This window comes from Stomoxys calcitrans, chromosome 1 (assembly GCF_963082655.1).
Source record: "Stomoxys calcitrans chromosome 1, idStoCalc2.1, whole genome shotgun sequence".
In the NCBI taxonomy this organism is placed as follows: domain Eukaryota; kingdom Metazoa; phylum Arthropoda; class Insecta; order Diptera; family Muscidae; genus Stomoxys; species Stomoxys calcitrans.
In genome coordinates this window covers 230,976,277-231,048,365 of record NC_081552.1, presented here as the reverse complement: position 1 = coordinate 231,048,365, position 72,089 = coordinate 230,976,277, and the positions used below count along the sequence as shown (strand labels likewise).

The 72,089-nt window shown below is 39.7% G+C and overlaps 1 protein-coding gene across 1 annotated transcript; it reads left to right on the top strand.

Moving 5' to 3' along the window:
• The first annotated feature begins 50,924 nt into the window (after positions 1–50,924).
• On the top strand, positions 50,925–52,475 carry LOC131997641 (nascent polypeptide-associated complex subunit alpha, muscle-specific form-like). Its single transcript, XM_059368816.1, has 3 exons — positions 50,925–50,974; positions 51,114–51,132; positions 51,219–52,475. The coding sequence occupies exons 1-3, from the start codon at positions 50,925–50,927 to the stop codon at positions 52,473–52,475; spliced, it is 1,326 nt and encodes a 441-aa protein (XP_059224799.1).
• The last annotated feature ends 19,614 nt before the right edge of the window (positions 52,476–72,089 follow it).

Genomic DNA, 72,089 nt, shown 5'->3' with positions numbered 1-72,089 from the left:
ATCCCGATTTGATTTCTTGAGCCTTTACATATCAAAATTTTGTGCGATTAGGCTGAAATTGAACACGAAGCATTTGGCTATGACTTTCAACAATAGTGCCAAGTACGGACCAAATCGGTTTTGACCGATTTTGACCCGATTTGACTTGCTGAGCCCCTGGAAGCCGCAATTTTTGTCCGATTTGGCTGATATTTCGCATGGAGTGTTATGTTACGGCTTCGAACAATTGCGCCAAGTACGGTCCAAATCGGTCTATAACCTGATATAGCTCCCATATAAACCGATCTCCCGATTTGACTTCCTGAGCCCCTGGAATCCGCAATTTTTGTGCGATTGCGCTGAAATTTTGCATGTAGTGGTTTGTTATGACTTTCAACAAGTGTGCCGACTACGGTCCAAATCGGTCTATAACCTGATATAGCTCCCATATAAACCGATCTCCCGATTTGACTTCCTGAGCCCCTGGAATCCGCAATTTTTATCCGATTTGGCTGAAATTTTGCATGAAGTGTTCAATTACGACTTCAAACAACTGTGCCAAGTACAGACCAAATCGGTCAACAACCTGATATAGCTCCCATATAAACCGATCTCCCGATTTGACTTCCTGAGCCCCTGGAAGCCGCAATTTTTGTCCGATTTGGCTGAAATTCAACATGAAGTGTTCTGTTGCGGCTTCGAACAATTGCGCCAAGTACGGTCCAAATCGGTCAATAATCTGATATAGCTTCCATATAAACCGATCTCCCGATTTGACTTTTGAGCCCATACAAGCCACAATTTTTGTCCGATTTGACTAAAATTTTGCATATAGTGCTTTGTTATGACTTTCAACAAGTGTGCCAAATACGGTACAAATCGGTCGATAATCTGATATAGCTCCCATATAAACCGATCTCCCGATTTTACTTTTTGGGGCCTTACCAGCTACAATTTTTGTCCGATTTTGCATGCTGTGTTCTGTTTCGACTTCCAACAATTGTGCTAAATTCATTCCAAATCAGTCCATAACCTGAAGCAACCCTCATGTAAACCGGTTTCTTGACCATCCTTGTTTGGTTCCTAGAAGCTTAAATTTTTGCTAGTTTGACAGAATTTTGGCATGTGGAAGGGAAATTATGCCCTTCAACCAAATTTTATTGGTATACATTTTTAGCAGAATCCATAGCGGTGGGTTTCCAAGTTACGGCCCTGGTGCATTTTGCACGCTTTTCTTTGTTTGAGCAGATTTACAGGACATCTCCTTTGGAATTCATATGCAACACTGTGTTTGTATAGACTACCGGTAATTGGCGGTATTTTTTACAGCACTGTTTCTAAACACCTGACACAATTTCTAATTGAAATTATAAAATTTTGTTGTTAAATTGGATAAAATCGCTCTACCCATTTAATTGCTGACCACAAAAATGCTGTCAAAACCATCCCTGTTGGCAAGCGAAAATCACTTGAACCGTAGTGTAAACATGTTTTGCAGATTATCCCAAAATCAAATGGATTTGGGCTGTAGTGTAAACGTGGTTTTAGATTGCTATAAACATTTCAAAGCACTTCGAATCCATACCTAATTAAAATTTATTATTTTTTAGACCGTTCTTTGCTGGCGTATTCTGGATCGAAATTTCCAAAATTCTCTACACACAGCACCACCATAGCTTTGAAGTTCAGTTTCTGTTGTGACTTATTCCCCCTTGCCATGAGAAAATCAAGAATTCACAACTTTCCTAATACATCGATAAATTTTAGAACATGCTGTTCATGCTGTCAAACATACTAAAATTAAATGTATATTTATGGACTGCATATGGTAAAACGAGTTGTTGGACGCAGAACAAAAATATTAGTGAATTGACAACTTAACAAAACATTGACAAAATACCTAAACTTGTGAATACTAGCCAAAGTCTATAAAAAGTATCGCAAAGCAAAAATAGAAATGTGTTTTGAGAAAAAAAAAATTAAAAACGAATTCCATCATAGCAAAAATGTGTCATAAAGGGGTGTGTTTGCAAAATATGGCTAGAAGATACGATAAATCTTCCCATGAACATTCCATTAAGGAAGAATTCATACATCTCTCATATCAATAAATGTAGTGCGATTACAGTTTTAGGCCACTACTTGGTAGAGGAGTTTTGACATCACAGGTTACCAACCTCGAGGTCTGTTTTATGTTCACCACCATAGGATAGGGGGTGTATTTTATCCGTCATTTCGTTTGCAACACAACGGAATATCTAAGACGATTAAATGATGACCGTGTGTCTGTCCGTCTGTATGGCCGTCAGTTGCTATTACGCAACATTCTTTAAACTGTAAGCTTTCGAGCTGAAATTTTGCACAGACCCAGTATTTCTTCTATACGCTAAGTCAAGTTCCCTAATGGACCAAATCGAACTATATTTGGATATAGCTCTCATATAGACCGATCTGGCCATTCAGGGTTTTAGGTCCATAAAAGTTCATTTTTTGTCGGATTTCGCTGAAAATTAAAATACTGAGGTCCGACCACCAGTTCAAATTCAGTATATCGGGCCCTACTTACAATGTAATAAAAATTGCAAATTTTGCCCATGAACATTCCACTAAGAAACAGGGGAAAACTTCTCACATATCAATGAGTGCAGTCCCATTCAAGTTTAAGCTCAATGAAAAGGGGCCTCCATTTATTAGCCGCGTCCGAACCGCGTGCCGCAGTGCGTCACCTCTGTGGAGAGAAGTTTTACATGGCATAGTACCTCACAAATGTTGCCAGCATTAGGAGGGGCAAACCACTGCTGAAAATTATTTTTGATGGTCTCGCCAGGATTCGAACCCAGGCGTTCAGCGTCATAGGTGGACATGCTAACCTCTACGCTACGGTGGCCCCCACTTACAATGTAATAGTGATGACTGTTTGCTCAAAAAATATTTCCTGCTGCACGAACGAATTAACTTTTGCCCCCCATAGCAGCTATAACGAAATATGGTTCGATTTGAACCAAATTTGACACAAATATTAGGTGGTGTAATAAGTGCAAGTCATTGTTCAATTTGGTAGAACAAAGCATTGGTCTTTTTGGTAGCCATATCCAAGTAAAGACCAATCTGAAACATAACCGAGACGGATGTAGAAACGCCTAACATAATTCATAATTCAAAACGGGGCCAAGACTTTAAATCAAGAGATCGGCCTATATGACAGCTATATCCAAACCTCAACCGATCTAAGCCAAATTAAAGAAGAATGCTGAACTGACTGTACCAAATTTCGGCGACATCGTACAATAAATGCGTATTTTATTGGCCCAAGACCTTAAATCGAGAGATCGGTCTATATGGCAGCTATATTCAAATGTGGACCGATCTGGTCCATATTGCAGAAGTATGCCGAGGAGCTTAACATAACTCACTTTCAAAAATTTCGGCGAAATCGGACAATAAATGCGCATTTTAAAGGCCCAAAACCTTAAATCGAGAAATCGGTCTATATGGCAGCTATATCCAAACCTCAACCGATCTATGCCATATTGCAGAAGTATGTCGAAGGGCCTAACACAACTCACTGTCCCAAATTTCGGCAAAATAGGAAAATAAATGTGGCTTTTATGGGCCTACGACCCTAAATCTCAGGATCGGTTTATATGGCAGCTATATCCAACTCTTGACCGATGTGGTCCAAATTAAAGACTGATGTCGAAGGGCCTAACACAATTCACTGTCCCAAATTTTAGCAAAATCGGATAATAAATGTGGCTTTTATGGGCCTTAGACCCTAAATCGGTGGATCGGTCTCTATGGCAGCTATATCTAAATCTGGACCGATCTGGGCCAAATTGACGAGGGAAGTCGAAAGGCCTAACACAACTCACTTTCCCAAATTTCAGCAAAATCGGATAATAAATGTGGCTTTTATGGGCCTTAGACTCTAAATCGGCGGATCAATCTATATGGCAGTTATATCCAAATCTGAACCGATCAGGGCCAAATTGAAGAAAGATGTCGGAGGACCTAAGACAACTCACAGTCCCAAATTTCAGCAAAATCGGATAATAAATGTGGCTTTTATGGGCCCAAAACCTTAAATCGAAAGATCGTTCTATATGGCAGCTATATCCAAATCTGAACTGATCTGGGCCAAATTGAAGACTGATGTCGAAGGACCCAACACAGCTCACTGTCCCAATTTTCAGTGAAATCCGATAATAAATGAGGGTTTTATGGGCCTAAGACCCTAAATCAGCAGATCGGTCAATATGGCAGCAATATCTAAATCTGAACCGATCTGGGCCAAATTGAAGACTGATGTCGAAGGGCCTAACGTTACTCAATGTCCCAAATTTCGGCGAAATCGGACAATAAACGTGGCTTTTATAGGCCTTAAACTCTAAATTGGAGAATCGGTCTATATGGCAGCAATATCTAAATCTGAACCGATCTGGGCCAAATTGAAGACTGATGTCGAAAGTCCTAACGTTACCCCATGTCCCAAATTTCGGCAAAATCGGACAATAAATGTGGCTTTTATAGGCCTTAAACTCTAAATTGGAGAATCGGTCTATATGGCAGCAATATCTAAATCTGAACCGATCTGGGCCAAATTGAAGACTGATGTCGAAGGCCTAACACTGCTCACTGTCCCAAATTTCAGCAAAATTGGATAATAAACGTGGCTTTTATGGGCCTTAGACCATAAATCGGCGGATCGGTCTATATGGCAGCTATATCCAAATCTGGACCGATCTGGGCCAAATTGACGAGGGAAGTCGAAAGGCCTAACACAACTCACATTCCTAAATTTGAGCAAAATCGGATAATAAATGGGCCTAAGACGGTAAATCGGAGGATCGGTCTATATGGCAGCTATATCAAAATCTGAACCGATCTGAGCCAAATTGCAGACAGATATCGGAGGGTGTAATACAACTTACTTCCCAAAATTTGAGCAAAATCGGATAATAAATGTGGCTTTTATGGTTCTAAGACCCTAAATCGGCGGATCGGCCTATATGGCAGCTATATCTAAATCTGATCCGATCTGGGCCAAATTGAAGACTCATGTCGAAGGGCCAAACACAGCTCACTGTCCCAAATTTCAGCAAAATCGGATAATAAATGTGGCTTTTATGGGCCTAAGACCCTAAATCGGCGGATCGGCCTATATGGGGGCTATACCAAGATATAGTCCGATATAGCCCTTCTTCGAACTCAACCTTCTTATGGACAATTAAAGAATTTGGGCAAAGTTTCAGCTTAATATCGCTATTTTTAAAGACTGTAGCGTGATTTCAACAGACAGACGGACATGGTAGATTGTCTTAGATTTTTACGCTGATCGAGAATATATATACTTTATAGGGTCGGAAACGGAATGACAAAATGAATATACCCTCATCCTACGGTGGTGAGTATGAAAAGGTCGCAGAAAACTTAAGAATATGGCTGGATATCGCACACATCTCGTCAGTAATAGTAAGGGGATAATTACCGCTGTAAAAAGTTCACGCCAGGAATTGAACCCAGGCGTTAGGCGTCATAGTCGAAGATGATGACCTCTGCGCCACGGTAGCATTCAACTAATGTAAACGGCAAAATAAGTATACTCGCCAACCCCTGGTAGAGAGTGTTAAAAATGGAATAACCTGTAAAACAAAAGACTTAAGAAACGAACTTTGAACATAATGAAATTAGGAATGGTGACCAGCGTAGCGCAGAGGTTAGCATGTCCGCCTATGACGCTGAACGCCTGGGTTCGAATCTTGGCGAGAACATCAGAAACCCTTTATCAGCGGTGGTTAATCACCACCTAATGCTGGCGACATTTGTGAGGTACTTTGCCATGTAAAAATTTCTCCCCAAAGTGGTGTCGCACTGCGGCACGGCGTTCGAACGCCGTTCGGTTATAAAAGGAAACTTAAATCGGACACCACTCATTGATGTGTGAGAAGTTTGTCCCTGTTCCTTAATTGAATGTTGATGGGCAAATCTGCATTAACCAGCTGAATAACCAGCAGAAAAATCAAATAACCTGTAAAACAAAAGACTTAAGAAACGAACTTTGAACATAATGAAAGGAGGAATGGAGGCCAGCGTAGCGCAGAGGTTAGTATATCCGCCTATGACGCTGAACGCCTGGGTTCGAATCTTGGCAGAACATCAGAAAACATTTTTCAGCGGTGGTTAACCACCACCTAATGCTGGCGACATTTGTGAGGTACTTTGCCATGTAAAAATTTCTCCCCAAAGAGGTGTCGTACTGCGACACGCCGTTCGGACTCGGCTATAAAAATAAACTTAAATCGGACAGCACTAATTGAAATGTGAAAAGTTAGCCCCTGTTCCTTAATGGAATATTGATGGGCACATATGCATTCAACAGCAGAATGTCTTTAAAACACACAGTTTCTAGTTAAACCAAATTGCTTCGTTAGAAGCTACAAATTTCTCACCAACCAAATATGTTAAAGCTAGTCACGACAATCAAAACTTAAACTTATAAAAATATTTCAGCTTAAAGTTGTAAATTCAGAACTACCCAGAAGACAGTAGCAGGTTATAAATCAAACTGCAAATAAAATAAAAAAATCTCACAACCCACATATAACTACAGACAATCCGTTTAGAGCTGTAATAAAAAAAACTTAACAAAATATTCATGAAAATCTAAGATTATAATCATTACTCATTAAGAGTTCCTTCAACTTTTTGCACAATAAGCCGTAATCAAAATTTAAGGTGCCAAAATCCAACAGACCATAGATATCGAAAACTTCCTGTGATGATGATACAAAACACCATAATTTTTTTTCAATGTTGTTTTGCGCTCCAACACAAAACTGAAACACTTTCGATTTTATATTGAATCTGGTTTTTTTTTTCGTTGTTCATTGGGTGAAAAATGCATTTAATTTCATAATGACTTTGGTTACATTAGCCGGCTTCTCAATTCTTGTTTACCACGTTTTTTCCTGTTTTGATGTTCATCAAGGTCAGTATAGCCGCTTCCTTTTTAAGACTTTAATAAGCAGCAAAGTTGAAGCAAAAAGTTTGAAGACTGTTTACTCCATTCTTGTTGTGGCAAAAACATTGTAGGAATTTTAAAGAATTTCCATTGATTGGTTCAGGGATGGGGTACCACCTAGAGCATAAAGCTCTTAAAAAACAAACTTAAAATGAAACTTTATTGAAAGGCAAGATTTGACGACAATTTTTTCTAAAACAAAATTCTAATGCATATTCTTTTAAAGACAAAAGAAGTAAGGACGGGCTAAAAATGGACGAAGCTTACCTTTTGATACCCTATACCACATTGGATATGCAGGCTAAGTCGTCATATTTAAATATTTGTCCTAATTACATGAACATGTATATGGGAGTTATATCCAATTCTGAACCGATTTCAATGAAATTCACCAATAATGTCGAGATTTATGACAGAACCCCTCGTGCAAAATTACGTGAGAATCGGATTACAAATGACGATCTATTTTGCGAGAATCGGTTTACATATGACGACATAATTCGAATTTTAGCCCAAATCGGGCGAACATACATATGGGAGCTATATCCAAATCTGAACCGATTTCTATGAAATTCACCAATAATATCGAGACCCATAAGAGAACCCCTCGTGCAAAATTTCGCGAGAATCGGTTCACAAATGACGACATAATTCCAATTTTAGCCCAAATCGGGCGTACAAATATATGGGAGCTATATCCAAATCTGAACCGATTTCTATGAAATTCACCAATAATATTAAGACTTATGAGAAAACCCCTCGTGCAAAATTTCTGGAGAATCGGTTCACAAATGACGATCTAACTGCAATTTTAGGCCAAATCGGGCGAACATATATATGGGAGCTATATCCAAATCTGAACCGATTTCTATGAAATTTACCAATAATATCGAGACTCATAAGAGAAACCCTCGTGCAAAATTTCGCGAGAATCGGTTTACAAATGACGACATAATTCCAATTTTAGCCCAAATCGGGCGTACATATATATGGGAGCTATATCCAAATCTGAACCGATTTCTATGAAATTCTCCAATAATGTCAAGACTTATGAGAAAACCCCTCGGGCAAAATTTCTGGAGAATCGGTTCACAAATGACGATCTAACTGCAATTTTAGGCCAAATCGGGCGCACATATATATGGGAGCTATATGCAAATCTGAACCGATTTCAATGAAATTCTCCAACAATGTCGAGACTTATGACAGAACCACTCGTGCAAAATTACGTGAGAATCGGTTTACAAATGACGACATAATTCCAATTTTAGGCCAAATCGGGCGTACATATATATGGGAGCTATATTTAAATCTGAACCGATTTCTATGAAATTTACCAATAATATGGAGACTTATAAGAAAAACCCTCGTGCAAAATTTGTACGGAATCGGTTAACAAATGACGATATTATTGCAATTTTAGCCCAAATCGGACGAACATATATATGGGAGCTATATCCAAATCCGAACCGATTTTTATGAAATTCACCAATAATATCGAGACTCATAAGGGAACCCCTAGGGCAAAATTTCGTGAGAATCGATTCACAAATGACGATATATTTTCAATTTTAGCCCAAATCGGACGAACATATATAACGGAGTTATATCTAAATCTGAACCGATTTCTATGAAATTCTCCAGTAATGTTAACACTTATAAGAGAACCCCTCGGGCAAAATTTCGGGAGAATCGGTTCACAAATGACGTATGGAATTGCAATTTTAGTCTAAATCGGACGAACATATATATGGGAGCTATATACAAATCTGAACCGATTTCTATGAAATTTTCCAATAATGTTAAAACTTATAAGAGAACACCTCGGGCAAAATTTCGTGAGAATTGGTTCACAAATGACGACATAATTTCAATTTTAGCCCAAATCAGGCGAACATATATAAGGGAGCTATATCCAAATCTGAACCGATTTCTATGAAATTCACCAGTAATGTCGAAACTTATAAGAAATTTCAAAATTTCGTCAGAATCAGTTTACAAATTACGATATAAGTGAATTTTTAGTTCAAATCGGACGAAAATGTACATGAGAGCTATATCCAAATCTGAACCGATTTTTTTCAATTTCAATAAGCTTCGCCTCCAGATCTAAGAAAATGACTGTGCCAAATTTGAAGACGCTCGGATGAAAATAGAGACCTGTACTTTGTACACAAATAAACATGGACAGACGACCAGACAGACGAACATAGTCAAATCGAATCAGAAAGTGATTCTTAGTCGATCGGTATACCCAATGGGTCTATCTCTCTTCCTTCTGGGTGTTACAAACAAATTCACTAGGTTAGGTTGGGCTGAAAAGGGGGTGCAGATTTTAATCCGACCCATGCCACTACTGACAAACACCAAAGCCAGCAATCGGCTTGTTGTGAGCTCTAAAAATTAATCATTAAAAGAGTGCTAAGTTCGGCCTTGACGAATCTTAAATGCCCTCCACCATGGATCGCATTTGTCGAGATCTTTTCCACGCATCTCTTTTTAGACTCAAAAGGAAAAAAAAGAATAGATATGTCACTGGATCTACGTCAAGTTATGGTCCGATTCGGACCATAATTGAATAAAATGTTGGAGACCATAGTAGAAGTCATTGTGTAACATTTCAGCCAAATCGAATAAGAATTGCGCTCCCTAGTGGCTCAAGAAGTCAAGATTGAAGATCGGTTTACATGGCAGCTATTGGGATGCATTTACTTTCTTTTAAAAAAAAAACGCAATTACTTTTTGGGCAACCCAATATATCAGGTTATAGACCGATTGGAACCATTTATAGCACAGTTATTGGAAGTCATGGCATAACACAACAGATCGGATGAGTATTGCGCCCTTTAGTGTCCCAAGAAGTCAAGATCCAAGTCTTGACAAGGATAAGAATTGCGCCCTCTTGTGGCTCAAGAAGTCAAGATTCAAGATCGGTTTGTATGGCAGCTGGATAAGGTTACGGACCGATTTGAACCATACTTAGCACAGCTGTTGGAAGTCATAGCAAAACACGTCACGCAAAATTTCAGCAAAATTGGATAAGAATTGCCACTAGGGGGCTCACGAAGTCAAGATTCAAAATCGATTTATATGGCAGCTATATCAGGTTATAGACCGATATGAACCATACTAAGCACAGTTATTGGAAGTCATGACAAAACACGCCACGCTAAATTTCAGCAAAATCGAATGAGCATTGCGCCCTCTAGTGGCCCAAGAAGTCAAGAAGTCAAGATCCAAGATCGGTTTATATGGCATCTATATCAAAACATGGGCCGATATGGCCCATTGTCAATCCCAACCGACCTGCACTTATGAGAAGTATTTGTGCAACATTTCAAGCGGCTAGGTTTACTCCTTTGAAAGTTAGCATGCATTCGATAGACAGACGGACGGACGGACATGGCTAGATCGACTTATGACATGACGACAGATTTATACTTTATGGGGTCTTAGACGAATATTTCGAGGAGTTACAAACAGAATGAAAAAGTGATTATACCCCCATCCTATGGTGGAGGGTTTAAAAAGTAACCTCGATAAAGAAAATTTTAAGCTAGAAATTCCGTGCTACCTACAAAATCCTTGATTGTTTTCCATAACCCTCACCCTATGTTGGTTCATGGCTGGTATTGTGTCCCCAACTAAGTACCGGTATTTGTTAGACCCGAAAGCCGTGCAATGTGATAGGAAATGCTCCAACGCATAGGTGAGCTTGGATCACCCCATAGTATTTTCGCTGTTCTATCGACTGTTTCGCTTTCCCACAGTGTGGGCGTTTGTCGTCCACGCCCTTGATTCGATCCGAAAGGCTTCGGGTTAATGAAGATAATTGACGACAGTCCTCTGGCCTTCACAGCCAAATCGTCTGACCTTTCATTTCCCCTTACTCCGCTATGACCCGGCACCAAAACGATGCCGATTGTGCCATACTCAGAGAAGGCGTTTATTCCCTTCTGAGACTGCAAGACTGCCATTTTACCGTCCGTAAAGAAGTTCACACTGAACGTCCTCGCGTTAGCACCACACCTTTCCACGCATTCCGTGATCGCCCAAATCTCCGCCTGCAGGAGGTATAATGGCCAGGTAGTCTTAAATAGATCTCAGCCCCAATGTTCTCAATGTAAACCCCCAGGCCCACTCTCTCCCCTAGCTTTGATCCATCCATGTAACATGATCCTCCAAATGGCAATCTAGGGATCCGTTAATCGAAGAGTGTGCCGATGGCAGCAGTGCCTCGCACTCGACCTCAAGAGTGATCTCAGGTATCCAATCGGAAACCTCTTCCCTACCTTCCAGGTTGCCGATCGTCGCCACTATTATAACGTTATGGTATAAGCTGCCCCCATCGTCTTAAGTCTCATAGCCGAAGTGGCCGCCTCACATTTAATCTGTATGTCAATGGGTCGGATATCTAGAATAGTCACCATTGCACTAGTGGCCGTGGTCCACATCATTCTGCCTATGCCAAGACAACATGTTCTCTGAACCTGTTGTATGGTCCTTATGTTGCACTTTTTCTCCATCGCAGTCCACCAAACTACTGAGTATCGGGCTAATCACGCTTCTGAAGAGCCAGTGGACTATCCTAGGATTCAGGCCCCATTTCGAGTCTACGAATTTCAACATATTTCTCTAAAGAGAAAAATTTCAATAAATTTTCTCTAAAGAGAAAAACTTCAAAAAATTTTCTCTAAAAAAAACAAATTTTCTCTAAAGAGAAAAATTTCAACAAATTTTCTCTAAAGAGAAAAATTTCAAGAAATTTTCTCTAAAGACAAAATTTCAACAAATTTTCTTAAGAGAAAAATTTCAAAAAATTTTCTCTAAAGAGAAAAATTTCAAGAAATTTTCTCTAAAGAGAAAAATTTCAAGAAATTTTCTCTATAGAGAAAAATTTCAACAGATTTTCTCTAAAGAGAAAAATTTCAACAAATTTTCTCCAAAGAGGAAAATTTCAAAAAATTTTCTCTAAAGAGAAAAATTTCAACAAATTTTCTCTAAAGAGAAAAATTTCAACAAATTTTCTCTAAAGAGAAAAATTTCAACAAATTTTCTCCAAAGAGAAAAATTTCAACAAATTTTCTCCAAAGAGAAAAATTTCAACAAATTTTCTCTAAAGAGAAAAATTTCAACAAATTTTCTCTAAAGACAAAATTTCAACAAATTTTCTCTAAAGAGAAAAATTTCAACAAATTTTCTCTAAAGAGAAAAATTTCAACAAATTTTCTCTAAAGAGAAAAATTTCAACAAATTTTCTCTAAAGCGAAAAATTTCAACAAATTTTCTCTAAAGAGAAAAATTTCAACAAATTTTCTCTAAAGAGGAAAATTTCAACAAATTTTCTCTAAAGAGAAAATTTTTAAGAAATTTTCTCTAAAGCGAAAAATTTCAACAAATTTTCTATAAAGAGAAAATTTTCAACAAATTTTCTCTAAAGAGAAAAATTTCAACAAATTTTCTATAAAGAGAAAAATTTCAAGAAATTTTCTCTAAAGAGAAAATTTTCAACAAATTTTCTCTAAATAGAAAATTTTCAACAAATTTTCTCTAAATAGAAAATTTTCAACAAATTTTCTCTAAATAGAAAATTTTCAACAAATTTTCTCTAAAAAGAAAAACTTCAATAAATTTTCTCTAAAGAGAAAAATTTAAACAAATTTTCTCTAAAGAGAAAAATTTAAACAAATTTTCTCTAAAGAGAAAAATTTCAAAAAATGTTCTCTAAAGAGAAAAAATTCAAAAAATTTTCTCTAAAGACGAAATTTCAATGAAATTTTTTTTTCTCTAAAGAGAAAAATTTTAAAAAATTTTCTCTTCAGAGAAAAATTTCAACAAATTTTCTCTAAAGAGAAAAATTTCAAGAAATTTTCTCCAAAAAAAAAAATTCAAGAAATTTTCTCTAAAGAGAAAAATTTCAACAAATTTTCTCTAAAGAGAAAAATTTCAGTGAAATTTCATTTTAATTAATTTTTTCAAAAGAAAACATTTTTGCGAAATTTTCTTTTAGCATTAAATTTGAATGGCTTTAAATTCTAAACTTGTTTAGCAATATTTTGCCTGTTGCATTTAACCGGCTGATATGCATGCTTTATTTTGGATATTTCATAAAAAAATTCCAAAATAAAACCACTTAAAAATAGTTTACCCATTCCCTTGCCTAACCCTCGCCCCCTCCCCCCGATTGATAAACTGAAAACCACAAATCCCGAATTCCATAACCATAACCACAATGTTTAAAAATTTCTATTTAAAATTTCTAAAAACTTGGACAGACCAGTTTTTTATGTTGAACCATAAAAATATTCTCGGCATTTTGGTGGTCAATATGCGGAAAACAAATGTCAAATCGACTGTTTTTTTGAGAATGTTTTAAGTACTTCACTCACTTTACGCATTGGCGGCAGCAAAATCCCACAATTTCGTCGATAATCAAAACAAAAAGTCTTTAACTGGACTGACAGTAGTAGATCGATTAAAATCCATATAAAATTCATAGCCGCACTGATTCCGGTTAGATATGGCAATACTTTAATTTAATTGCCTAATTTTATATGCCAATGAGCAGCCAAAAGGCACCTTTGTGATAGGAGTAAGAAGAAGAATCGAATCGGTATGAGAATAAGGTGTCCCTAGTATCATGAAATAAAATCGTAGCGCTGATTTTTATTATCCACAATGATTGAACCATTTGAAATCATGTTTTAACGCAACACGTTCTAGTTAAGAAGCTGATTATTTTGCATTAAAATTTAAGAATTTTATGAATATAAAAGAAATGTGATATCTTGCCAATGACGCACATTGTTATGAAGCCATATTGTGGACAGAAGGGGTTGCCATCAGATATAGGGGAATAGTTAGGCCTGGCAATAGTGAATGTTGCCAGCATTAAGGGGGAAACCCACCGCCGAACATTTTTTTTCTGATGGTCTCGCCAGGATTTGAACCAAGACGTTTAGCGTCATAGGGGGACATGCTATCCTCTGCGCTACGCTGGTCTCCGTGACTGATGGTTAGCATGAATTGTGATCGATACAAGGTGGCAACATTGATTAGTACAATACTTTGTGATATTACCATCAAGGAGGTATAACCATCTCTCACCAGTAGCAACGACGACGCTTGAGACATTAACTCCTCCCCAGCCTCGTAGGAGAATTTCCATTCGCCGAGCCTCAACATGGCTTTTGTAGACTGCATAGCACAACAACTGCTTTGCATGTCATCATCAAACACTTTTGCTGTGGCTTCAATCAGCCCAGGGCATGTGATAGGACGGTGCTCGTGGCACTGGACCTATCGAAGGCATTCGACACGGGATAAGGATTTAGGGATAAGAAGCCGAAGCACCGTAGAGTGAAACAGGGAATTGCGAATGGCGGGGTGATATCTGCTGCACTGTTTTACCTCTACATATCCTCAATTCCACTCCCTCCAGACGGCATAGAGATCGTTTCATATGCGGACGATTGTACGCATCATGACATCAGGTCCAAGACCCATTGAAAACATCTGCGATAGGTTGAACGTCTACCTCAACGAACTTGCCTCATATTTCAATGCAAAAAATTTGAAGATACGTGTGAGGTGAATACTGAGCTGACTGTGATGGCCGATGGAGAAATGATTCCGACCATCAAGTGTCCCAAAATACTCGACGTCACATTTGACAGCTCTTACACATTCTCCCCACATGCCACAGCAATTTGCGATTAGGTCAAAAGTAAAAACAAGGTCTTCAAGTCACTTGCTGGCAGCACTGAAGATATCTGCCTCCAAATTTTCAGCCACATTGTTCACTACAAATACGCGTGAGGTGAATACTGAGCTGACTGTAATGGTCGATGGAGAAATGATTCCGACCATCAAGTGTCCCAAAATACTTGGCGTCACATTTGACAACTCTTACACATTCTCCCCACATGCCACAGCTATTTGCGATTAGGTCAAAAGTAGAAACAAGGTCCTCAAGTCACTTGCTGGCAGCACTTGCGGTGCAGACAAAAAAAAACATTGTTGACCCCGTACAAAGCAATTGGCCGGTCTGTGGTAAGTTATGAAGATCTGTCAGAATGCCGCCGTCCGAACTGCGACGGGCTGTCTCTTCAGTTCTCATGTAGACCACCTCCATCAGGAGACAAAGGTCCTTCCAGTGCGAAGACAAACAGGGGGCAAACTGGGGCAAACTTCGCACATATCAATGAGTGCGGTCCGATTCAAATTTAAGCTCAATGATAAGGGGCCTCCTTTTTATAGCCGAGTCCGAACGGCGTGCCACAGTGCGACACCTCTTTGGAGAGAAGTTTTACAAGGCACAGTACCTCACAAATGTTGCCAGTATTAGGAGGGGAAAACCACCGCTGAAAATTTTTTCTGATGGTCTCGCTAGGATTCGAACCCAGGCGTTCAGCGTCATAGGCGGACATGCTAACCTCTACGCTACGGTGGCCTCCTTAAACATAGCCACACAAAGGCGTTAAATCGCACGATCTAGGAGGCCAATTGACCGGTGCCGAGCATGAAAAAAAAATTTTCACCGAACTCGCCGCTCAATAAATCCATTGTTAAGCATGCTGTGTGGCATGCGGCACCGTCTTGTCGAAATCACATGTCATGCAAGTCAAGCTCATGCATTTTGGGCAAAAAAAAAAAATGTGGATATCATCTCACGATAGCGCTCACCATTCGTAGTTATGTTACGATTCGCATCATCTTTGAAGAAGTACGGTCCAATGATGCCACCAACCCATAAACCACACCAAACTGTGACATTTTCTGGATGCATTGGTGTCTCTTGCAATGATTCTGGCTAATCTTCACTCCAAAATTGGCAATTCTGCTTATTAAGGTACCCATTGAGCCAAAAATTAACTTCGTCTTAAAATGGAAGAAGCAAGCGGTGAACTTTCTTAACAGACCACGCATTTTGATAATAGTAAAATTCAATAATTTGTAAGACGATTCATGGTTAAATTATAGGCCAAACCGAATACGTTTAACAGCGATGCAAAACACGAAACGTGCGTGAGCTGTTTAAACCAGTGTTGCCAAGAAGATAATATTGGGTTGCCCAAAAAGTAATTGCGGATTTTTCATATAGTCGGCGTTGACAAATTTTTTCACAGCTTGTGACTCTGTAATTGCATCCTTTCTTCTGTCAGTTACTGTCAGCTGTTACTTTTAGCTTGCTTTAAAAAAAAATGTAAAAAAAGTATATTTGATTAAAGTTCATTCTAAGTTTTATTAAAAATGCATTTACTTTCGTTTAAAAAAAAATCCGCAATTACTTTTTGGGCAACCCAATAGCTTCATTAAAGATTCATCAAAATTGAACAAGGGAATCGAGCGTCATGTAGTCATAATGCCAGTCTATGTGTAGATCGTTCTCAATTCCAAAAGGTCTTATATTTGAGTCGAAAAATGTCCCAAACGATTGTGGCCACCATGGCACAGGGGTTAGCGTGTCCGCCTATGACGCCGAATAGCTGGATTCGAAACCGGTTTGAATATCAGAAAAATTATCAAAATTGTGGTTATCCTTTTACTAATGCTGGCTACATTTGTGAGGTATCCTGTCATGTTAGTGGTGTCGCTATACGGCTCGCCGTTCGGACTCGGCATAAAAAGAGGACCCTTATCATTGAGCTTCAACTTTAACCGGACTGCACTCATTGGTATGAGAGAAGCGTCCCCTATTCCCTAGTGGAATGTTCACGAGAAATGCGGTTGCAAAGGCTCTAGAAGTGAAAATCGGGCGATAAATATATAAGAGAGCTATATCTAAGTCTGAATCGATTTCTTTCCCAAATTCCCAATAATATCGAGAGTCACAAGAGAAATCTACGTACGAAATATTGTGAGAATGGGTTAACGAATGACCACATTATTGCAATATTAGTCCAAATCGGATGAACATTTATAGAAGCTATATCCAAATCTGAATCGATTTTTTCCAATTTCGATAGGCCTTGTCTCTAGGCCAAAAAAAAAGACCATACCAAAGTTGAAGACGATGGGATAAAAATTGCGATCTATACTTTGAGGAAAAATTAACATGGACTGGCAGACGGACGGACAGACAGGCAGACGGACAGGCAGACGGACAGGCAGACGGACAGATAGACGGACAGATAGGCGGACAGACAGACGGACAGGCAGACGGGCATAGCTAAATCGAATCTGAAAGTGATTCTGAGTCGATCGGTATACTAACAATGGGAATATCTCTCTTCCTTCCGGGTGTTACAAACGCATGCACTGATTTATAATACCATGTACCATGGTACTGGTGTAGGTTATAAACAGGGTAATTAAAACAAGTTCATTGCCGGGTATCTCTTTATGGGCAAACAAAAGATAATGGATAAGAATTGCTATGCTATCGGTTTATATGGGAACTATATGGGGTTGCCCAAAAAGTAATTGCGTTTTTTTTTTTTTTTTTTAAGAAAGTAAATGCATTTTTAATAAAACTTAGAATGAACTTTAATCAAATAAAAGTAACAGCTGATAACTGACAGAAGAAAGAATGCAATTACAGAGTCACAAGCTGTGAAAAAATTTGTCAACGCCGACTATATAAAAAAATCCGCAATTACTTTTTGGGCAACCCAAAACATCATGTAAACTTAGGGTTAACTGCGAGGAAGCACAGGATATTTTTTTTCAGGATATATGCATGCTGCCTCGAAGGGGCTTATTAACTTAATTAATGTAAAAAATTAAACTCACAACAGGCAGTGTAGGGAGTTAAGACAGCCTACGGTGTGAGGCAAGCACCTCTTCCCTTCCCATCAAAAATTACGAAAGATTATTTTTGAGCAACTAAGTAAGCACCCATTACTTTGCCTTTATAAAGATCATGGGCAATTCTATAAGAATAGTTAAGAACATCAAAATGTTATGCAAATGTCAGGCATACTCATTTAACAAGAAAATTAACACATCAATCACACTCTTTGATATTTTTACTCAAGCTCATCAATTAGAGGCGAGCTAATTAGAAAGACAGAAAATATGAAAGTAAATTATATTTCCAAAGGTCATTGCGAAAAACAAAATCTAAAAGATGATTTGTCACTGCAAAAGTTTGCCCAGCTCTATCGGTAATTCTCTGCTCTGCATAAGAGTGTGATGACAAAACAAGTTCGTGTCTTAAGTCTTTTGATTTAATAACTCTTAGCGCCATTACGTTGCTTAGTCTGGCCGCAATGCACCTTGCCAAAGTTGATAAGCACAAAATTTCGCAACTAAAATAATCGGAATTCGATAGCGCGTTTAATTACACGAAGCGGAATAAAAAAAAAACCTGACCTAGAACAACTGTGGCAGCATTTGATAGACAGATTGCAGTTAATTCGATTATCAATTCTTCTCTTTTTTTTAAGGTTTTATAAGAAATGTGGTGGCATTCATTAATCATTTTGAGTATTTATTCACAAAAAAAACAAAACAAATTCTCCATTATGACGCAGTTTTGAAATGTGCCACACACAGCAGTCGTAGTTAGCACAACTCTGATTGCCGCTTTGCTCCTCAAACCAAAAATGGAGCAAATGGTTCCCCGTCATTGTGCAGCAGCAGCAGTTCAGCTGATACAATCTGCCCTTTCACAAGGTAAAATCCATAAAAGGGAGATAACGTTAAAATTATTGAAAACAAACGAAACGGGTTCCCATTTTCTAGAATGCCCATGTTCTTATGGTGCACTTATTCATTGGTGTAGCAACTGCCACAAAGGGAGCCCAGTTCGGCTGCAGCCAGTTTTCGAATGACCTCTAAAATCTTGTTGCAACTGTTGTTTTATTTCGGAAATAAATTCAAGTTCTCCACATGCAGTCCCGGTTGCATGTAGCGCGACACTCTCATTATGCCAAAGGATAGACTGCATCTTTAGAAGCGGCAACCAACCGCAATAACCGCTGCCGGTATTTTGCAAAAGCCGTTTTACTTACTCACTGCAGCCAGATTGGGGCAGTGACTAAATTAAATTGTCGTTGGTTTCCTTGAAAGCAAAGTTTTTTGTCTCGAATTTCATGGCGTTGATTATTTGGCCGAAAACCAGTTTGAAAATGTGTTCGCTGCCTATGAGCGAAACAGCAAAACAAATGAACGCATCCACAAATGCGTTCATTTAAAATAGTATTCCTAGGTTCTACCTTTTAATGAGTTGCACAAAAAATGGTGAGCACACATCAAAACAACTATCACCGGTAGATTAATGATCTGTGTGAGTACCGTTGAACTCTGAAAGTTATTCCAATGCACATCGAGGAAATATGATTTTGAAAAATTTCAATAAATTTCTAACGAAATTGATACAGCACAAGTGTTAGTATCCAACACATTTGGCGCGTAGCAGAGATGACACCCAGGGGTTGTTTTGAAAATCGATATCATTTGGTTAAACTCAAATGGGTGTCAACATGGTTTATTTTTTTTTTTTCACTTTTAGTTTCTAAATGACCGTTGCATTAACACTGAGATAAAAATTGGTTAACAAAAATGGAACAAACTACCAAATGTGAATCAATCTCTAGAATAAGTCTATCGAAATTAAGGACTAAGGAAATCAATTTCTACAAAATAACATTTGTATACCCACCACCGAAGGATCGGCGTACATTTATTTTGTTATTACATTTGTAATACATTGAAATATCCATGTGCGACCCTATAAGGCAGTGCTGCGAAGTCAGAGTCTTGGAGTCGAACTCTAGCAATTTTGCCCGGAGTGGGAGTCGAAAAAATTATCTCGATTCCAACTCCGGACAAAGTGGTAAAAAATTTTTCAACAAAAAAAAAAAACAAATAAGAGCGTGCCAAGTTCAGCCGGGCCGAATCTTATATACCCTACACCATAGATTGCATTTGTCGAGTTCTATGCGCGGTATCTCCTTTTGGGCAAACAAAGAATATTGAATAAGAACTGTTATGCTATTGGAGCTATATCAAGTTATGGTCCTATTCAGACCATGAATTGAATGCTAAACATTGTAGAAGTTATTGTGTCATATTTCAGTTCATTCGGATAAGAATTGCGCCTTGTAGGGGCTCCAGAAGCAAAATCGGGAGATCGGTTTATATGGGAGCTGTATTAAGCTATTGATCTATTCAGACCATATAAGACAAGTATGTTGAAGGTCATGAGAGAAACAGTTGTACAAAATTTCAGCCAAATCGGATGAGAATTGCGCCCTCTAGAGGCTCAAGAAGTCAAGACCCCAGATTAGTATATATGGCAGCTATAACAGGTTACATACCGATTTGAATCCTACTTAGCTCAGTTGTTGGAAGTGATACCAAAACACCACTTGCAAAATTTCAGTCAACTCGGACGAGAATTGCGCCCTCTAGAGGCTCAAGAAGTCAAGACCCTAGATCGGTTTATATGACAGCCATATCAAGTTATATACCGATTTGAATCATACTAAAAACAATTGTTGAAAGTGATACCAAAATACTACGTGCTAAATTTCAGTCAAATCGGTCGAGTATTGCGCCCTCTAGAGGCTCAAGAAGTCAAGACCCCAGATTAGTACATATGGCAGCTATATCAGGTTATATACCGATTTGCGCCATGCTTAGCACAGTCATTAAAAGTCATAACAAAACACCTCATGCAAAATTTCAGTCAAATCGGTCGAGAATTGCGCCTTCTAGAGGCTCAAGAAGTCAAGACCCAAGATCGGTTTATATGGCAGCTATATCAAAACATAGACTGATTTGAACCATACATAGCTCAGTTGTTGGAAGTCTTAGCGACACACGTCGTGCAAAATTTCATTCCAATCGGATAAGAATTGCGCCCTCTAGAGGCTCAAGAAGTCAAGATCCAAGATCGGTTTATATGGCAGCTATATCAGGTTTTATACCGATTTGAATCATACTTAAAAAAACTGTTGGAAGTGATACCAAAACACCACCTGCAAAATTTCAGTCAAATCGGTCGAGAATTGCGCCCTCTAGAGGCTCAAGAAGTCAAGACCCCAGATTAGTATATGTGGCAGCTATATCAGGTTATATACCGGTTTGCGCCATACTTAGCACAGTCATTAAAAGTCATAACAAAACACCTCATGCAAAATTTCAGTCAAATCGGTCGAGAATTGCGCCCTCTAGAGGCTCAAGAAGTCAAGACAGAAGATCGGTTTATATGGCAGCTATATCAAAACATGGACTGATTTGAACCATACTTAGCTCAGTTGTTAGAAGTAATACCAAAACACCACCTGCAAAATTTCAGTCAAATCGGTCGAGAATTGCGCCCTCTAGAGGCTCAAGAAGTCAAGACCCCAGATTAGTATATATGGCAGCTATATCAGGTTATATACCGATTTGCGCCATACTTAGCACAGTCATTAAAAGTCATAACAAAACACCTCATGCAAAATTTCAGTCAAATCGGTCGAGAATTGCGCCCTCTAGAGGCTCAAGAAGTTAAGATCCAAGATCGGTTTATATAGCAGCTATATCAAAACATGGACTGATTTGAAACATACTAAGCTCAGTTGTTGGAAGTCTTAGCGACACACGTCGTGGAAAATTTCATTCCAATCGGATAAAAATTACGCCCTCTAGAGGCTCAAGAAGTCAAGACCCAAGATCGGTTTTTATGGCAGCTATATCAGGTTTTATACCGATTTGAATCATACTTAAAAAAACTGTTGGAAGTGATACCAAAACACCACCTGCAAAACTTCAGTCAAATCGGTCGAGAATTGCGCCCTCTAGAGGCTCAAGAAGTCAAGACCCAAGATCGGTTTATATGGCAGCTATATCAGGTTTTATACCGATTTGAATCATACTTAAAAAAACTGTTGGAAGTGATACCAAAACACCACCTGCAAAACTTCAGTCAAATCGGTCGAGAATTGCGCCCTCTAGAGGCTCAAGAAGTCAAGACCCAAGATAGGTTTATATGGCAGCTATATCGAAACATGGACTGATTTGAACCATACTTAGCTCAGTTGTTGGAACTCTTAGCGACACACGTCGTGCAAATTTTCATTCCAATTGGATAAGAATTGCGCCCTCTAGAGGCTCAAGAAGTCAAGATCCAAGATCGGTTTATATTGCAGCTATATCAGGTTTTATACCGATTTGAATCATACTTAAAAAAACTGTTGGAAGTGATACCAAAACACCACCTGCAAAATTTCAGTCAAATCGGTCGAGAATTGCGCCCTCTAGAGGCTCAAGAAGTCAAGACCCCAGATTAGTATATATGGCAGCTATATCAGGTTATATACCGATTTGCGCCATACTTAGCACAGTCATTAAAAGTCATAACAAAACACCTCATGCAAAATTTCAGTCAAATCGGTCGAGAATTGCGCCCTCTAGAGGCTCAAGAAGTCAAAACCCAAGATCGGTTTATATGGCAGCTATATCAAAACAGGGACTGATTTGAAACATACTTAGCTCAGTTGTTGGAAGTCTTAGCGTCAGACGTCGTGCAAAATTTCATTCCAATCGGATAAGAATTGCGCCCTCTAGAGGCTCAAGAAGTCAAGACCAAAGATCGGTTTATATGGCAGCTATATCAGGTTATATACCGATTTGAATCGTACTAAAAACTAAGATTTTGGGGCCATAAAAGGCACATTTATTGACCGATTTCTCCGAAATTTCGGACAGTGAGTTGTGCTAGGCTCTTCGACATATATCTGTAATTTGGCCCAGATCAGTTCAGATTTGGATATAGCTGCCATATAGACTGATCTCTCGATTTAAGGTTGTGGGTCCATTAAAAGACTCATTTATTGTTCGATATCGCCGATATTTAGGACAGTGAGTTGTGTTGGGACCTAGGACATCCCTCTTCAATTTGGCCTAGATCGGTCGAGATTTGGAAATAGCTGCCATATAGACCGATCCGACGATTTAGGGTCTTAGGCCCGTAAAAACCACATTTATTATCCGATTTTGTTGAAATTTGGGACAGTGAGTTGTGTTAGGTTTTTGGACAACTTTCTTCAATTTGACCCAGATCGGTCCCAATTTGGATATAGCTCTGATATAGACTGATACCTCGATTTAAGGTTTTGGGGCCATAAAAGGCACATTTATTGTTCGATTTTGCCAACATTTGGAACAGTGGGTTGTGTTGCACCTTACGTAATACTTCCACAATATGGCATAGATCGATCCAGATTTGGATATAGCTGCCATATAGACCGATCTCCCGATTCAAGGTCTTAGGCCCATAAAATGGGCACTTATTGGCCGATTTCGCCGAAATTTCGGGAAGTGAGATGTCTAAGGGCCCTCGACATCATTCTGCAATTTTTCCAATATTGGTCTAGGTTTGCATATTGCTGCCATATAGACCGATCTTCCGATTTAAGATCTTGGGGCCATAAAAGGCACATTTATTGACCGATTTCTCCAAACTTTAGGACAGTGAGTTGTCTTAGGGCCCTCGACATCGTTCTGCAATTTTTCCAAGATTAGTCTAGGTTTGCATATAGCTGTCATATAGACCGATCTCCCGATTTAAGGTTTTAGACTCATAAAAGACGCATTTGTTGTCCGATGTCGCCGAAATTTCGGACAGTGAGTTGGCCAAGATTATTCCAGATTTGGATATAGCTGTCATATAGACCGATTTCTCGATTTATTTTTATGGACTTGTAAAAGACGTAATTTATTGTCCGATGTCACCCAAATTTGACACAGTGACTTATGTTAGGCTTTTCGACATCCGTGTCGTATATGGGTCTGTATTTGGATATAGCTACCAAAAAGACCAATATTTTGTTCTACAAAATTTAACAATGACCTTACATATTTGTCCGTCCATCCAGTCCTGGCCAGACCTTACTTATTTGTGTTCTTCCATCCAGATTTTTTTTACCATTTGGATTTTTATAACATTCCGTTAGGTGATATGGGGGTTTCCACTAGTCTTCAGTAATAAACAGAATCCAAGCAACACAGACTACTTTATGTAAAAAATATGTTTTTAGACCCTTCAGTGATTCGAGTGTGAAATAATGGTTTCATTAACATTTTTGTGGTTGGTATTTCTTTTATGAATAAGGAAATCATTCTGGAGACAATATCTGGAAAATTATTTTTTTAATTCCTATTCTCACAAAGTTCTAAAACATCTGTCCGTCCATACGCATTTGTCCATCCGTCCACATTTAGTCGGTCCTCATTTTTATGCCATTTGAAAAATTATACCACTCCTTTGGGTACTGCAAAAAGAGAGGTGGTATGAGAATTTTTCACAACTCTTCGGTAATAAATCGTTTCCAAATTCCAACAGAGACTACTTCACTGAGAAAAAAATAAACTCCTCCTAGACGCTTGAGTGATTCGCGTGCGAAAAAATGATTTCATTCAGAGCAAAATAGAATTTTATGTTATTTTTTCTCGAACAATTTTTGGTTCGTGTTTCTTTAAAATGTCGTAAGACTTCTAATGAGTTGCCATTCTTGTGGGACTGTATCATTTGCGTGTGCCTTTTTGTTTGCAGCGCTTTTTTTCGATGATCATAATTTCTATTCCAAATAAAAAGCTAGTCATGGATGCTTAAATTATGAATATTTTAAACATAAATACACAGAAAATATGAGCTAATATATTTTATACGAAAACGATTCATAAAAACAGCATAAATTAGCCTTAATCAGAAACAAAACTGCAGAGACAAATGAATCTAATCGGATTAAAAGGCGGTAATCTGCTCCATTTTGTATTAGCCTCTGCTCAAAATTACGCTTTTTGAGCAAAAAAATGTTAAAACCATAAAAGTTTTTAGCTTGAAGTGGAAAGTTAGAAAACCATAGACCTAGTAAATTAAAACTGTGACAATTTTATTCCTTAAGTAACGCGGAGACATTAGTTTGTTAAAAATGGCAGTACAATAATAAGGAAAAGAAATTTGAAACAAGTAAGTGCGTGCTAAGTTCGGCCGGGCCGAATCTTATATACCCTACACCATGGATCGCATTTGTCGAGTTTTATGCGCGTAATCTCTTTTTAGGCACACAATGAGTATTGAATAAGAACTGTTATGCGATTGGAGCCATATCAAGTTATAGTTCGATTCGGACCATAAATAAATGCCAAACATTTTAGAAGTTATTGTGTCATATTTCAGTTCATTCGGATAAGAATTGAGCCTTGTAGGGGCTCAAGAAGCAAAATCGGGAGATAGGTTTATATGGGAGCTGTATTAAGCTATTGATCGATTCAGACCATATTAGACACTTATATTGAAGGTCATGAGAGAAGCCGTTGTACAAAATTTCAGCCAAATCAGATGAGAATTGCGCCCTCCAGAGGCTCAAGAAGTCAAGATCCCAGATCGGTTTATATGGCAGCTATATCAAAACATTGGCCGATTTGAACCATACTTTCCATAGTTGTTGGAAGTGATAGCAAAACACATCATGCAGAATTTCAGCCAAATTGGATGAGAATTGCGCCCTCTAGGGGCTCAAGAAGTCAAGATCCCAGATCGGTTTATATGGCAGCTATATCAAAACATTGGCTAATTTGAACCATACTTTTCAGTATTGTTGTAAGTGATAGCAAAACACCACGTGCTAAATTTCAGCCAAATCGGATGAGAATTGCGCCCTCTAGAGGCTCAAGAAGTTAAGATCCAAGATCGGTTTATATGGCAGCTATATTAGGTTCTATACCGATTTACTCCATACTCAGCGCAGTTATTGGAAGTCATAACAGAACACCTCGTGCTAAATTTCAGCCACATCGGAAGAGAATTGCGACCTCTAGAGGCTCAACAAGTCAAGATCCAAGATCGGTTTATATGGCAGCTATATCAAAACATGGACCGATTTGAACCATATTTAGCGCAGTTTTTGGAAGTCATAACAGAACACCTCGTGCTAAATTTCAGCTAAATAGGATGAGAATTGCGCCCTCTAGAGGCTCAAAAAGTCAAGATCCAAGATCGGTTTATATGGCAGCTATATCAAAACATGGACCGATTTGAACCATATTTAGCGCAGTGTTTGGAAGTCATAACAAAACACCTCGTGCTAAATTTCAGCTAAATAGGATGAGAATTGCGCCCTCTAGAGGACCAAAAAGTCAAGATCCCAGATAGGTTTATATGGCAGCTATATCAGGTTCTATACCGATTTACTCCATACTCAGCACAGTTATTGGAAGTCATAACAAAACACCACGTGCAAAATTTCAGCCAAATCGGATGAGAATTGCGCCCTCTAGAGGCTCAAGAAGTCAAGACCCAAGATTGGTTTGTATGACAGTACAATACTTAGCACAGTTGTTGAAAGTCAAAACGTACTGCAAAATTTCAGCCAAATCGGATAGGAATTGCGCCATCTAGAGGCTCAAGAAGTCAAGATCCCAGATCGGTTTATATGGCGGCTGCATCAGTTTATGGACTGATTTGAACTACATTTGGCACAGTTGTTGGAAGTCGTACAAGAACACTTCATGCAAAATTTCAGCCAAATTGGGTAATAATTGCACCCTCTAGTCAAGAGCCAAGGTCGGTTAATATAGCAGCTATATCAGGTTATCAGCCGATTAGGACCATACCCAAGATCGGTTTATATGGCAGCCATATCAAAACATGGACCGATATTGCAAATTACGAATTTAAGTTTGGATGTAAGGTGTACTCCATTCTGAAAATTTCAGCCCGATATTCTCATGATGTCTGATTTAGGGGTGTTTTCGGGGTAAAAGTGTTCCCCCAGACACTTGGCCTGAAAAAATATCAGTTTTGTGCTCTTCTCTCGAATACGTCCTTCTTGGCGGTTGTTATGGTGGTGGGACGTCCCCTAGACAGTTGGTGCCGAATATTGATGTTAGATTCATGGTCTACTTCCAAATAACCTTCATTTGAGCTCCAATTTTTCATAGCTGGCAAAAATGACCGATTTGGGGGGTGTTTTGGGGGATGGGGCGCCCACTCAGTGACATGGATTTGAAAATATATATCATATTCGTATTCTACTGTAAAATACCTCTTATTTGAGCCTCATATTGCAATGGCCAACAAATACTTCATATTTGGGTGGTGTTATAGGGGTGGGGTGGCCCCATAGACACTTTTCCCAAACATTGATATCAGATTCGTGCTTTACTTCCAAAGACCTTTTATTTGAGCCCCATATTGCTATGGTCGTAAATTTGTCTTCTTTGGGGGATATTCTCGGCTATGGGCGGCCCCCAAACACTTGCTCGCACATCTGGATACCAGAGTCGTATTCTACACTCAAATACCTTTTATTTAAGCCCCTAATTGCCATGGTCAGGAAATAAGTCCTGTTTAGGGGCTGTTTTGGGGAAGGGGTGGAACCCCAGAAACTTTGTCCCAAATTTGGATATCAGATTCGTATTTTACTCGCAAATACCTTTCATTTGAGTCCCATATTGTCATGGTAGGTAAATATGTACGATTTAGGGGTGTTTTGAGGGTTGGGGTGGTCCCCCAAAACACTTGGTCCGACAATTGGATATCAGGTACGTTTTCTACTCTTAACTACCTTCCATTTGAGTCCCATATTGCCCTTATTGGTGTATATATATATTTGGGAGGTTTTGGGATGGGGCGCCCCCCTTAGGTACCCCAACCGAAATTTGGATACCAAATTTTTGTTTGTAGGTTACTATAAGAGAGCACACTTATTTCGCTTAAATCGCACCACCCATCTCCGAGATCTGGCGTTTTTGAAAATTAGGGTAAGGGGGAGCGTCCGCTCCCTCTTCAAATATCAAAACATGTAGTACCTTATTTTCACCACGGGATCATTTTGCACCATCAGTGGAAATTTCAAGAAATTCTGTTCAGCCGTTTCTGAGTCTATAAGGAACACACAAACAATCAAAGAAACCTACAAACAAACAAAAATTGATTTTTACATAAGATGGGGTCTAAGACGCATTTTTCGATGTGTTACTAACGCAACGCCGAAATCAGTACATCCCCCATCCTATGTTGGAGTGTATAACAATTAAATGCTTGCTAAGTTTGGCCGGGCCGAATCTTAAATACCCTTCAATATGGATCACATATGTCAGGCTTTTTGCACGATATCACTTTTTAGGCAAAAACAAGTAAAAACCTGCTATGTTCGGCCGGGACGAATGGAGACCGGATGGTCTTCTTGAGGAGGATGAGACCTTGATCTACACAGATAGCTCCAACAAGGAGTCAGGGACTGGATTGAGGGTCTACTCAGATGCACTCAATAACAGTATGTCTCTGAGACTGCCGGACGAGGTTACGGTCTATCAGGCAGAGGTCTGTGCCACTGCAGTGGCCGCAAGAGAAATTCTGGTTAGCGGCTAACCACCCTCGAAGCTCAGAGTTTATGTGGACAGTATGGCGGCGCTCAAGGCATTGGGGTTGAGGATGGTGATGTTGAGATGCGTGGCGGACTGTTTGGAACCCCTGGAGAGACTCCGGGCCCACAATGTGACGCTGTCATGGGTCCTAGGCATCAGGAGATTCCAGGAAATGAGAGGACGGACGAGTGCGCCAGGAGGGGTTCGTATCCGACAGGCGAACCAGTCATCGGTCTTGCCTACGTGCCATTTGTCGAGCTACTGAACACAGTAGATGGGATAGACAGGGCGGCGTCGGTGGCGAGGTGGGACTCGGTGGATGGTTACCAGACTGCGAAGGCGCTATGGCCGGTCATCGACGGAAAAGGGAGTAGCTGGTGTTCGAGAAGAGGTCGCTGAGTACTCTGACACCAACCACAAAGCATTCTGTTAAAAATTTATACAAAATTAAATTAGTTGAAGCGCATAATTTTTTTCTGCTGCTGTCAAACCAGCAAAAATTTAATTTTCTAGGAACCGAACAAGTATGATCGAGACCGGGCTCGTACGTGTAAAATCACGATTCATCACCTGTCACTATGTCATAGATGAGGTTCCGCGAAGGTATTTTTTTTTCTGTCAGCCAACACGCAGGGGATGTCCCCTATGAATGCTGTGGATTGCGTTGGCGAGAGGAAATTAGGGAATTGGAGGGGGGAAAGAATGTAGTGCGTATTGGCATTTGTCTTAATTCTTTGGATGTCAAAGTGGGTGGGAAAAACATTAGCCAAAAGTCGATTCCACATACAAACGCTTCGGGCGAAATAAGAATTCTCTCTATATTGCATTGTGAGGTCCGCTAGGCAATCAATTAAACGGGTGTGAGTTCCTGGAATGTCTAGTACCCCTGACATACATCCTTACATCAGGAATAAGAAGACAAATATCAGACGAACACACACCATGAAAGTACCGATAGATCAGCGCCAAACAACCCACATTGCGACGATGATGAAGGGAGGCAATAGAGTTGGATACCCCACTGTTCCCAATCAACGCCATCGCTCTCCTCTGTGCACGGTCCAGTAGCTCCAGGGATGATTTTGAAGCTCCAGCCCATACAAGTGAGTTGTACTCCTTTTTCGGGCTTATGAAAGTGGTATAGATGTTAAGAAGATCAGACGGAGTGAAGTAATTGTTACACAGTTTAAGGAAGCCTAAACACTTGAATGCTTCTTTCGACACTTCAGAAAACATACATTTAGCCCAACGGACATCACTTTGTATTTTCATACCCAGAACATCAAGAGCTTCTGATTACTCAACATCTACACCGTTGATAGACAAAGAGGATCGAAATGGGTCAGCGCATTGTTTGTTTGTCAACAAGCAGCACTGAGTCTTCCGTGCATTAAAATCTTCTCGATTCATTCGACCCCACTCAGAAAGGGCCAGCAAATCCGGACAGAGTGTATCGCCCATAACCCGCCTCTTGTCCTCAATCTCTCGAAGACATGGCCTATGGTCGAATGAGTACGAATGACAGAGATTGCTGTCATCCGCAAATGAGTAGATCGGATTCGATGTCTCACCCAACTGATCGTTGATGAAAATTAAAAAAGAAAAGGAGAAAGAGAAAGAGAAAAAAATAGAGCCCTGGGGTACACCTGCGGTCAATTTGTGCTCATTGGATGAGAACCCATCTATAAGGACTCGAATAGTGCGATCTCTGAGAAAACTCTAAATAAATCGAACGAAGCCATTACCGACATCAAATGCGGCAAGCTTTGATAGTAGTGCACCGTGCCAGACACTATCAAATGCCTTGGAGATATCCAGAGCCACAACTTTACTCTCACCAAACTGGTGGACTGAGCGACTCCAACGTTCCGACAGAAGTACCATGAGGTCGCCCGTAGAGCGATTTCTGCGGAACCCATACTGTTGGTCGCTAAGAAGGCCATTAGACTCTAATTACCTCACAAGATGGTGATTAACCATGTTCTCCATGACTTGTAGAGAGCGGAGCATGTTGCCATTGGATGATAATTTGCAGGATTGTTTGCCTCACCCTTCTTGGGTGTTGGATGAACGTTAGCAACCTTCCAAAGCGCCGGGAAGACTCCCGCACGGTAGTCAAGGTAGAAAAGGTTGCATAATGGACGAGCGAGTGTCGAAGAATACTTGCGTAAGACAAGTGTTGATATGACAACCAGGCCCGGGGATCTAGTTACATCTAGATTCTCGAGAACCCTTTTAATTACACGAGATTGAAAAATTATTTGGCGCATAATGCCAGATACATTTTTGATTGAGGGGAGTGATTGATTGCTATCCGGCAGGGAAGAGTTCCCTGCAAATATTGGGTTGCCTAAAAAGTAATTGTGGATTTTTAAAAGAAAGTAAATGCATTTTTAATAAAACTTGGAATGAACTTTAATGAAATATAATTTTTTTACACTTTTGTTCTAAAGCAAGCTAAAAGTAACAGCTGATAACTGACAGAAGAAAGAATGCAATTACAGAGTCACAAGCTGTGAAAAAATTTGTCAACGCCGACTATATGAAAAATCCGCAATTAGTTTTTGGGCAACCCAATATATCAGCCAACAGGTTAGCCTTATCAACTGGGCCAGTGAACGTTTGATCATCCTTAACAAGAGTTGAAATGGATGAAGAACTACCCTTTACTCTTTTCACGAACGACCAAAAGCTCTTACTTTCTCGTGTAGAAGCAAGAACCTTAGTACGCAGACGCTGTTCGTAAAGAAATTTTTCGCGCCTAAGCACCTTGGCTCACGAAGATCTTGCCTGTTTGCGTAGCAATTCAGTATTGACATTTTTGTCCAAGCGCCAGTTCCTGTATGCCAACTCTTTCGATCTGACAGCATCTCTGCATGTCTGGTTAAACCAATTTTTTGTCGTCGGATTTAGCCGTTATAGTCTTAACTGGAATATATGTCCTCATTCCATTTAAAATTATCTTCCGAATCATTTCAGCAGTAGCATTTATATCGTCATTTAGAAAACATAGTTTGCAATTAAAATTCTGAAAGAATCCATTGAGCTCAGCGCCCAACGTGCTTTTTCATATAAAAATATTGATCGCTTCGGGATTGGGGAGGAAGCAGTACGAAGAGCAGAATACGAAGAAAATGCTGAAACAATGCAGTGATCGGAGCAATGAAGAAAATATTCCATCAGATCAGGGTAAGCTCCTTAAGGTTTCCTTTACCATAAATCTGTAATGATAAGTCTTCCATCAATCACATTGTTCCAAGATTTCAGTTTCTGCTTGAGTCTCGTCGTATTCTATGTAGAATGCGTAGAATACATAACCCAATAAACTGCAGTTCTTCTACTATGTGCTCCGTTAAAAAGGCTGTCCGGAACCTCCGATGGTTTATTGGGATGATTTACTTTCTCCAAGAGGACAACTATCTTCAAAAGAGCCAATTATTGCCGTCGTAATCCTGTCAACATTGCCATAATTTCAAATCTGGTGTTCTGTTCTATCTTTGTGTATTTCTAATTCTCTTCTTTCATATATTTTTCAACTCTTCTTTCGTATATTTTCTTTTTTTTTAACTTTTCTCCTTTAGTCCCTTGTTAGTGCATAAACATGCAAACTTCATTTGTCTTAATGCAATAGCAGCATATTATTAAACCTTTCCGCAACGATTAATAATAACAATATTTTGCATTTTAAATCTTCGTTGAATGATTCATAGATTGAATGATTGTTTGTTGTATGTCCAAAAAAACATTAAAGAGTTATTCATAAATTTCAACAGTGATGAAATGTATATAAAAAATTTTGAATATTATACAGCAAGCATTGATGCTTTCTGATAATGATGAAGAGTGATCTTCATTATCTTGTAGTTAATGTTGTTGTATTTAGTTTCGTTTCTTCTGCTTCTTCTTCTTGAGGAATATTAATTCGAAAATTTGAATATTTTTTATGTTTAATTTATAAGTTTACGGTTCTTCAATGGTATCAAGTTAAAGTGTATTGAACTTTAGCAACGAACGCCGGACAATGGGATGTCTTTATGAAAAATCACAAACTTTTATATTGTCACTAAATAGTTAATAACAGACAAAAGAGAAGCAAACTGACGTCACAGCTCAAACATTTCTGACCATGATTGGTTAATAGGAGACAACGGTTTAAGCCGTTAATTTGCAGATGAGCATAGCAACCATAAAAAAATCGAATTGAGATTAAGATGAACTGTCATAGTTCTATTGGTTGCCCAAAAAGTAATTGCGGATTTTTTAAAAGAAAGTAAATGCATTTTTAATAAAACTTAGAATGAATTTTAATCAAATATATAATTAACATTTTGTTCGATAACCTTTTGCCATCTTCCCGGCAAATTTAGTATTCCACGCTCATAGAACTTCTGGCCTTTATCTGCAAAAAACTGAAGCAAGTGCGATTTTATAGCCTCATCATTGCCGAAAGTTTTACCATTTAAGGAGTTCTGCAAAGATCGACATAAATGGTAGTCTGATGGTGCAAGGTCAGGGCTATATGGTGGATGCATCAAAAGTTCCCAGCCAAGCTCACTCAGTTTTTGGCGAGTGACCAAAGATGTGTGCGGTCTAGCGTTATCCTGGTGGAATATGACACCTTTACGATTGACCAATTCTGGTCGCTTCTCCTTGATGGCTGTATTCAATTTGTCCAATTGTTGACAGTAAACATCCGAATTAATCGTTTGGTTCCTTGGAAGCAGCTCAAAATACACAACACACCCTTGCAATCCCACCAAACAGACAGCATAACCTTCTTTTGGTGGATATCAGCCTTTGAAGTGGTTTGAGCTGGTTCACCATGCTTGGACCATGATCGTTTTCGACTAACGTTGTTGTAAACAATCCATTTTTCATCTCCAGTTATGATTCGTTTTAAAAACGTATCGAATTCATTGCGTTTAAGGTGCATATCACAAGCGTTGATTCGGTTTGTTAAATGAATTTATTTCAATTCATGTGGTACCCAAATATCAAGCTTTTTCACCACTCCAAGACTTTTTATGTGATAATGAACGGTTGATTTTGGTATATTTAACTGTTCTCCCATCTCACGCTCAGTTACATGACGATTCAATTCGATTAATGCTTTGATTTGGTCATCATCAACTTCATTTGGCCGACCTGAATGTGGCTCATCTTTAAGTGAAAAATCTCCAGAATGGAATTTGCGAAACCAATTTTGACACGGTCTTCCTTTTAAGGCTTTATCACTATACACATCTCGTAACTCTTTAGCAACCTGCTCCACGTTTTTTCCTTTACGGAAATAATAAAGTAAAATATGACGAAAATGCTCCTTTGTGGGCTCCATATTAAAATTGACGCCAAACACACAAATGTGAACAAAATTTCGCGCACTTTTTTTCTAAAGCAAGCTAAAAGTAGCAGCTGATAACTGACAGAAGAAAGAATGCAATTACAGAGTCACAAGCCGTTGAAAAAATTTGTCAACGCCGACTATATGAAAAATCCGCAATTACTTTTTGGGCAACCATTGAAATAATTCTAAAATTTTTTAACCGATATGCACACAAAACTCAGCATAATCAATATTGAGAGAGAGCCAGAGAGAGACTAATCCATGGAGCTTAATAGAGAGGAGAGATAAGTTAATCCATGGAGCTTGAAAAGCAGAGTTCGTAAAATCCTACATGCTGAAAAGTCCGGAATACCTCCAAAGGTTATTGAGTTATTGGACTCACAACACTTTTTTTTTAATCTTAGTTGAAATATCGTCGGTATTTTTGAAACTGCGGGACTAATTGTTCTCAACCGGCACGGTATAATGGCGAACACCACACGGTGTAACTTTCAGCAACTGCAACTTGTGTGGTATTGATCGCGATCATGGCGAAGCTTAGCTGAAAGCTACCAGGCGCGTCCACTGGCTGCGGATAGTGGAAAGCATCGTTTTTATGCGGCGTAGCGGCAAATTCGGACTGGGGCCGTCAGTGATTTCGAGAGGAAAGTCTCAGAAAGGGGTCAGGTGGCACCGGTTCCTATTTAAATACTTAGGGCCAATGATACTCGAGATGACAAGGCGAGTGATTGGAGCCTTCAAATAACCTACGGTCAACATCAGCGTCTGTTCCCAGGTTAGGGTCGGCTGGAGACGAGCTTCTGATCTTGCAGCAAACGGCTAGCGACATCTAGGGATACATGTGCGATCCCACAAAACCCATGCGGTTGGGGCGCTGGGACAGTAACTCGCCCCCGGGAATGTATGAGAATTTGAGAAGCAACAGAATAGAAAGAACGAACTCCCCTAACGTTGACAACCCACGTAAACGAAAAAAAATAACCATGATTTGCCGGTCTGCACCTGGAATGTTCGCACTCTTTATAGAGAAGGTGCAGTATACGCGCTGGCGGATGTATTAGAGAAGTACAAGGCAGATATTAAAGCCTTACAGGAAGGGCGATAGACTGGGAATGGCGTCACTACAACAACAAACGGTGACGAACTAAAGTATAGCTGACATAATACGAGGCATGAGTTTGGCTGTGGATTTGTGGTTAGTCGAAGACTGAAACACCTTTACTACGGTGGATGAGGGGCTAGCCACAATTCGCATAAAAACCAAATTCTTCAACATCAACCTTATTTTCTGCCCATGCCCCGACGGAAGACAAAGACGAGCAGACCAAGAATATTTTCTACGAGCGCCTAGAGAGATATATATGACCGCTGCCCCGCCCATGATATTTAAATCGTTCTGGGAGATTTTAATGCAAAGATAGGGAAGGAAGACATTTTTGGTCCAACAGTCGGAAAGTTTAGCCTCCACGAGATAACGTCCAGTAATGGGTTGAGGCTGATTGATTTCGCCGCGGCAAAAAACATGGTAGTTAGTAGCACCAGATTTCAGCATAAAAATATTCACAAAGCCACATGGCTGTCACCCGATCAAAATACGAGAAACCAAATTGATCACGTTGTGATAGATGGAAGGCATTCATCCAGCGTGTTAGATGTACGATAGATCCGTGGAGCGAATATAGATTGGGATCATTACCTTGTTGCAGCAAAGGTTCGCAAACATTTGAACATGGTGAGGAAAGTACGATCTGACACTGCACGGAAGCTGGACATTGAAAAGCTGCAAACACAACAAATGGCAGCGGCATACTACACTCCACTCGACTGACCCAACTGCTTGATGAAAGCATTCCTTGTTCCGATGATATAATGGCGCAGTGGCAAAATATTGCCCACTCCATGTAAAATGCATCGAACTCCGTACTTGGGTACCGGAAGCTACCTCCAAAAAAGCCACGGTACGACCAAGAATGTCGAGATGCTACTGAAGCAAAGAATGCGGCATACAGAGCAACCCTGCAATCAGTAGCAAAGGGGAAAAGGAGAGAGGAGAAACGTCTATTGCGCAGAAAGAAAATGGAAATGGAAAGACGTGAGTGTGAGCGAATTGAGATGTACAGGAGTCAGAATGAAGTCCGGAAATTCTACATAACCTCCTGCAGAGACAAAAAAGGAAATCTGGTAACTGACAAAGATAACATGCTGAGGATACGGAAAGAACATTTTATCCAACTGCTATTGTCCGACGTTGGCGGCGAAGAGGATACCGCAGAACCAAACCCTGATAATGATATAGAAAGTTGTTTACCTCCTAGTCAGAATGAGGTCCAAGTAGCAGTAATCCGACTTAAGAACAACAAGGCAGTAGGAGCCGACGTATTACCCGCTGAACTATTTAAGACCGGAGGCGACACGCTGATAAGGCGTATGCATCAGCTTATCTGCGCAATGTGGCTAGAAAAACGCGTACCCGATGATTGGAACCTCATCATACTATGTCCCGTACACAAGAAAGGAGACAAGACGGAATGTGCCAAACACAGAGGAATAAGTCTCCTCCCCATCGCATACAAGACACTCTCGAGGGTACTGTGTGAAAGATTAAAACCTAAAGTCAATGAGATAATTGGGCCCTATCAGTGAGGACGGAGGCCACCGTAGCGCAGCGGTTAGCATGTCCGCCTATGACGCTGAACGCCTGCGTTCGAATCCTGAGACAATCCGAGACAATCAGAAAAAAATTTCTGCTGGCAACATTTCTGAGGTACTATGCCATGTAAAACTTCCCTCCAAAGAGGTGTCGCACTGCGGCACGCCGTTCGGACTCGGCTATAAAAAGGAGGTCCCTTATCATTGAGCTTAAACTTGAATCGGACTGCACTCATTGATATGTGAGAAGAAGTTTGCCCCTGTTCCTTAGTGCGAATGTTCATGGGCAATATTTGCAATGCGGCTTTAGACCTGGTAAATCCACCCTAGACCAGATATTCACACTGAAAGTATCTGGAAAAGACACGAGAAGGACAAATCAACACCTACCATATCTTTGTTGACTACAAAGCCGCCTTCGATACTCCTTTACATTCAAAGGTATTTCAAGTCTGAGTCTGAGTTTGGTATCCCTGCAATAATAAGACTCTGCAGGATGACACTTGCTGATACGCTTTCCTCAGTGATAATAGAAAAGAATCGTTCGGAACCCTTTATCACCAAACGAGGTTTCAGCCACGGAGAGAGTCTATCGTTTGACCTCCTTAATATCCTGTTGGAGAAGATTATACGAGATGCAGATGTGAATAGATATGGCACACTAATCACAAGAGAACACATGCTAGTCGCCTATATCGACGTCATCGAGACTATAGGTCGGTCAACGGAAGTAGTAACAGTTGTCTTTGAAAGATTCGGAAGAGAGTCAGTGAAAATGGGACTGGCAGTAAGTGGAGATAAGACGAAATGGATGGTTTCAACTCCCAAAACGCCCTGTACAACCTAGCAGATAAAGAAAATGGAAAAAGTTGGGAACCACTGGCAAACAGATGCTACTTTGGACTAGGTAAGCAGTTTAGAAACAAGGCCACCTCTCGACAGACGAAGACTACACTTTACAAGACACTGATACTACCCGTGCTGTTATATGGTTCTGAAGCATGGGTACTTGTGAAAGCAGATGAGGCAGTACTTGGAGTGTTTGAGAGAAAGATTCTTCGTAAACCATATGGACCAGTTTGCGTTAACGGAGAATATAGGCGACGTATGAACCACGAGCTGTATGAGTTGTATGACGACGATAGCATAGTTACACGCATCAAAATACAACGGCTGCGTTGGCTAGGTCATGTTGTCAGAATGGATGAAGAAGCTCCAGCAAAGAAGTTGACGGAAGGCAAACACGGTGGTACACTCAAACCGGGAAGACCAAAAACCCGATGGAAAGATCAAGTGGTGGCAGACACCTCCAAACTTGGTGTCACAGATTTTAGAATGAGCGCAGAAGATCGAGGCGCTTGAAACGCTATTCTACGTTCGGTTTGTCGAACAAATGTTCCGCCAATTAAAGTACAAGTAAAGTAAGCTTATATTAGAATTTTTGTCTAACTAAGTTCTACGAACCTTGAGAAGGGGTCGGTGATGGATCCATCGTATGGTCCCTGTTCGTTTGGCTGCGTGGAGACCATCGTCCCTAGACTGCCTGATGTTTTAATATTACGATGTTTGCTTATGCTAGTCTTCCCATTATTGAGAAAATCGGTGATGTTCTCGTCGTCGGTATTAAGTCCGCTGCCACTGCACTGACTGATGTCTCAATATGAAGATTTTTGCTAGTCTATTCAATCTTGAAAAAGACAGCCTTGGTCTCGCAGTACGCGAGATCTCAATCTCAGCTTAACTTAACCTACAATACAGATTAAGTGTGAGGCAGCCACTGCGGCTATGAGACTTAAAGCAATGGGAGAATGTATTGAGGATGGGAGCAGCTCATACCATCGCGGTATAATCGAGGCGACGCACAGTGTTGCCTCTTCATACATTCGTTGGACAAAAATAGTTAGAGTTAAGATAGAGCTCTAAATTTTAAATACATGTATATTTGACTTAAATTAAGAAAAACATTAAGTATGGACCAAATCGGGCTATATCCTGATATAGCTCCCATATAAACCGATCTCCCGATTTGACTTCTTGAGCTCCTGGAGGTCGCAGTTGTTATCCGATTTCGCTGAAATTTTGCACAAAGGCTACTGTTATGACTTTCAACATCCATGGTAAGTATGGTTCAAATCGGACTATGTCCTGATATAGCTCCCATATAAACCGATCTCCCGATTTGACTTCTTGAGCTCCTGGAGGTCGCAGTTGTTATCCGATTTCGCTGAAATTTTGCACAAAGGCTACTGTTATGACTTTCAACATCCATGGTAAGTATGGTTCAAATCGGACTATGTCCTGATATAGCTCCCATATAAACCGATCTCCCGATTTGACTTCTTGAGCTCCTGGAGGTCGCAGTTGTTATCCGATTTCGCTGAAATTTTGCACAAAGGCTACTGTTATGACTTTCAACATCCATGGTAAGTATGGTTCAAATCGGACTATGTCCTGATATAGCTCCCATATAATCCGATCTCCCGATTTGACTTCTTGAACCAATGTAAAGCGAAATTTTTTTCAAATTTATTTTATTTAATTTTTTATTTCATATTTCTTATAAAACAACATAAAACATAATAACACTTCAAAAAAGGTATCAACATTTCTTTGTATTGTTTTCAATCTTGCTCAATATAATATTGAATATCATTTAAGTTTTCGGAGATATTTCTATTCTTTTGACTTAAAACACTAATGGATGGCTCTGAGTGTAAAATCATATATACAAACAAATCTTTATTAGTTTTTTCTCTGTCGCACTTTCGTGTATGCTCTAGTCTTGCCTTTCTGATTATTTTATGGCATGACTCCATTGCCTCCTCTGACAAAATTCCAATAGGAATTGAGAAATATTTTATGAATCCTATTCCATGGACAAGTACTTTGTGCACCGTAGCTGGCATGAAATACCAAGCATACTTGCTTAAATACAAATCCCTTGTTTCCTTCAAGAGCGTATCGAAATTTTCTATATTTATTTTTGATCCACTTGAAATAGTTCGCAGTATTATTGAAAAGTTTCGTATTAAATTGTTATCAACTCCAGTTATTTTCGATGCAATTTCAATATTTGAGAAAAATGTTCTGGCGCTATTTCCATCGTTTGTTGTGCCATAACCATTTTTAACTTTATCTACTATTAATCCTAATTGTTCTTTAATTTTTTTTTGAATCTGTGACTTAGTTTCAGAAACTACTTGTTTCTCCTGTTCTTTTGAAACCCTCCATTTTCTCACTTTTAACTTATACGCAATATGGAGTATACATTCAAAAAACTTAATTCTAGCATGCAGCGTCGAGAGTCCATATTTATAATGCTCTTCATTTACATCGCGTTCAGACACTGCAGTTGAGTTCATTTCGGTAGGCTTCGCCCCACAAATACAACAATTTGAACTGCTTTTATTATTCGTAAGAACATTTAAGACAGCGCCATCTATCATAGTTAGCTTCATAGAAAAACTAACATTTACGTTTTTTTCTTCATGGTGAAAGCTGTTCAAGCTTTCGATTTGAAGTGAAATATTCCGTTCCACATCTCTCACCAAATCAGGGTTTTCTTTCATAAACATGAATTTTATTGGTCGACAATATCTGGGTGAGGAATGGCGATCGTTTTCCCATAATGTTGTGGAGGTTTTAGGATCAAAAAATCGCAATGGTACCAGAGATGCCACAAATATAAACTCATCATTAATTCTTGGGTTCGAAAATTTTTGTTTATATACGCTGTGGTTCGAACTTCCATCGAACCCCCATTTACATTCTAATGTAATATCTTTTTTGGGGCACAAGTTATGGGAGTCCATCAAGCTTTTTGCGGTTTGATTTAATAGAGACTGCAATGGAATTTCTGCAGAGCTCTCTGTTACCTCGATATCATGTGGTATAAGTTCTTGTTTAGATTTGAATAAAGCCTTATACGATGGGAAACAATCCTTATGAAATGAATTTACTAAATTTCTCATCATATTGTATGTTCTATAGGACAAATCCATATCAACGTACAAGCCCAAAGCCTCTTTAACTGATATGGTGCATTGATTACTCAGGATAGTTAGCTTTTCCGCAGCTTTTTTAATTAATTCTGATGAATTCGATGTAACTAACTCATCCACTCGCCTTCTCTTTGTTCTATTGCACGATTCTTCAAAGGACTTTCGTGGTCTTCCTCTACTGCCACTAGTACTTGGTTCCTAATTTTAAATATTTTTGGTCATAGTGGTGATAAGCTTTAAAAAAAATGTTTTAATTACCTCAAAGAAATCATTTACGCCCAGACGCATGTCGGTATCCAGCCAAATATTATTGGATGATTCAAACCTTAGTTTCATACGGGAACATTTAACCCATTTTTTGTTGAACTTCTTTAAAGTTGATTTTATTTTTTCTTTGTCTTGTTCATTCAGTAACTTGTTGCCATTGCTTTCGATTTTGTTTATTATTACTTTGTTTACATGCGTTGGGTTTACTGCTTTAACAGACAACCAAATATTATACAACTCACGCACTTTCATTTTAGCTTTAATATAATATAACACTATATACGCAAATGGTGCAAGTTGGTGCAGCTGAAATTTAGCCTTTTTGATTCAGGACACTTCACTGAAGAACGCTGAAAAAGAGTTAGCGTGGTCCCAGTTGGACTTTTTTAGATCCACTCTGCTGAAAATTTCACTTTTGACAGTAATTGCTTTATTTTTGCCTCTTATTTAAAAGTAACGGTACTAACCATATGTTCATGTCAGTGACACCTTACGTTGACAAATGTGCTGTCAATTATGTCCTCTTTAAGATCTTATTCTATTTTGGTACCCCAATAAATAAAAAATCAATTTTGTTTACATAAACAGAAATTTTAATTTTTGGGAAAAAATATGCATCATCCATTTGTTAAAAAACCTTCGTACGAAAACGCCCATTAGATGACGAGGAACTTCAAATATAATTATTTTTTTTTAAATTCTTCATATTTGAAGTGTTTTCTAAAAGATTAGTAAAAGATTTCATAAAAATTTTCATTTCCGATTTTTGCATTTTTGTCCACCGGGGCAACACTGTGCGACGATAGGAAACCTGAAAGGAAGGGCAGAGGTTTCCGATCGGATATCTGAGATGAACCTTGAAGTCGAGTGCGAGGCATTGCTGTGATCGGCACAGTCTTGGATTGACGGAACCCTAGTATTGCCATCTGGAAGATCATGTTCTACGGATGGATCAAAGCTAGAGGGCAGAGTGAGCCTGGGGGTCAACATTGAGAACCCAGGGACTGAGATCTGTTTTAGACTGCCTGACCATAATATGGTCCTGCAGGCGGAGATCTGGGTGACTACGGAATGCGTGAAGAGGTGTGATGCGAACGCAAGGACGTCGAGTGTGAACATCTTTACGGGGAGTAAAATTGTAATAAGGGCAATAACAACCAGTACGGTAAGGTCACGAACAGTCTTGCAGTGTTAGAAGGAGATTAACGCCTTCTCTGAGGATGGAAAAATCTGCATCGTTTGAGTGCCGGGCCATAACGGAGTAAGGGGAAATGAAAGGGCAGACTATTAGGCGGTGAATGCCAGAGGACTGCCGTCAATAAACTTGGTTAACCCGAAGCCTTTCGGGTCGACGCAGTCCGATTTTAGGGCGTGGGCGACGAATGCGCATGCAACATTGTGGTACAGCGAAACGATTGGTAGGACGGCGAAAATCCTATGGGGCGATCCGGATCGTGAGAAGACGAGGCTATTACTGAAAGGAGGTAAGAAGGAGGTCAGTATAGCTTTTGGTATCATAATGGGACACGTGGGACTTTGAGCTCATTTATGTAAAATCGGTGCGGCATGCCCTTCAGATGATAGTAGGGCATGCCGGGAAGATGGTGAGACGTTGGCGCGTTTCCTTTGACATTAACCGGCTTTCGCGTTCAGCAGATACCGGTACTTAGGTGGAGACACAATATCAGACATGAACCAACTTAGGGGAGTGATATGGAATACGATTAAGGATTTTGTAAGTAGCACGGAATTCCTTACTTAAAAATTTTCTTTTAGAGGTTATTTTATAGTTTTAAGAGCGCATAAAAAGCCCATTACAGGCTTAGGAGTATGTCCATAGTGGCATGAGGCGGATTAATATCTGCACCCTCTTTTCTACCTAACCTAAAGCTACAAAGCGATTTTTGTGGATGTTGTAAGGAAGTTGAGAAAACCATAGAACATCTGCTGTGTGCGTCTCACGTACTAGCAATCAAAAGAAGTTTCACTTCTGGTTCTCATTAGGTTCTGCATTAGAGGCTTTGAACATTCGCAACTATTATTTCAAACAGTAAGTCAAAGAAGACATCTTTCCTTCTTAAAATTCACGTTGGTTGGCAAAAGCATTCATGTGGTGTTCAAGCTTTGTCACCGACACGCATCACTTGAAAATAATGATAATCACGGCCATTACGCATATAAAGTCTATTGCCTTTGACTAAAATCTAATCTAATGGTGAGCAGTTTAAGCTAAGAAGAAACCATACTTGCGCTATTTAATTGGTGATATCTATCAATGGGAAATACAACTTCCAAAAATATCAGAAGAAAACAAAGAAGTCAATGGTAGATATCCATCAACAGTTATACAACTTCTAAAATTTTAAATTTTTTAAAGAAAACAATGGTTCATTTCAAAAACAAATTGAGAGCAAGACATGTTTTGCTACAGTTAAAGATGATCTTTTTTTGTTTTAAGTGACAAAATAACCGGAAATTATTTCAAAGTATTACCATTTTGGTCACTACCACTCAATAAACCATAAGAAATATCTTCTAGTGTGGGTGGAAGAGTAGGCAATTTAAAACCCAAATCTGATTTATAGCATTATAGATTTGCATAAATGTTTCTCAAAACAGCAAAACGGCAAGATTTCTTTCTGCTTTTTATTACCCAAATTAATATTTTTGTGTATGTTTTTTCTCCATAAATCTACATGAAGTGAAAGTCAAACTAGATGCGCATTAATGCAATTAAGTCAAGTGCTTATATTTATTGTTATTATTATACCCTCCACCATAGGATGGGGGTATACTAATTTCGTCATTCTGTTTGTAACACCTCGAAATATGCGTCTGAGACCCCATACAGTATATATAATCTTGATCGTCGTGACATTTTATGTCGATCTAGCCGTGTCCGTCCGTCTGTCCGTCCGTCCTTCTGTCTGTCGAAAGCACGCTAACTTCAGAAGGAGTAAAGCTAGCCGCTTGAAATTTTGCACAAATACTTCTTATTAGTGTAGGTCGGTTGGGATTGTAAATCCGAATCCGATCTTGGGTCTTGACTTCTTGAGCCTCTAGAGGGCGCAATTCTTATCCGATTTGAATGAAATTTTGCACAACGTGTTTTCTTATGATATCCAAAAACTGTGCCAAGTATGGTTCAAATCGGTCCATAACCTGATATAGCTGCCATTTAAACCGATTTTGGGTCTTGACTTCTTGAGCCTCTAGATGGCGCAATTCTTATCCGATAGGAATTAAATTTTGCACAACGTGGTTTCTTATGATATTCAACAACTGTGCCAAGTATGGCGCATATCGGTCTATAACCTGATATAGCTGAAATATTAACCGATCTTGGGTCTTGACTTTTTGAGCTTCTAGAGGGTGCAATTCTTATCCTATTGGAATGAAATTTTACACGAAGTATTTTGTTATGATATCCAACAACTGTGCCAAGTATGGTTCAAATCGGTTCATAACCTGATGTAGCTGTCATATAAACAGATATGGGGATTTGACTTCTTGAGCTTCTAGAGGTCACAATTATTATCCGATTTGCCTGAAATTTTGTACGACGGATCCTCTCATGACCATCAATATACGTGTTTATTATGGTCTGAATCGGTCTTTAGCCTAATACAGTTCCTATATAAATCGGTCTCTTTAATTTACTTGTTGAGCCCCTAAAGGATATAGGATATGGATATACCTGCCATATAGACCGATCTCCTAATTTAAGGTCTTGCGCCCATAAAAAGCGCATTTATTGTCCGATTTTGCCAAAATTTGGGACAGTGAGTTGTGTTAAGCCCTTCGACATCCCTCTTCAATTTGGCCCCTATCGGTCCAGATTTGGATATAGCTGCCATATAGACCGATCTCCTGATTTAAGGTTTTGCGCCCATAAAAGGCGCATTTATTGTCCGATTTTGCTAAAAGTTGGGACAGTGAGTTGTGTTGGGCCCTTTGACATCCTTCTTTAATTTGGCTCAGATCGGTTCAGATTTGGATATGGCTGCCATATAGACCGATCCGCCGATTTAAGGTTTTGGGCCCATAAAAGGCGCATTTATTATCCGATTGTGCAGAAATTTTGGACAGTGAGTTATGTAAGGCCCCTCGACATACTTCTGCAATATGACACAGATCGGTCCATATTTGGATATAGCTGCCATATATACCGATTCGCCGATTTAGGGTCTTAGGTCCATTAAAGCCACATTTACTAACCGATTTTGCCAATGTTTGGGACAGTGAGCTGTGTTAGGCCTTTCGACATATTTCTTGAATTTGACCCAGGTCGCTCCAGATTTGGATATAGCTGCCATATAGACCGATCTCTCGATTTAAGGTTTTGGTCACATAAAAGGCGCATTTGTTGTCCGATGTCGCCGAAATTTGGGACAGTGAGTTAAGTTAAGCCCTTCGACATACTTTTGCACATATCAGTCCAGATTTGGCTATAGCTATCGTATAGACCGATTTCTCGATTTAAGGGTTCGGCCCCATAAAAAGCGCATTTATTGTCCGATGTCGCCGAAATTTAAGACAGTGGATTGTGTTAAGCCCCTCGACATACTTCTTCAATATGACACAGATCGGTCCAGATTTGGATATAGCTGCCATATATGCTGATTCGCCGATTTAGGGTCTTAGGCCCATTAAAGCCACATTTACTATCCGATTTTGCCAACATTTGGGACAGTGAGCTGTGTTAGGCCTTTCGACATATTTCTTGAATTTGACCCAGGTCGCTCCAGATTTGGATATAGCTCCTATATAGACCGATCTCTCGATTTAAGGTTTTGGGCCCATAAAAGACGCATTTATTGTCCGATGTAGCCGGAATTTAAGACAGTGAATTATGTTGAACTCCTCGACATACTTCTGCAATATTGCATAGATCGGTCTAGATTTGGATATTGCTGCCATATAGACCGATCTCTCGATTTAAGGTTTTGGGGCCATAAAAGTCGCATTTATTATCCCATGTACCCGAAATTTGAGACAGTGAGTTAAGTTAAGCTAATCGACATACTTCTGCAATATGGCTCAGATCGGTTCAGATTTGGATATAGCTGCCATATAGACCGATCTCTCGATTTAAGGTTTTGGCCCCATAAAAGCTGCATTTATTGTCCGATGTACTCGAAATTTGAGACAGTGAGTTAAGTTAAGCCCCTCGACATACTTTTGCAATTTGGTTCAGATCGTTCCAGATTTGAATATAGCTGCAATATATACCGATTCGCCGATTTAGGGTCTTGGCCCTTAGAAGCCACATTTATTATCCGATGTACCCGAAATTTGAGACAGTGAGTTATGTTAAGCCCGTCGACATACTTTTGCAATTTGGTCCAGATCGGTCCAGATTTGGATATAGCTGCCATATAGACCGATCTATCGATTTAAGGCTTTGGCCCCATAAAAGGCGCATTTATTGTCCGATGTACCCGAAATTTGAGACAGTGAGTTAAGTTAAGCCTCTCGACATACTTTTGCAATTTGGTCCAGATCGGTTCAGATTTGGATATAGCTGCCATATATACCGATTCGCCGATTTAGGGTCTTGGCCCATAAAAGCCACATTTATTATCCGATTTTGTTGAAATTTTTGACAGTGAGTTGTGTTAGGCCCTTCGACATATTTCTTCAATTTGACCCAAATCGGTCCAGATTTGGATATAGCTGTCATATAAACCGATCTCTCGATTTAAGGTTTTGGGGCCATAAAAGCCGCATTTATTGTCCGATGTCGTCGAAATGGAGGGTATCCAAAGTTCGGCCCGGCCGAACTTAACGCCTTTTTACTTGTTTTTGTTTCTAATTGATTTCAACAAGTTGTGCTAATAGTAAAAGGATTTTATGTCAGCAATTATTTATTGTTAAAAAATGTATTATCAGCTTATAAACAGCTATGGGATTCCGGCAATTGTTATTCTTTCAATGGCCAATATTTGCAAGACTAAGAGTGGATTAGTTGTTTAAAAACGACTACTTGGGAAGTCTTTTTGAACAAAGCAGAAATTGTGGCTGCTGCAAAGCTAGCATGGCAAATTTGAATCGGTAGGAATGTTTCTTTTGTATTAAAAAGAAGTAATAAATTATATGAAATATGCTATAAATAATCATATATTATTTTAAGCTCTTTTATTTAAATTAGCATTCGTCTAACTAGCATAAATAATGAAAATTTCCGGCTATAATAATGAAATTATTATTATTGTTCTTTCAAAATTTACTGCAATGTTGCTATAGAAAGTCTATGCCTTTCCATTATAAGCAAATATAGCTTGGGGGAAGCATCCTACTACGGAGGTATATCCTTCACGAATTCATTGGCCAAAGTATTCATGAGCGTCCTTAAAGAGCGCTTAGCACAATGAATCGAAGAGGACAATACCATGGGAGAGAACCGAAGCGCGGCTTCGAAAAAAATACTTGACAGTCGACAATGGTATTCCATGTTGCATTCGATAAAATATCGTGAATTTGGCTTACCTTCAAATTATGTAAAGAAATTCATGGAATAGGAGCGGAATGAAATTAAAAATTATGTCCGATTTCGCTGAAGTTTTCCATGTGGTGTTCTATTATGACATCAAATAAAACATCTCATGCAAAATTTTGTCAAGATCGGACCCAAATTGTGGCTACTATAGCTTTAAAATCCATATCGGATAAATGATATATTGGGTTGCCCAAAAATTAATTGCGAATTTTTCATATAGTCGGCGTTGACAAATTTTTTCACAGCTTGTGACTCTGTAATTGCTTTCTTTCTTCTGTCAGTTATCAGCTGTTACGTTTAGCTTGCTTTAGAAAAAAAGTGTAAAAAAGTATATTTGATAAAAGTTCATTCTAAGTTTTATTAAAAATGCATTTACTTTCTTTTAAAAAATCCGCAATTACTTTTTGGGCAACCCAATATATGGCAGCTATATCTGATATATATGAACCAAATTAGGCAAATTTAGTTCTAAGCCCATTATAAACATCTGAACGGAATTTTGAAGCTCTAACTGGCTTCTGTGATTTGTTGTCGCACAACCCCGGCTTTGGCCCCACAGTGCGTTGTCTAAATCCTTTACAGTAATCATTTGCAGAACAAAACAAGCAAAAAGGCTTTGAGTTCGGCCGGGCCGAACTTTGGATACCCACCACCTGCGGTATATATTTAAATCACCTTTCATCACAGTCCGGTGAAAAGTGCATAATTTAAGTCCCCATGGCAGCTATGTCGAAATATGGTCCGATTTGAACCATATACGATATGGATATCGAAATGCCTAACAGATATCACGGTGTCAAATTTCAAGGAAATTGCTTTATAAATGCACCTTTTGTGGGCCCAAAACCTTAAATCGAGAGATCGGTCTATATGGCAGCTATATCCAAATCCGGTCCAAATTGAAGAATGATGTCGAAGGGCCTAACACAACTCAGTGTCCTAAATTTCGGCGGAATCAGACAAAAATGGGCCTTTAACTGCCTCAAGACCTCAAATCGAGAGATCGGTCTATATGGCACCTATATCCAGATCTAAACCGATCTCGGGAAAACTTTAAGAAAAATGTTGAAGGACATAACACAACTCACTTTCCCGAATTTCGGCGAAATCGGACAATAAATGCACATTTTATGAGCCCAAGACCTTAAATCAAGAGATCGGTCTATATGGCAACTATATCCAAATCTGGACCGATCTGGGCCAAATTGAAGAAGGATGTCGAAGACCCTCAACAACTCACTGTCCCGAATGTTGGCAAAATCGGACAATAAATGCACATTTTATGGGCCCAAGACCTTAAACCGACAGATCGGTCTATATGGCAGCTATATTCAACTCTCTAACAATCTGAACCAAATTAAAGAAGGCTTTCGAAGGCCCTAACACAACTCACTGTCCCAAATTTCGACTTCATCGGACAATATATGCACCTTTTATGGGCCCAAGACATTAAATCGAGAGATGGGTCTATAAGTCAGCTATATCCAAATATCGACCGATCGTGTCCAAATTGAAGAAGGATGTCGAAGAGCCAAACACAACTCAATGTCCCAAATTTCGGCGAAATCGGGCCCCTTTTACGGGCCCATAACCTAAAATCGATAAATCGGTCTATATGGGAGCTATATCAGGTTCTTGACCGATTTGAACCGCACTTGGCACAGTTGTTGGAAGTCATAACTTAACACTATTTGCAAAATTTCAGCCAAATCGGATGAATATTGCGGATTCCAGGGGCTCAAGAAGTCAAATCGGGAGATCGGTTTATATGGGAGCTATATCAGGTTCTACACCGATTTGGACCGTACTTGACACAGTTGTTGAAAGTCATAACTGAACACTATTTGCAAAATTTCAGCCAAATCGGATGAATATTGCGGCTTCCAGGGGCTCAAGAAGTCAAATCGGGAGATCGGTTTATATGGGAGCTATATCAGGTTCTGGACCGATTTAACCCGTACTTGGCACAGTTGTTGGGAGTCATAACAGAACACCATGCACAAAGTTCCAGCCAAATCGGATGAATATTGCGGCTTCCAGGGGCTCAAGAAGTCAAATCGGGAGATCGGTTTAAATGGGAGCTATATCAGGTTCGACACCGATTTGGACCGTACTTGACACAGTTGTTGAAAGTCATAACTGAACACTATTTGCAAAATTTCAGCCAAATCGGATGAATATTGCGGCTTCCAGGGGCTCAAGAAGTCGAATCGGGAGATCGGTTTAAATGGGAGCTATATCAGGTTCTACACCGATTTGGACCGTACTTGACACAGTTGCTGGAAGTCATAACTGAACACTATGTGCAAAATTACAACCAAATCGGATGAATATTGCGGCTTCCAAGGGCTCAAGAAGTCAAATCGGGAGATCGGTCTATATGGGAGCTATATCAGGTTCTTGACCGATTTGAACCGCACTTGGCAAAGTTGTTGGAAGTCATAACACAACAATGGGTGCGAAATTTCATGGGCTCAAGAAGTCAAATCGGGAGATCGGTTTATATGGGAGCTATATCAGGTTATAGATCGATTTGGACCGTACTTGGCTCCGTTGTTGGGAGTCATAACAGAACACTATGTGCAAAATTTCACCCAAATCGGACAAAAAATTGCGGCTTCCAGGGTCTCAGGAAGTCAAATCGGGAGATTGGTTTATATGGGAGCTATATCAGGTTCTAGACCGATTTGGACTATACTTGGCACATTTGTAAAAAGTCATAACATAACACCGCATGCAAAATTTCTTCCAAATCGGATGAAAATTAAACTTCCAGGGGCTTAAAAATTCAAATAGGGAGATCGGTTTATATGGGAGCTATGTTAGGTTATAGACCAATTTGGACCGTACATGGCTCCGTTGTTGGGAGTCATAACAGAATTTTATGAGCAAAATTTCAGCCAAATCGGATTTTTTATGGGGTATACTTTATGGGGTCCTAGATCAATATTTCGAGGCGTTACAAACGAAATGGCCACATTAGTATACCCTCATCCTATGGTGGTGGGTATGAAAAATCAATTCACCAATTAATTTTTATAATAAAATCTTGGCAAAATTCGTTTTTTAATTTATTGTCCCTTGGAAGTATGTCGAAGCTCTAACGAAATATAACAAACTATCGCCAATTACTTTGCTAACCACATACATGTATACATTGGGTTGCCCAAAAAGTAATTGCGGATTTTTTAGGAGAAAGTAAATGCATTTTTAATAAAACGTTGAATGAACTTTAATCAAATATACTTTTTTTACACTTTTTTTCTAAAGCAAGCTAAAAGTAACAGCTGTTAACTGACAAAAGAAAGAATGCAATTACAGAGTCACAAGCTGTGAAAAAATTTTTTTACGCCGACTATATGAAAAATCCGCAATTACTTTTTGGGCAACCCAATACTTTTCCCAGCTAGCTCCTATTCTAGTAATCAAATTGCAAAGACAGTGGAAATATTTACTATGCCCACTTTTAGTTTTGCAGGTTTACAATCCATTAACAAATAGGGTACTATTTCACATGGAACTGACAATTAATAATATTTAATAATCGCAACACTTTCGAACACAGCATGAAATCCATGTTTGTATGTGGCTATTTATTTGTGAGAGGTTTGGTGGTTACATTGATGAAACCCACTGACCTGAAGAAGCGGTCTCAATAGCTAAACGGCACGGGGGAATCATCAGCAGTGTATGATCATTACTAACCAATTATTGGCAAAATATATATTTTGTTTGGATCCAAAATAATGCTAAAAACCATAGTAATAACAATAATAATAAACCATCAGAGTTTGGTGGCGAAGAAAAATTGTTTAATGGTATCAAGTTCAGGGTCAACAAGCAACAAAAACTGCCGAAATGGAAGAAGTCAAAATACCCATTGTGGTTGGCCCCACTCCGCATCGGAAGTAATTTATCCATGAAATGCTTACCAAATCAATGAATATGGTTTAATTTCGAATCACGCGATCACCATTTAAGGAGTCAAATATAAATACAAAACATTTTGTACAGCTTGGTATTATTCCGGCTTTGTTATTCACATAGAGACAAGCAGCGCAATATGGTAAGTAGAACAATCCTGAATTGGGCTTGAATTGGGGGGGAAATTTTCACTAACTAACCTCAATGTGTTTCTATTCAATTTTGCAGAATACCCTTTTGCTGTTGGTAGCCTTGGTGGCTTTTGTGGCAGCTGATGTCTCACACTTGGGTTATGACTATCATGAACCGGAGCAATTTCATGCAGCCTCTTTTGGTATGCCCCTGAGTAGTTATTTGCCTCCCGAGATGCCCTCTAATATGTATTTGCCTCCCGATAATCATATGCATATACATCATGAACAACAAATGCATCATGAGCATCAAATGCATCATGAGCATCAAATGCATCAGCAACACTTCCAGCATGAGCCTACTCACCTTGATCAAGGGCCTGTGCAACATCAAGTTCATCATGCTCATGCACATGAGCATGTCCATATCCAAGAGCAAGCTCATGCTCATGAACATGTTTCCCACACGGCCTCATCCTTTGTCATACCTTCAACAGCATATGGTGCTGCAGAGCCAAGTGGTCATAGTGCCCACATTTCACAGCCCAGCAACAATTATTTGCCGCCCAGCGAAACAGCTGCTCCTGCACCCTTCAACAGTTTCACCTCCTCGGCATCAGCCAGTGCTCCCATTTCTCAACTAAACACCAATTATCTTCCACCAAATGAAGCTGCTGCTAGTTTCACTAGCCCCATGATCTCCCATGCATCCCATCATATGGTGTCCAGTGTTCCAGTTTCAAAACCAAGCCAACAATATTTGCCTCCCAAGGAACTGGCCGCAGCTACACCCATGAATACTTATATTGCACCTGCGGCTCCAGTTATGCCAAAACCAGCCCCTGTACCTTCTGCTCCTAAACATACCCATATTGCGGTAGCACCACAAAATATGTACATTGCCCCGGCTGCCACCAAGCAAACTCATAGCCATCATCAACCCCCAGTACAGAAGCAATCGTTTACTCAACTGCCCATAGCCATACCTAAGCAAACTTATATACCACCTGCTCCAACACCCAAGCAAGTTGATATTCCCATTACTCCAAAGAAAACCTATATTCCTCCTTCACCCCGATTGCCTCCCTCGCCTGTTAAGCCTGAATCCTTCAAGGCTCCCTCCAGTGCTTACTTACCTCCCGGTTCGAAAAATACCCAAAGCGGATCTGGCTCAGGACCCATGAACACCTATTTGCCTCCTGAAGAAAATAGTAGACCCCGTATCATTACTCCTCCCGCACCACGCCTTGCTGACTTAGTGGCCCCTCCACGCCCTCAGCCTCAGTATGTGGACTCGGAAGTGTTCACCGATGATGGCTACAAGACGGTGCGTAAATTGAAGGCGAAATTTTAGTAGTTAGCCATGTGAAAACTATTTTTAAAAAATGCCAATTGTTATTTAGTTTTTAAAAAAGTTGACGATCGCAACATAGGGTGGTCGTGAGAAAATGTTCGTTTGAAAAACTCAATAAAATTTGTATGCTCAAAAATGGTTTATTTTGGTTTAAGCATCATCCCAAGTTTAGAAATTTAAATTTAAGAAATAAGAGCATGTCAAGGTCCTACATACTCTCCACTATGGAACGGATTTGTCAAATTCTTTGCACGGCTCCTATCTATAGGCAAACATAGGATAATGAATACGAATTGATATGCCATTGGAGCCACATCTGGTTATGAATCGATTCGGGCCATACTCGGCTTGGATGTTGCAGTCCATAGTAGGCGCGCTCTTGTACGAAATTCCAACCACATCAGATAAGAATTACGCCCTCTAGTGGAAAGAAGTAAAATCAGTAGATCGGTTTATGTGGGAGCTATATCAGGTTATCAGCCAATTCAGATCATATTTAACACCCAGTTTGAAGCTCATACAAGAAAGCACTGGGCAAAGCTTCAGCGAAATCGGATAAGAAGTACGCCCTCTAGCGGATCAAGCTGTAAAATCGGAAGATCGGTTTATGTGGGAAGTGTATCAAGTTGTGAACTCGAATCGGGTAATGATTGAGGCTTCTATCGTCAAAACGAAGTTCTAATTTTTTGCTTCTAATTTGGTCAATTTTGGCGTAAAAGGAAGCAACTTCACCTCATCTATCACAATTAAGGGAAGTCGGAAAAAAACTAAGGCTTCTGTATGCTAAAGAAGTCAAATTCGGCGATGGCTTTATATGTAGGCTAAGTTTATTTATGGACCTAACTGGGTGGGATATGGTGTGAATTTTGGAGGGAAAATTGTACTTCACTGCTTCTTTCCTTAATTGGCTATGACATAGGATTTGTTCCACTAGCCGAACGTATTGGGTTGCCCAAAAAGTAATTGCGGATTTTTCATATAGTCGGCGTTGACAAATTTTTTTCACAGCTTGTAACTCTGTAATTGCATTCTTTCTTCTGTCATTTATCAGCTGTGACTTTTAGCTTGCTTTAGAAAAAAAGTGTAAAAAAAGTATATTTGATTAAAGTTCATTCTAAGTTTTATTAAAAATGCATTTACTTTCTTTTAAAAAATCCGCAATTACTTTTTGGGCAACCCAATAGAATAGCATTCCAAGCGCCTCGATCTTCTGCGCTCATTTTAAAATCTCTGACACCAAGTTTCGAGGTGTCTCCCTCCACTTGATCTTTCCATCGGGCTTTTGGTCTTCCCGGTTTGCGTGTACCACTGTGTTTGCCTTTAAAAGACTTCTTTGTTGGAGCTTCTTCATTCATTCTAGCAACATGACCTAGCCAACGCAGCCATTGTATTTTGATGCGTGTAACTATGCTATCATTGTCATACAGCTCGTACTTCATACGACGCCTATATTCTCCATTAACGCAAACTGGTTCATATATTTTATGAAGAATCTTTCTCTCAAATACTCCAAGTACTGCCTCATCTATTTTCATAAGATTCCATGCCTCAGAACCATATAACAACACAGGTAGTATCAGTGTCTTGTATAGTGTAATCTTCGTCGGTCGACAGGAGGCTTACTTAGTCCAAAGTAGCATCTGTTTGCCGGTATTATTCTTCGCTTAATCTCAAAACTGGTGTCATTCGTTTCGGTTACGGCGGTGCCGAGGTAGATAAAGTTACTGACTGCCTCAAAGTTGTAGTTCCCAACTTTCTCCATTTTCTTCATCTGCTCGGTTGTGTAAGGCTTTTTGGGAGCTTAAATCATCCATTTCGTCTTATCTCCATTTACAGCCAGACTCATCTTCACTGACTCTCTTTCGAATCTTTCAAAGACTGCATTTACTACTTTCGCCGACCGACCTATGATGTCGATGTCGTCGGCATAGGCGAGTAGCATGTGTTCTCTTGCGATTCGTGTGCCATATCTATTCACATCTGCATCTCGTATAATCTTCTCCAGCAGGATATTAAAGAGATCACACGATAGGCTCTCTCCTTGTCTGAAACCTCGTTTGGTAATAAAGGGTTCCGAACGATTCTTTCCTATTCTCACTGAGGAAAGCGTATCAGCAAGTGTCATACAGCAGAGTCTTATTAATTACGCAGGTATACCAAACTCAGACATGGACTTAAATAACTTTGAACGTAAAGGGGCATCGAAAGCGGCTTTGTAGTCAACAAAGAGATAGTGGATGTTTATTTGTCCTTCTCGGGTCTTTTCCAGGATTTGGCGCAGTGTGAATATCTGGTCCTTGGTTGATTTACCTGGTCTAAAGCCGTATTGAAAGGGCCCAATTACCACATTGACTTTAGGTTTCAATGTTCACACAGTACGCTCGAGAGTATCTTGTATGCGATGGGAGGAGACTCTGTAGTTGACACATTCCGCCTTGTCTCCTTTCTTGTGTACGGGACATAGTATGCTGAGTTTCCAATCATCGGGTATGCGTTCTTCTAGCCTGACTGCGCAGATAAGCTGATGCATACGCCTTATCAGCGTGTCGCCTACGGTCTTAAATAGTTCAGCGGGTAATCCATCGGCTCCTGCTGCCTTGTTGTTCTTTAGTCGGGTCATTGCTATTGGGACCCTATTCTGACTAGGAGGTAAACATTCTATGCCACCATCATTGATTGGTTCTGCGGTATCCTCTTCGCCGCCAACGCACAGTGGGCCAAATGGCAAAAAAATTGGAAATAAGTCTACAACTTTTTATCTGTTGATTTTAGCCATACAAAATGTTCTAGACATTTGTAGAGGAGGACATAGGCTTTCAGAAAAGTGCTGTTGTTGGTCCATATCTTTAATACAGGGTGAGCTACAGGGTGTGAAAGTTGACCACTTTTGACTTCTCCAAGCTTCTGGGGGCCATAACTTTTGATCTACTCAACCGATTTACATGATTTAGGACTCTAGAGAAAGAGCTTGACAAGATCTAAAAAACTTATGCATAAAGTACCATGCCATCGTGTACTGTTAAGGAGTTATGAATTGTTTAATTTTAAAATATGAAAATTTGGCCTTGGTTTTTTTCAGTGTTTTTTTAATAACTCCGTCAATTTTAAAGCTATAAACTTCATACTTCACACAAATTATGCCAGCATATGTGTGCATAAAATACAAAAGGAATCACGTGAATATCTTTAGCGGTTTAAAAATGGCATCGTTTTCAATATGAAAAATATTTTTTTTGTCAAAAAATTGCAAAATTTTTCAAAAAAGATACTCCCATTTCCTTTAAGTTTTCGCAAACTTTGGCCATCAAAGCATTATCATTTCTTTCCATTTTCACAAAGTCGAGGTATTAAGAAAAGTTTTAAGTGCTAATTTGGCTAATTTCGATATCAAACAACACCGTTATCTTAAGACCAAAATGGCCAATTTTTTTACTAAACTTCAAAAGTTTCTCACTGGAAAAAAAGTTCCACGGGGATTTTTTCGCTTTTTTTGAACTTAAATGAAAGCTTAAAATGTTCCCAACATTTTAAGGTATGTCTCGCCATATCCTAGCCATAAATGAGATCGTAGCGATCAAAATACTGAAAAAAGTCAATTTTCAAGTAGTGCTATATTCATTGCTAAAAAACAAGTATTACGTCACATTTTATTGCAAAGATGTTAAATAAACTTTTATTTGGTAACACTTCTTCTACAAAACACAAAAAGAATCATGGAAATATCTCTATTCTATTCCATTTTATGGAACCGGCAATAAAAAAGTCAATTTTTCAAAAAAGTCGAATTTCCCAAATTTTGTTTTTGTTGTCCTAATTGCACATGACACACTATAGCCATATTTACGCAACATACCTTATCGTAAAGGAAATTTTCATACCTTTCCAACGATGTATAAAACATTTCTCAACTCGGATTCTATCTACTCTAAAATTCATTTACACTTCATTAAACTCTATATAAAAATGTCTATTTGTGAAATGGAACCTTATATGGGGCCTACACTAAAACATTGATAGATTTGCCCAGGGTTTACAATACAAATGTGTTAGAATAAAAAAAGGTCTCCTGCCAAAGTTTAAAAAAATTGGAATAAAAATATGTGTTTTAGAGCGAAAACACTTCGCATCGGCGTGCGTTTATATGTATATTAGCTACTCCCAAAATAAAAAAGCATTTTAGTTTTGTATTATTTGATTTTATTCTCTACCAAATAATCTAAGGTATCAAAATTTAAAAGCTCTTTAATTTGAATGGCATCGGGATCGTCCTTATCTATATCGTCACATATTTTTGGTAGCCATTTAGTTCTGATGCTGTATAGTACCGGATCAGACGATAACAATAAATATTGAAGTAAATCATAATTTTGGTTAAATTTGGTGCTCTTTCGGGTATTGAAAAGCCGGAACTGTTTAACATCTCTATTACGGGATTCCTGAGCTTCTTCTGTAAGTTCTCCTAACGGAAGTATGTTGTATTCCACAATTTCCTTGCCATGATGTAAGACTTTATGTACTGTCGGTGTTAAAGCTTTCCACGAATATAAATCAGATAAAATGTTTTTTGTGTCATTACTATAAGCTTCAAATTTGGTTGAATTTATCATCTTTTTGCTATTGATTACAGCCAAAATCACTTTGAATCGTCTTAGCAAGTGTTCATCAAGACCGGTTATTTTAGATGTCGATACGGGGTCCTCAAAAAACCGCCTTGCCGAGTTGCCATCATTTGTGCTTCCGTATCCGTAAAGAGGTTTATCTATTATAAGTCCCTTTTGTTTAAACTCCAACTGGATTCGATTCTTCTCTTCCTGCCTCATTTTGTGAAGATCTTGGTTGTTTCTAGCAGAGACATCGCGGTTTCCAGGGCTAGTCCGATATTTAAGGTCATACGATAAATGCAAACAATACTCCATGAATCGAATTCTACAGTGCAGGGGCGAAATACCGAAATTGAGCGCATTTTCGTTTACTAAATTTTCATCAGACTTGTCCTCGAATTGCCCATTCTTCTTGCCACAAATATTGCATCTCCAATTGGACATAACGCCAGTTAATGCGTTTGCCACCTTTCCATCGATCATAGTGAGTTGTAGTTGAAACGAAACTTTTATATTTCTTCCCAATTGGTTTATAACAATCATGGGTAATGCAGCAATTTCTTCCTTTATTTCGTTCACCAAAGATCGTGTTGTGTTCCGGTCTTCCTTTGTATACTCAAACCGAATTGGGCGACATAAATATTTTGACCCAGGTGTTCTATTTATCCATATATCTTGAAATGCATTTTCTTTCGATGATGAAGATTGGTCCTTGTACAATCTCATTCTCAATGGTACTAATGATGCCATGAAAATTGATGCGAAGTTGGTATCTATTTCTGTTTGTTGCTTATATTCGGAAAATCCAGATGATCCATCACAACCCCATTTGCTGATCAAAACCACTTCGGAATTATTACATGTGTTCAACTGTTCTTCAGTAAAATTAGAAATAATTCTAACAGCTGTATTTTCAACAAGATCAGCAAGTTTCACTCTTGCTTTTAATTCGTCCACGTATATATTTGATGGCACCATTTTCGTCCTGGTGTTGTACAATTTATGTTTTGAGGGTAAACAACCCCATCCTTTTTCACGAAGAGCCTTCCTCATTGTTGAGTATTTGTTTCTTGAGAGGCCTAGGTTCAAAATCAGGGCCAGTGCATCTTCCTCCGTGAATTCTGTAGTCGATTTTGGAGTTGGAATACTTTCTACCATTCTCTTTACCCTTTTCGGAGATGCTAATGGTAAAACATCGACAATTCGTCCAACATTTTTTGGTTGTGTTTTTAACAATGCTGTTTTGAACGTATCTTTTATTAAATTTGGCGGATGTGCCGCCAATAGTTCCTCTTGTTTTTTCTTTTTGGTTTTCTCCGTAACTTCGTCGTATGCTTTGCTAGGCCGGCCGGGAATCAGCGGTTTAATTTCAATAAGTAGATCCGATTTCAGCCACTTCTCATACATTTTGAAAAACTTGATTTTTGCGAATGAACATTCTGGCAACCTTCTCTCAAATGATTTGTAGAATTTTTCAAGTTTGTCTAAAGCGTCTTTATTTAGCCTTATTCCATATATGTGGTCCAAAGTGTAAACAAGTTCCTTAAATGACTCCGTGTATGATTTGGAATCATTTTTGATGTCCCATACAATTTTCGAAAGAGTGGAATACTTCAGTATGACTTCCATAACTTATAAATGTCCTTTACGCCTCTACAAAATATAATGAAGAAAATTTGGATTTTGTTCAAATATTTATGCAATATATTCACAATTAATGACCCATTTCAGGTATCAGACGCGATCGTAAAAAGGGGTCCAAAGTGCCTCTTTTTACTTACTCTTCTATAATTATTTACCTGGACTCGAATTTGGTTAAAAAAAATGACAATGAATTTTTTATGGGTAGGTTTTTTCACATTCATTGATACGGTGGATTTCCTGGGAATTCGACATAGCGAAACAGGTAACATTTGTCTGCATCAAATCTTAACACAAATATATATATATATGCAGGTATATTTCTAGGTTACTTTTTATTCAAAAATCATCAGCTTACATTAAAAATAGATGTAGGTACTATACAAACGCACGCCGATGCGAAGTGTTTTCGCTCTAAAACACATATTTTTATTCCAATTTTTTTAAACTTTGGCAGGAGACCTTTTTTTATTCTAACACATTTGTATTGTAAACCCTGGGCAAATCTATCAATGTTTTAGTGTAGGCCCCATATAAGGTTCCATTTCACAAATAGACATTTTTATATAGAGTTTAATGAAGTGTAAATGAATTTTAGAGTAGATAGAATCCGAGTTGAGAAATGTTTTATACATCGTTGGAAAGGTATGAAAATTTCCTTTACGATAAGGTATGTTGCGTAAATATGGCTATAGTGTGTCATGTGCAATTAGGACAACAAAAACAAAATTTGGGAAATTCGACTTTTTTGAAAAATTGACTTTTTTATTGCCGGTTCCATAAAATGGAATAGAATAGAGATATTTCCATGATTCTTTTTGTGTTTTGTAGAAGAAGTGTTACCAAATAAAAGTTTATTTAACATCTTTGCAATAAAATGTGACGTAATACTTGTTTTTTAGCAATGAATATAGCACTACTTGAAAATTGACTTTTTTCAGTATTTTGATCGCTACGATCTCATTTATGGCTAGGATATGGCGAGACATACCTTAAAATGTTGGGAACATTTTAAGCTTTCATTTAAGTTCAAAAAAAGCGAAAAAATCCCCGTGGAACTTTTTTTCCAGTGAGAAACTTTTGAAGTTTAGTAAAAAAATTGGCCATTTTGGTCTTAAGATAACGGTGTTGTTTGATATCGAAATTAGCCAAATTAGCACTTAAAACTTTTCTTAATACCTCGACTTTGTGAAAATGGAAAGAAATGATAATGCTTTGATGGCCAAAGTTTGCGAAAACTTAAAGGAAATGGGAGTATCTTTTTTGAAAAATTTTGCAATTTTTTGACAAAAAAAATATTTTTCATATTGAAAACGATGCCATTTTTAAACCGCTAAAGATATTCACGTGATTCCTTTTGTATTTTATGCACACATATGCTGGCATAATTTGTGTGAAGTATGAAGTTTATAGCTTTAAAATTGACGGAGTTATTAAAAAAACACTGAAAAAAACCAAGGCCAAATTTTCATATTTTAAAATTAAACAATTCATAACTCCTTAACAGTACACGATGGCATGGTACTTTATGCATAAGTTTTTTAGATCTTGTCAAGCTCTTTCTCTAGAGTCCTAAATCATGTAAATCGGTTGAGTAGATCAAAAGTTATGGCCCCCAGAAGCTTGGAGAAGTCAAAAGTGGTCAACTTTCACACCCTGTAGCTCACCCTGTATTAAAGATATGGACCAACAACAGCACTTTTCTGAAAGCCTATGTCCTCCTCTACAAATGTCTAGAACATTTTGTATGGCTAAAATCAACAGATAAAAAGTTGTAGACTTATTTCCAATTTTTTTGCCATTTGGCCCACTGTGCAACGTCGGACACTAACAGTTGTGTAAAATGTTCTTTCCATATCCTCGGGCATGCTATCTGTATCAGTTACCAGATTTCCTTCTTTGTCTCTGCAGGAGGATGTGCCTGCACCAAAGCCATCGGTTTGATGTTTAATTCTTTGGTAGAATTTCCGGACTTCAATCTGACTCCTATACATCTTAATGCGCTCACACTCACGTCTTTCCATTTCCTTTTTCTTTTTGCGGAAAAGACGTTTCTCCTCTCTCCTTTTCTCCCGATACCTCTGCTTCATCTGGCGTGTTGCTACTGATTGCAGGGTTACTCTATATGCCGCGTTCTTTGCTTCAGTAGCATTTCGACTCTATTGGTTGTACCATGGGTTTCTTCGGCTTTGTAGTCAACAAAGAGATGGTAGGTGTTGACTTGTCCTACTCGGGTCTTTTCCAGGACTTGGCGCAGTGTGAATATCTGCTCCAGGTGGATTTACCAGGTCTAAAGCCGTATTGAAAGGGCCCAATTACCTCATTGACTTTAGGTTTTAATTTTTCACACAGTACGCTCGAGAGTATCTTGTAGGCGATGGGAAGGAGACTTATTACTCTGTAGTTGGCAGATTCCGTCTTGTCTCCTTTCTGAGGTTCCAATCATTGGGTATGAGTTCATCTAGCCAGATTGCGCATATAACATGATGCATACGCCTTATTAACTTGTCGCCTCCGGTCTTAATAGTTCAGCGGGTAATCCATCGGCTCCTGCTGCCTTGTTGTTCTTTAATTAAATCACTGCTATTTGGACCTCATTCTGACTAGGAGGTAAACATTCTATGCCACCATCATTGATTGGTTCTGCGATATCCTGTTGGCAGCCAACGTCGGGCACTAACAGTTGTGTTAAATTTTCTTTCCATATCCTCAGGATGCTATCTGTGTCAGATTTCCTTCTCTGCAGACGACAAAGTCATCGGTTTGCACCAAAGCCATCGGTTTGATGTTTAATTCTTTGGTAGAATTTCCCGACTTCATTTTGACTCCTGTACATCTCAATTCGTCTTTCCATTTCCTTTTGCTTTCTGCGGAAAAGACGTTTCCCCTCTCTCCTTTTCTCGCGATACCTCTGCTTCATCTGGCGTGTTGCTACTGATTGCAGGGTTGCTCTGTATGCCGCATTCTCGGCATTCGACACTCTTGTTCGTACCATGAGCTTCTTGGAGGAGGCTTCCGGTACTCATGTACGGATTTCGCGGCATTTTCCATGGAGTGGGCAACAGTTTGCACTGCGCCATTATATCATCGGAACAAGGAGTGCTTTCATCAAGCAGTTGAGTCAGTCGGGTGGAGTATGTCACTGCCATTTGCTGTCTTTGCAGCTTTTCACTCTCCAGCTTCCGTTTAGTCTCAGATCGTATTTTTTCTCGCCGTACTCAAACGGGAGCGAACCTCTGCTGCAACAAGGTAATGATCCGAATGTATATTCGCTTCACGGATCGATAGTACAACTAACACGCTAGATGAATGCCTTCCATCTTTCACAACGTGATCAATTTGGTTCTTCCAGACTCCACGCCTCGTATTTGGTTTCGCCGCTAGCGATATTTATGACTCTGACTCTTGACTCTTTAGTTGGCTTTAGACTCTGAAGCCGATCATGAGTCCTTGAGCAGACAGAATAGTAAGACGTGTGGCATAGTTCACAGTCGGAAAGCCTCGAAGCCCTAAGGATTTCACCACTAACTAACGCGTTCGAGAGTGACTCAGTCAGGACCTCAGTCACTTTTGACAGGTCCTCAGTCACTTTTGGCGAAATAACCGTGACTGATCCGAAGAGTTGTGCCAGGTTGTTCAACCGTCAATTGATTGTACATCCCTAGAGTGACAGGCCAAGGAGGAATGCCATTCGTCATATTTGTAGCCTCCGAACCCATGGACACCCATCACAAATGCCCGTGGGCTAAGTTGCGAATGTCATCCTTGGTGACAAATCATCTAAGGTGTTGGGCCCCGATGGAATCTCTACATTGATGTTGAAGAATCTGGATTTACCTGGAGTTGAGTACCTTACCACTGTCCTCAACCTGTCTTTGAACACTCTTATAGTTCCCGATGTCTGGAAAATGGGCAGAGTGATGCCGCAAATGAAGCCCGGAAAGGACCCGAGTTTCGGGGAGTCGTACCGATCGATCTAACTTTTCTCACCAGTAGCAAAGACGCTTGAGAAATGAGGGAGAATTTCTATTTGCCGAACATCAACATGGATTTCGAAGACTGCATAGCACAACAACAGCTTTGCATGCCATCGCCGCACACATTTTCCGTGGCTTCAATCAGCCTAGGCCATGTGATAGGACGGTCCTTGTGCCACTGGACCTATCGAAGGCATTCAGTCATCACGGTCAGTCATGCGCAACACGTCCCTACAGCCAGGCCTTAAACGCTGGGTCGCGAATTATCTGTGTGGTCGCTAATCATTTGTGGAATTTAGGGATAAAAAGTCGAAGCGGCGTAGAGTGAAACAGGGAGCTCCCCAAGGTGGGGTAATATCTACGGCACTGTTTAACCTCTACCTATCCTCCATTCCACCCCTTCCAGATGGCATAGAGATCGTATCATATGCTGACGATTGTACGATCATGGCTTTAGGTCCCCCAACCATTGTTGACATCTGCGATAGGTTGAACACGTCCCTCCAACCAGGCCTGAAACGCTGGGTCGCGAATTATCTGTGTGATCGCTAATCATTTGTGGAATTTAGGGATTGGAAGTCGAAGCACCGTAGAGTGAAACAGGGAGCTCCCCAAGGTGGGGTGATTTCTACGACACTGTTTAACCTCTACCTATCCCCCATTCCACCCCTTCCAGATGGCATAGAGATCGTATCATATGCTGACGATTGTACGATCATGGCTTTAGGACCCCCAACCATTGTTGACATCTGCGATTGAACGTCTACCTCAACGAACTGGCCTCATGTTTTGCTGCAAGAAATCTGAAGATATCTGCCTCCAAATCTTCAGCCACATTGTTACGCTACAAATACGCGTGAGGTGAATACCGAGCTGACTGTGATGGTCGATGGAGAAATGATTCCGATCATCAAGTTTCCCAAAATACTTGGCGTCACATTTGACAGCTCTTACACATTCTCCCCACATGCCACAGCGATTTGCGATAAAGTCAAAAGTAGAAAGAAGGTCTTCAAGTCACTTGCTGACAACACTGAAGATATCTGCCTCCAAATCTTCAGCCACATTGTTACGCTACAAATACGCGTGAGGTGAATACCGAGCTGACTGTGATGGTCGATGGAGAAATGATTCCGACCACCAAGTGTCCCATAATACTTGGCGTCCCATTTGACAGCTCTTACATATTCTCCTCACTTGCCACAGCGATTTGCGATAAGGTCAAAAGTAGAAGCAAGGTCCTCAAGGACCTGCACCCCAAGTGCTGCCAGCAAAGAAACCTTGTTGACCACGTACAAAGCATTTGGCCAGTCTGTGGTAAGTTATGCAGCCCCAGTGTGGTCTCGTCAGCTTTGTGGCATGCAGTGCAATGATATTCAGATCTGTCAGAATGCCGCCATCCGAACTGCGACGGGCTGCCTCCTCATTTCTCATGTGGACCACCTTCATCAGGAGTCAAAGATCCTACCAGTGCGAAGACATATCGACATGCTGTCTAAGCCATACCTTTTTTGGGCTGTTATCGCAGAGACCATCCAAATCATCATTTTGTGGATAGATATCCACCACCCAGAAGCCGTAAGGTAGATCTACATGATCTAGAGCGTGAGGTTCAGCGCTACAAGGGAGAACCTCTAGATCAAGCGTTCTAGACAACATTCATGCAGACACTATAGCAGATGCGATAAATAGCTAATGGTTGAATGTAGTCCTTAGAGAACGACTGCCTCCCTTTGCACCTGAAGAAATTGACCTCCCCCCCACCAACACAGAGTAGTTCTGGCTCAATTACGTTCCGGCCGCCTCAACTCCTACAGAGCATGGATTGATGCCGAGTTGCAAGATGTATGTCCCGATTGTAACCAGGCACCACACGATATACGTCACCTGATTAACTACCCGGGCAGACCCAGATCCCTGTGGACGCACCCCATCTTAGTCGCAGAGTTCCCGGATCTTAACACTCAACGGAATCTAGCAGACGACAGATAGAACACAAATGTCTTTGCACTGGTAGGATCTTTGTCTCCTCATGAGAACTGAGGAGACAGCCCGTCGCAGTTCGGAGGGTGGCATTCTGACAGATCTGAATATCATTGCACTGCATGCCACAAAGCTGACGAGACCACATTGGCGCTGCATAACTTACCACAGACTGGCCAAATGCTTTGTACGTGGTCAACAAGGTTTCTTTGCTGGCAGCACTTGGGGTGCAGGTCCTTGAGGACCTTGTTCTGGCTCTATTACGTTCGGGCAGCTGCAGCTGCGTCAACTGCTACAGAGCAAGGTTAAAGAGGTGACGATACACGTCACCTGTTTAACTACCCGGCCAGACCCACTCAACTCAGACCCAGAAACCTGTGAACGCACCCCATCTTAGTCGCAGAGTTCTTGGGTCTTGACACTCAACGGAATCAAGCAGACGACAGATAGAACACAAATGTCTTTGCACTGGTAGGATCTTTGTCTCCTCATGAGAACTGAGGAGACACCCCGTCGCAGTTCGGAGCGCGGCATTCTGACAGATCTGAATATCGTTGCATTGCATGCCACAAAGCTGACGAGACCACATTGGGGCTGCATAACTTACCACAGACCGGCCAATTGCTTTGTACGTGGTCAACAAGGTTTCTTAGCTGGCAGCACTTGGGGTGCAGGTCCTTGAGGACCTTGTTCTGGCTCTATTACGTTCGGGCAGCTGCAGCTGCGTCAACTCCTACAGAGCAAGGTTAAAGAGGTGACGATACACGTCACCTGTTTAACTACCCGACCAGACCCACTCGACTCAGACCCAGATCTCTGTGGACGCACCCCATCTTAGTCGCAGAGTTCCTGGGTCTTGACACTCAACAGAGTCAAGCAGACGGCAGATAGAACACTACAAACTGCTACAACAACAAGGTAGACAAACAAACCATGAAAATAAGGGAGCCGTGCTATTACGTCAAACTTGTTAAATACACCAATTCAAAATTCCAAGAAGCCCCTGCTGTCCAACTCAATCCAGGGCCAAACAATGCAGTTTAGTTTAAGGATTACAATGTTCTTCTTCTTTTTTTCCAAGATAAATATTCTGAACCATAACCCAGGGTATGTTAAAATATTTCGTAAAATTCAATGAACATTTTTCTTCGAGTGTATTTAAAACATCTTCATTTTGCATCGAATACAATAAAGGCATACAAGTCACGACTTGGTCATATCGAGAATAGTAATAACAATACCTAGTTTATAGGCGTTAATTTAATTCAGATCATTTGTCATTAAACCACTATGTTAACCATTATTAAAAAACTAATTTTTAAGTTTTCTAAAACTTGGTAAGATGTTGCCTAAAACGACCCCAACACTGTTAAATATGTTGTCATCGTTTTCTTTGACTATTTTTGACGAAACAATATTCACGATTAATTAGCATAATACAAAACTTAGTATAAAGCAGAAAATTATCATACGTCACACTAAAACTCAGGTTACATATCGTTTGATCTTTTAAACCATATTTCCAATGTGTGGAAACTAGATCCACAGCTTAACAGATAACGCAATGCTGTTATTGCTATTCCCAAAGTTTGTGGCTACCCATTCAATGGCTTTCTAATACGGAAATATTATAACAAAATTGCTGGAACATCTCGATATCGGTATCTGCTGATGTCATACTCAGACAATCCAAAACAAATGGCTTGCGGAAATTTGTCGGAAGAAATGTGAAAATGATGTATGGTGGGAATTGATTTTAGATACAGGCACAAACGTTCTAACAACGTGAAAATTTATGGCCTGGATGCAACATTCATATAAAATTCATTAAAATTTGGTTCTCTTAAAAAATGTTGTCAGCTTCTCATAGAATGACAACTTCGCTCAAAGAAAAGTGGATGTTTATCTGCTTATATGTAAAAATCAATTTGTGTTTGTTTGTGTGTTCCTTATAGAGTCAGAAACGGCTAAACCGATTTTCTTAAATCTTCACTGATGGTGCATAATGATGCCGTGGTGAAAATAGACTACTACATTTTTTTAATATCTGAAGGGGGAGCGGACCCTCCCCCTAACCCTAATTTTCAGAAACGCCAGAACTCGGAGTTGTGTGTTGCGATTTAAGCGAAATTTTGTGTGCTCTCTTTTATAGTAACCTACACAAAAAAATTATGTATCCAAATTTCCGATGGGGTACCTAGGGGGGGAGGGGGGCGTCCCACCGCAAAAACCTACCAAATATATATATATATATACACCAATCACAACAATGTGGAACTGAAATGAAATGTATTTTAGATTAGAAAACATATCTGATATCCAATTGTCGGACCAAGTGTTAGGGGGACCACCCCAACCCCCAAAACACTCCTAAATCGGACCTTTTTACCGACCATGGCAATATGGGACTCAAATGAAAGGTATTTGCGAGTTAAATACGAATCTGATATCTAAATTTGGGACGAAGTTTCTGGGGGTCCACCCCTTTCCCAAAACACCCCCCCCCCCCCCCCCCCCCCCCCAAGGGGACTCATTTACTGACCATGGCAATATGGGGCCTAAATAAAAGGTATTTGAATGCAGAATACGAAGCTGATAACCAAATATGAGACCAAGTGTCCCCGAGAACATCCCCCACAGAAGATAAATTTACGACCATAGCAATATGAGGCTCAAATGAAAGGTATTTGGGAGTAAAGCACGAATTTGATATCAATATTCGGGAAAAGTGTTTATGGACCATCTTTACCCCATAAAACCACCCGAATATGCCGTATTTGCTGACGATTGCAATATGGGGCTCAAATAAGAGGTATTTAAGCGTAGAACAAGAATCTGATATATATTTTCAGGGCCAAGTCACTGAGTGGCCGCCCCCACCCCTCAAAACAGACCCCAAAATGGTCAAGCTTCTCGACTATGGAAATATGGGGCTCAAATGATAGGTAATTGGGAGTAGACTACGAATGTGATTCGGGGCCAACTGTCTAACCGACATCCCACCCGCAAATAGGACGTATTTGCTCACCATGACAATGTGGGTCTCAAAGACAGTGGAGCTCGATATTGATAGTTTTTAGGGCCCATACCCCAAACCGGACATATTTGCTGACTTTTGCAGTAAGGGGTTAAAATAAAAGCTATTTGAGTTTAGCAAATGTATGTGATATCCAATTTTGATGCCAATGGCAATATGGGTTCAACAAAATGATATTTAAGGGTAGAGCAAGATGCTGATATATTTCCAGGGCTAAGTGTTTGGGCGACCACCTTACTCCCCAAAACACCCCTAAATCGGATATATTTACCGACCATGTCAATGTGAGGCTAAAGTGAAAGGTATTAGGGAGTAGACCACGAAATTGGTACCCACCCTTTAAACTAATGGCAATATGAGGTTTAAAAAATGATTTTCGAGGGTAGATCCCGATGCTAATATTTTTTCAGGGCCAAGTGTCATGGGGGTCCACCTCCTCCAACAAAACATCCCTAAATTGGATATACATATCTACCGGCCTTGGCAATTTGTGGCACAAATGAAAGGTATTTGGAAGTGAGGCACGAAATTCATACCCGCTTACGGGACCACGTTTCTGGGGGTCCACACTACCCCCTTAACCCACCAACCACCACACTGGGACAATAAAGCCTTTTAAGCTAAAATCAGCCTTTAACATCCAAACTTAAATGACCATAATGACCCTCCGAGCGAATTCATAGACGATGGATATTCATATACAAGTTGAAATATCGATTTGGGCAGCACTTAACAAACTATCTCTTATGGTTCGTGTCAATAACAACAATTTCGGTGGTTAAGCATGTGTCACTATAATTCACTATTCGATATCCCTGCTGTAAAAACATTTCCGACCCTATAAAGAATATGTCTTTATTCTTGATGGTCGTAAAACTCCAAGGCTATGTAGCCATTTCCGACCGTCTGTCTGTTGAAATCACGTTGCAGTCTTTAAAAATAGAGATATTGAGCTGAAACTTTGCACAGATTCATTTTTAATCCATAGGAAGTTTAAGTTCGGAGATGGCCCCCATATAGACCTATCTGCCGATTTAAGGTCTTAGGCCCATTAAAGCCATATTTATCTTCCAATTTCGGTTAAATTCCGGACAGTGCATTATATCGACAGTCGAACCCAGTATGATCACCATCGGCCATATTCAAATAGAGCTGCGATATATATCAATCTCCCGATTTAAGTTCTTGGAACCATAAACGGCGCGTTCATAAACCGATTTGGATGAAATTCGGCACAGTGAGCTTTGTAGATATTTAAATAAAGCTGACATACACTCCAATCTCCCGATTTCAGGTCTTGGGCCCATAAAAGGTGCAAAGGTACCAATGAGTGCTGTTCTCGCCAGCATTCGAACCCCGGGCTTTCAGCGTCATAGGCCGGCATGCTAACCTCCACGATATGGTGCCCTCCTCCTCCGGATATTAAAAAAGTGAAGGTCTCTGGGTATCTTTTTTTCAAGGACTTTGGAGACCTTTTTCATGGATGTCTAAAAAAATAAAAAAAAAAAAATGCGTTTTCATATAAAATTCCACACAAAGGTCTCTGCGAATCTTGTACTTGGGCAACGGATGACTACACCGTCCAAGATTTAAGGCTTCAATTAATCATCGCAGCAAATTAGAGGATTGGTTTATAGTGGGAATATTTATATTGGTTTGCCCAAAAAGTAATTGCGGATTTTTTAAAAGAAAGTAAATGCATTTTTAATAAAACTTAGAATGAACTTTAATCAAATATACTTTTTTTACACTTTTTTTTCTAAAGCAAGCTAAAAGTAACGGCTGATAGCTGACAGAAGAAAGAATGCAATTACAGAGTCACAAGCTGTGACTATATAAAAAATCCGCAATTACTTTTTGGGCAACCCAACCTATCCGGATGTTGTTAACTCTGGGTATGGGAAGACGTAAGGGTACTTCGCAATCGAATTTCAGTTCAATTATTAAAAAAAGAGATGTCTCCAAGGCATCAAGATTTCAAATGAGAAGGTTGTACACATGGAGCTACATTTAGAGCTATATCTGTTAGCCCAATTAAAGTCCCAATTTAAAGAGAGGTATTTGTAGAAAATTTCATGCGAATAACTTTAAAAATTTGTCAACGCCGACTATATGAAAAATCCGCAATTACTTTTTGGGCAATCCAATACTTGAAATCAAGGTATAATGTGGAACACGACGGTTTTAAATTAGCCGTTGAGTGAAGAGGACGTGTTTTTATTTCGCTCCTCAAAGAAAAAGAAAACAAGTAAGAGCGTGCTAAGTTCGACCGGACCGAATCTTACATACCCTCTACCATGGATCGCATCTGTCGAGTTCTTTGCGCAGTATCTCTTTTTAGGCGAACAAAGAATAATGAATATGGACGGAGGAGGAGGAGGAGGAGCTATATCAAGTTATAGTCCGATTCGGGGCTCAAAAAGCAAAATCGGGAGAGCGGTTGGTTCTGTCAAGCCATAGATCGATTCAGACCATAATGCACACGTATATTGAAGGCCATGGGAGAAGCGGTTGTACAAAACCTGTACCAAATCGGATGAGAATTGCGCTCTCTAGAGGCTCAAGAACTCAAAATCCCAGATCGGGTTATATGGCAGCTATATCAGGGTATGGACCAATTTGGACCATACTTCGCATAAATGTTGGAGGCGATACCAAAACACCACGTGCAAAATAACAGCAAAATCGGATAGGAATTGCGCATTCTAAAAGCTCAAAACGTCAAGACCCAAGATCGGTTTATATAGCAGCTATATCAGGTTATGGACCAATTTGAACCGTACTTTGCACAGTTGTTGGAAGTGATATCAAAACACTATGTGCAAAATTTCAGTTAAGTAGGACAACAATTGGGCTCCCTAGAGGCTCAAGAAGTCAAGACCCAAGATCGGTTTATATGGCAGCTATATCAAAACATGGACCGATTTGGCCCATTTACAATCCCAACCGACCTACACTAATAGAAAGTATTTGTGCAAAATTGCAAGCGGCTAGCTTTACTCCTTCAAAAGTTAGCGTGCTTTCGACAGACAGACGTACGGACGGACATGGCGAGATCGACTTAAAATATCATGACGATCAAGATTTTATATACTTTATGGGATCTCAGACGAATATTTCGAGTAGTTACAAATAAAATGACGAAATTAGTATACCCCCATCCTATGGTGGAGGGTATAAAAGTATATATATTGGGTTGCCCAAAAAGTAATTGCGGATTTTTCATATAGTCGGCGTTGACAAATTTTTTCACAGCTTGTGACTCTGTAATTGCATTCTTTCTTCTGTCGGTTATCAGCTGTTACTTTTAGCTTGCTTTAGAAAAAAAGTGTAAAAAAGTATATTTGATTAAAGTCCATTCGAAGTTTTATTAAAAATGCATTTACTTTCTTTTAAAAAATCCGCAATTACTTTTTGGGCAACCCAATATATATATCCGTATCTCGGAATAGGTACTAACTATTACGAAAAAATTGTAAAGCCTTTTGGGGTGGCCTAGATATGAACTCCAAAGACTCAACATCTGTGGGGTGGCGTCAGACCGTAGCGTGTTGTCCTGCCCTCCTATAGGTGTGGGTGCCTGTAGTCGAGAGTAATGCTTCAAGCGCACAACAAGTTGTCGGACTAATTAATGAGAAGAGACGGATACAAAAAGGGGGATGCACAGTTCGTCAGCTTTTAAGTAAAGTAAAGACAGCGACGGTGTGACGAGCGATGGCTTTGTTAAGCTCACAAGCAGATCGAGAAAACGATCCCGTGTACGACGACAGAGACAGAGGAGTATGTACCGGTAGCGTAAACGGGCGAAAGTGCAGAATGCTGGACGGGATAGAACTGACATTCCAACCACTTCTACGGAAACTGGAAAAAGAATCTGATCTGATCTGAAGAGCATAACACTGCTCAATTGCCGAAGAAGAAAAAGAGCTCACCGCTTTCCAGTACTCTGGGAAAACCAAGCCAGCCATCCCGCAATGGAGTCTCCAGTGGTAGACAGTCTGCGGAGGTAGACAAAGTCGGAACAGGAACAAAGGAAGAGAACACGGCCCCTGAGTCGTCATGGAGAACTGTGACTTCCAATAGGAGGCCACAGCCATCACGGAAGGGGAAGATGGTCGCTGAGAATGGTAAGGAGTCGCCTTCTTACGCACTAAGAGCACGGAATTCCTAACTTAAAATTTTCCTTTAAAAAGTTACTTTAGTTTTTAGAGCGCACAACAAGTCGATTACTGGCTTAGGTGTATATCCATAGTGGCATGGGGCAGATTAATATCTGCACCTTTTTTTCAACCTAACCTAACCTATATCTTAATCTCAACCGATTTCTATGAAATTCACCAGTAATGTCGAGATTTAACAGAAAATCCTTAAATCC

Coding starts and splice junctions, on each gene's coding strand:
- LOC131997641 (XM_059368816.1), top strand. CDS start 50,925: ATGGAAGAAGTCAAAATACCCATTGTGGTTGGCCCCACTCCGCATCGG.